The sequence below is a fragment of the Beta vulgaris genome, chromosome 3, assembly GCF_026745355.1.
Source record: "Beta vulgaris subsp. vulgaris cultivar EL10 chromosome 3, EL10.2, whole genome shotgun sequence".
NCBI lineage: Eukaryota > Viridiplantae > Streptophyta > Magnoliopsida > Caryophyllales > Amaranthaceae > Beta > Beta vulgaris.
In genome coordinates this window covers 37,990,098-38,062,186 of record NC_079204.1, presented here as the reverse complement: position 1 = coordinate 38,062,186, position 72,089 = coordinate 37,990,098, and the positions used below count along the sequence as shown (strand labels likewise).

Here is a 72,089-nt window from a genome sequence, read left to right as displayed (position 1 = left end):
CTTTTTTCAACCCGTTTCTTTGAAGAAGAAGCAACAGTTCCTTTGGAAGGAATATGAGTGATTTCTTCTTCCCCCTGAGTTTGTTCCGGGGACTCTTCTTCATCATCCTCCCCTATTAATTCCTTCTTCGCATACTCCTTCTTGGAGATTCTAATTTTTGCTCATTAATGGGTGTTTCTTGATTTTGTTTAATTTCGAGGGTTTTGGTAGGAGAAGGAGAGTTTTCCATTTTAGTGGAGTTGGGAGTTTTTGAGGTTGTAAAAGGAGAATTTCGTAAGGTTTTTGCCATGATGTGAAGTAGGATTGGGTTTTATGGTTGTGAAGAGGTGTGAGGAGTTTCGTTAATGGCGAAGATGAAGAGTTTAAGGAACACGGTTTCTAGAAAGATGAATTAAAGAGGGAAGGGGATGCATGTAACAGTGTTTTTGTACACGCGGGAAAAAATAAAACCAATAAAAAAACGAAAAGAAGATAAATGAGAATCAAGATTTAATTAAATTTGATTCCTATATTTTTGAGATTTTTCGGATTTTTGGAATTTTTATGAGTTTTTAATTTTTGGAAGGAAAATAAATGCTAAGGAACTTGTGCTATAGGAACAACTAATGCTACATATCAATGTTTTTCATATCATGCATGTTTCTTTACCTTAGGAACAGTAAGGGGAGTATTATGTGACATTTGTGAGTTGTTTAACTTGTGACAGTTGTGTATATGTTTAACTCTGGAATGATGCACTTGATCTTTAGAAATACTAATAGCACTAGTATTATCACAATAAATAGGAACACAATCAAAGTTTATTCCATAGTCACTAAGTTGTTGTTTTATCCAAAGCATTTGCGAGCAACATGTAGTTGCTGCTACATATTCTGCTTCAGCAGTGGATAAAGCAACTTTGTTTCTTGGTACTCCAAGAAACTACACTATGACTAAGGAATTGTACCATAACTGAGGTGTTTTTCCTATTTACAAGATCTCCAGCATAATCTGCATCCGCATATCCTCTTAGCTCAAATGTATCACTTCTTGGATAGTAGAGTCCAAGATCATCTGTTCCTTTAAGATATCTAAGAATTCTCTTCACGGCAGTTAGATGAGACTCTTTTGGATTTGCTTGAAATCTAGCACACAAACCAACACTGAAAGCTATGTCTGGACGACTAGCAGTTAGATACAAAAGTGAACCAATCATGCCTCTATATTTTGTTTGATCAACACTTGTTCCTATAGAGTCTTCATCTAATCTAGTTGAAGTTCCCATAGGAGTGTGATTTATCTTTGAGTTTTCGAGGCCATATTTCTTCAATAGTTCCTTTATGTATTTTTGTTGGTGAAAAATTATTCCCTTTTCAGTTTGTTTGATTTGTAATCCAAGAAAGAAATTTAACTCACCCATGATACTCATTTCAAATTCATTACTCATGAGATTTGAGAATTCTTTGCACAATGTTTCATTTGTTGCTCCGTATATGATGTCATCAACATATATTTGAACAGGTAAAATGTCAGTTCCTTTCGATTTTAGGAACAAGGTTTTATCAACCTTTCCTCTTTTAAAATTGTTTTCTAAAAGGAACTTAGATAATCTTTCATACCAAGATCTAGGCGCTTGTTTTAACCCATAAAGAGCTTTATCAAGCTTGTAGATATGGTTTGGGAGATTACTGTTTTCAAAGCCTGGGGGTTGTTCAACATATACATCTTCATTTAAATATTAATTTAAAAATGCACACTTAACATCCATTTGATATAATTTAAATCCCATGTAAGCAGCAAATGCAATTAAAATTCTAATGGCTTCTAATCTAGCTACTGGAGCAAAGGTTTCTTCATAGTCTATTCCTTATTGTTGATTATAATCTTTTACCACAAGTCTAGCTTTGTTCCTCACAATGGTTCCATATTCATCTAGTTTGTTTCTAAACACCCATTTAAAGCCAATTACTTTTTGTTGTTTAGATGAGGGAACTAGATGCCATACCTTGTTTCTTTCTAACTCATTTAATTCAGCTTGCATGGCAGTGATCCAATCAGAGTCAGTTAGGGCTTCTTCATGATTTCTTGGTTCCATCATTGATAGGAACGCATGAAATGCACAAAAGTTCCTTAACTGAGATCTAGTTTGCGTACCTTTGGATATGTCGCTGATTATGAGTTCCACTGGATGTGACTTTTGTAGTTTCCAAGGTTTTGGTTGAAACTCGCTTATAGGAACATGTTGTTCCTCGTGAGTTCCTTGAGTAGATGAGGAACTGTGATCAGTTGTTCTTCTGTTAAACTCGGTAGACTCTATTCCTTCATCTTGAGGAACAAGAGCATCTTCTCCTCCTTGAGGAACAGGAACATCATCGATGTGATTATCTCCAATTTCTTCGTTCCTTTCCTCTTTTACTTCTTCTTCTTCATTTGAATCTGCATTTTTCTCACTTGGTTGTACCAACCCAATCTCATAGTCATCAACCTGTATGCTTGGATTGTTATTGTCAGATTCATCAAAGATTACGTGAATACTCTCTTCAACACACATACTTATCTTGTTATATACTCTATAAGCTTTATTATGTGATGAGTATCCTAAAAATATTGCTTCATCACTCCTTGCATCAAATTTCCCAAGATTTTCTTTTCCATTATTATGCACAAAACACTTGCAACCAAATGTTCTAAAATAAGTGATATTGGGTTTCTTTCCAAAATAAAGTTCATAAGGAGTTTTGTTAATGATAGGTCTCATCATGGCACGATTAATTATGTGACAAGCAGTATTAACAGCTTCAGCCCAAAAGTTCCTTGGAGGCTCACTAGCAATTAACATTGTTCAAGACATTTCCTCCAAAGTTCTATTTTTCCTTTCTACAACACCATTTTGTTGTGGTGTTCTAGGGGCAGAAAAATTATGATCTAGGCCATTATCTCTGCTTAAGTCATCAAATTTATAATTCTCAAATTTTTTGCCATGATCTGATCAAATATGCATTATTTTATGACCACTCAAGTGTTGAAATCTTTTAGCAAAGACAAGGAACTCATCATAAGTCTCATCTTTGCTAGTGAGAAAAATAACCCAAGTATACCTAGAGTAGTCATCTACAATAACTAATACATACCTCTTTCCACTTCTACTTTGAATTCTCATAGGTCCACATAAATCCATATGAATTAGTTCTAATGGTTTAGTGGTACTTACTATCATTTTAGATTTGAAAGAGGATCTTACTTGCTTACCTCGTGCACATGCATCACAAACTTGATCAATATGAAATTTTATGGATGGTAATCCTAAAACAAGATCTTTTGATCTAAGTTTCTCAAGTAATGAAAAGCTAGCATGTCCTAGACGCTTGTGCCAAAGAAGTTAATCATCTTCAATAACACTAAGACAAGTTAAATTGATTTTAGGAACAAGGTCAAGATCCACAATATATGTGTTCCCTTTCCTTGTTCCTTCCAAGATAACTTTCTTAGTTTTAATGTTGATGATCAAGCATTTTTCTTTATCAAATTTTACAGTATTTCCCTTGTCACTCAATTGAGGAATACTTAATAGATTATGTTTTAGACCTTCAACTAAAAATATATTTTCAATGGAGTGTAGTGGTGACTTACCAACCTTTCCCATGGCAACTATGTTACCTTTCTTATTGTCACCAAATGTTACACTACCACCTTCATAGGTTGTGAGTGAGAGAAACTTAGTTTTGTCTCCTGTCATGTGCTTGGAATAACCACTATCAAGATACCATGTGTTGTTCCCCCTCACTCCAACCTGCAAAAATCAACTAATTGTTAGTTGTAGGAACCCCTTCTTTCGTGGGTTCCTGTTCTTGACTATGACTTGATTTGACAACCCATTTCTTGTTACTTATCTTCACATTCTTGCCAATCATTTCAGATTTTAGTTTGCATTGATTTATGTAGTGAACTACCTTTCCACAGTACATACAGAATTTGTCACTAGGTAGATCTACATATTTTTTTGTCTTGTTCCTTTTCTTGTAGTTCTCAAAACCAAGACCTTCTTTTCTTTTGGTCTGTGGTTTCTCAATCCACTTAGGAACAGCCATCGTTTTGCCTCTGTTCCTTGCTACAACCAGTTCCTTTTTAAGATTGCAGATCTGTTCCTTTAAAGAAATTTTTTCTTTATTCAAATTTTCAATCTCAGATCTGTAACCTTTCAAAGGAGTTGATCTTATATCAAAGGAACTTAGAACAGGGAGAAACTCCTTCAAATGTGAAATCTCTAAATTGATTAGATAATTTTCATTTTTCAAACTTTCATAGTATTCTTTGATTTTTAAGTTTTTATCAAATAAATCAAAGAATCTTGTTTCAACATCTGTTCTCGTTTTCTTAAGCCATTCTATGTGTTCTTTGCAAACCTTTAAGACTTGTTCAGTTTGTTCACGTTTTTTACGTTCATCTCTACATTCAAGAATTGCATCATAAAGAAGATCATTGTAAGTGCAAGAGACACTCAAGAGGGGGGAGAATTGAGTGATTGTGTGAATGTTGCAACTTTTTCGATTATTGTAAGAACAGTAAAGAAGCAGTTCTCTAGCAGCGGAAATAAAAGCAATGAATAAACAATACAAGGATTTAACGAGGTTCGACTTCAACTAAGTCTACGTCCTCCACTCACTCACTCTTTTATTAATCAACTCAGAATAACAAAAGAATTACACTCAATCACTTATGCACCTATGCACAAGATGATTCCCCAACTCCACCTCTGAAGTTCGACTCACCACCAACTATGATGGTTCAAATGAAATTGATCCCTGATCAACTTCCCCAGCAACCTGAACTCACAGGATGCTCAAATACAACAAGTTTTTCTCTCACGAGCAAAACAGCCTAATATGCTTAGAATGAGAGTAGTTTAAGATCTATGTGGTATTAGGGTTTATGCTAGGTTTGAGTACTTGAGAGAGAATACTTTTGCTGAGAGAATACTCAAAATTATCGTGCAAAAGCTTAAGTTTGATGTTAGCAAACACCTTAAATAAGCCTTTGGTAAGTAAATTTACATGATATTATGTGAGTATACTTTCCTGGAAGTAGAAAAAATTCCAAGGAAAATATACTCAGTATAATATCATATAACACACTTACCATATTTAAGAAATCTTGCTCACATACAAACCATGCATCCGTGTATTTTGAAAATCAATTTTACTCGGAAAGAACTTTCCTAAAATACGAATGCATGAAGTAAATCTTAGAGGACTGGTTCAGATCTGTTCCCAGATTGTTCCAATCAACCAAGTTTTACTTGTAGTTGTGTATGACAATATCCGATGTTTCTTGTCATCCACAACTACCTCATCTCTCTAGTTTCAAACCTTTATAGTGCATAAAACCTTTATACCACTTAGATTACATCTAAGACCTAAAAGCTACAACTTGATCTTGGTCTTCATGCAATTCTTCAAGACTTGGCTTCACTAGCTTCGTCTTTCATCCATTGAACTCGTACTTTGGCACCTACACATGAAACAAAACATGCATGCAATATTTAAGTTCAATGTGGTTTGTCATCATTCAAAACTCAAAATAGGGAACATAACAAATTCCCCCTTTTTGATGATGACAAACCCTGAAGTTCCCCCTGCAAATAATATCATTAGTTTGGGAACTTTTTCAAACAAATTGAATTCTTAAGATAAGAACTCAAAGACTGGTCTCGTACTGTTCCTGCAGATTAAGCATCATTTACAAGTACACCAGTTCACAACTAACTGACACATTTAAGAAAGAGTTTCTAAGTACCTAGTAGATACGATATAGACTCAGAGCTCTTAGACTTAAACATGCTCCGCAAGAAGAACATCAGTAGTGTTCAGACTTATTTCTAAGTCATTAGGGTGAAAAGAAGTAAAGTGCTTTGAATACACTCAATTCCAAACCACTTCTGGTCTGTCACCACTAACAAGGCACTCAGCCTTGTTCTAGTTGCTGCAACACACACTAGTTATAGCACCAGATCTACTTCCCCCTAAGATTAGGTGGAAAAGATCAAGAACTTCACACCTGCTTCCCCCTTTTAGCATCATCAAGAAAAAACAAGGGTACAATCAAAGGAACATAAAAGAAGCAGTAGATAACTACTAATCAAGCCAAATAGGGAGCTCAAACAACATTCTAGGGATGCTGATGCTACCAAAGTTCCTGCAGAGTACCAAAAGCTACTTGTCCTAATAATTAAGAGTTCTTACAGACCAGTAGTAGACCAAATTACAGAAGATCAATTGTTTTTGTAATTTGGGAAGGGGGGTAGCCAGATAAAAAGTTTAAGAAAAGAAGGGTTAGCAGCAAAAGATAGTAAGAAGAAAAGAATAAAAATCAATCAGCTCCAGAGTCATTTTCAGTCCCATCATCTTCTTCCTCCTCAAGGTTCTCTGAAGCATCTTCTTCATGTTCTTCCTCCTCCTCTTCTTCTTGCTCTTCCTCCTCCCTTCTGCCTCCTCTTCTTCATCATCTTCATCACCAGCAGCATGAGATGACTCACCTTTTCCTCAGAATCCTCTCTCCTGAATACCAGCCTTGTCAAGGCGAACCTCAACTCTTGTAGGATTCCTGAAGAGCAGTGCAAAGCTGAGTAAGCACTATTCAGCATATTCTGCATCATCTGATTCTGGTCACTCAACTGCTTCACCAAGGCATAAGTAGCCTGAACTGATTCCGTACTGGTCCCTTCACCAATAGCATCACCCTTTGCTGCACTTTTCATTTTCAGAACACCACCTGCATATGACATGCCCTTCTGACCTATAATCTGATTCGTAAGGTGAGACATGGTGCCATAGTCTCCCACCATATAATTTTCCAATGAGTGAACACTAAGGTCAGCCATCCTCCATAGGGCAGTGCATGCTTGGCCTTTTCCACACAGCAGATCATGTGACCCAAATCATAGCAGGGAGATTGACTGGAATATTTCCATGAGACAGTAAATAAGAACACTATCCATCAACCGAACACTCATGCGGCTTGTGCTCTGGAAACACAATCTTTGAGGCTATGGTATGAAAGATCCTCATGATTGGCTCCCTTAATGGCCAATGGTGTATCCCTGCTTAGGGTCAGGAGGACCAGTGAACAACCTGGTCTGGATCTGTTCTGCTGTGAGGCCTTTAACTGTGGGCCAGTTCTCCCTTGAGTACTCATCCAGTCCCTTGTGGGGACTTTGAGAATTTCAGCCAAACTCTTCTCAGATAAATTAATGGGAGTGCCCTTAACAAAAGCAAAGTAGGACCCATCGTCCTTAGTATGCAGGTGTTCATAAAATTCCTCAACCAAAGGCATAAACACATCAAGTTCTTTGGCAAATAACACAGACCATTTCTGAAAATCTAGGGCTTCCTTAACCTCATGCAAGAATTTCTGATAACCTAACTCTTTGCAACAGAAAACTCAACCAGTATAGACCTATCCCTCAAATCATACAAAGGCGCAGGGTAATAGACTTACTTTTCTTGGGTTTAGAACCCTCAGAGCAGCAGTAGCAGGCACCTTCCTCTTTTTGTCAGCAGGGACCGGTCTGATTCTGGTTCCTGCTCCATGATCTCCTTGCCTTTGGAAGATTCAGCACTCTCCTAGCAACCGTCTTTATCCTAGGCCCTTGCTGCACAGCCTTAACACCCTCCTTCTTAGAAACTTCCCCCTCAACATCAGCATCTTCCTTCTTCTTTAATTTCTCCACTGGTTTGGGTGAGATTGTAGGGGTAGAGATTTTGGACTTGGTGGTTTTGACTGGCGGTTTTGTGGGAATGGGTTTGGTAACCGTCTTCTCAACAGACTTAACCGCTTTTGATGGCGGTTTCTTGGCGGCAACCTTCTTTGCCTTTTCAACTACAACATCCTCCTTCTCAACTTCTTCTTCCTCCAACTCCTGATTTTCGTTCTGACTACCCACCGGCTCCGACTCCTTTTCAGATTCTGACTCCTCTATCTTCTCCGACTCCTCTGGCTTAGACTCCTAACCGGTTTTGGAGAGGGAGCCTTTGATTTTGGTGTGACAGGTTTTTGGGAGTGGTGGTTTTTGTAATTTTGGGAGTAGTGTTTGGTGTTTTGGCGGTTGATTTGAAGTAACGCTTTTGTGGTGGTAGATTTTGTGGTGATTTTGGTGTTGTTGATTTTGAGTGTGGATTTTGCAGGCTGGCTTCTTTGAAGACCTCCGTATCAGAGGTGCTTCTTCCTCTTCTTCAACTCTTCTTCTACAACGGATCAACCACTTCCTTTGCTTGCTTTGTTTCAATTTCAGGAGATTCTTCAACCTCCTTTTCGACCAACCTTGAACTCCTTCTTTTTGACATGATGAGACTGAATTTACTCTGTTGTGAGCACTTGAGAACAAGAAAAGAAAACTTGAACAATTTGTGTTTCAAGAATTCGAGAAAGAAAGGAGTAGAAGAAAGTAGGGTTTGATCGAAAGAGAGTACGCAACTAAAGAAAAAAAATCAGGAAAATATGTGATCAAAGATAATGACAGAGAAATAAGGAAGGTATGATCACATGCAAGAATATATTAGAAGGTAAGAAAAAAAAATCAAACGGATATATCCGTCTTCGCAAACTGCAGTTGCCTTAATTACAACCGTCACTTCATTTATTTTCCTAATTTGAAATTTGAAAAATAAACCAAGTATTCAGAGAATAACCGCCTCAAGAATCTGGTTCCCAAGTGGTCTGCAACTGGTCTGTGCCAACTTACCTTTTAAGACTTATGCTTAAGTACCCAAGTACTAAGATGATCAGTTCAGCATCGCATAAGAACTTTGTAAGCCCTAAAAAGCAAAAGAAATGTACAGAAGAAAAAGAAATATATACACAAATGACATCATTTGACTAGCCAAAGGGACAAGTCAAGACCTAAGAGCTCATTGTCTAATCTTAATCATACCCAACAAGGTACGAAGCTTGATGAACACTTCTCTGCTCAAAGGTTTTGTAAATATGTCAGCTAGTTGATCTTCTGACCTGCAAAACTCCAACTCAACATTACCTTTTTCAACATTGTCCCTTAGAAAATGATGCCTAATCTCAATATGCTTGGTTTTAGAATGCTGGACAGGATTTTTCGAAATATTGATTGCACTTGTGTTATCACATAAAATCGGAACACTTCCGAAACAGACCCCAAAATCCTTTAGTTGTGACTTTATCCACAAGAGTTGAGCACAGCACAAAGCAGCAGCAATGTACTCAGACTCAGCTGTGGATAATGCTACAGAATTTTGTTTCTTAGATCCCCATGAAATGAGACAAGAACCTAAGAAGTGGGCCATTCCAGAAGTACTCTTCCTGTCCACAATAAAACCAGCAAAGTCAGCATCTGTTATCCAATGAGGCTCATGCTGCTCCCTTTGGATACCACAAACACAAATCATCAGTTCCATTGAGATATCTAAGAATCCTTTTAACAGCCTTTAGGTGAGATTCTTTAGGGTTGCTTTGAAATCTCGCACACAACCCTACTGAAAACACTATATCTGGCCTACTGGCTGTTAAGTAAAGCAATGAGCCAATCATACCTCTGTATAGCGTCCCTCAACATCCTTTCCCTTCTCATCAAGGCTCAATTTTGTAGAAGTTGGAATAGGTGTTTCATAGGACTTGCTATCTTGCAGACCATACCTCTTCAGCAGCTCCTTGAGGTATTTCTGTTGATGGATCATGATTCCATCTTTGGTTTGCTTGATTTGAAGACCAAGGAAGAATCCAAGCTCTCCCATCATACTCATCTCAAATTCGCTCTTCATCAAATCTGCAAACTCTTTACACAAATCAGGATTAGTAGCTCCAAACAAAATATCATCAACATATATTTGGACCACTAACAGATCAGTTCCCCTTTCTTTCAAGAATAGTGTCTTGTCAACTGATCCTCTCTTATAACCATTTTCTAAAAGAAAACTGGAAAGTCTCTCATACCAAGCTCTGGAGCTTGTTTGAGACCATAGAGAGCTTTATCGAGTTTAAAAACATGATTTGGCAAATCACTATCCTCAAAGCCAGGGGGCTGCTTTACATAAACATCTTCTTTCAAATAGCCATTAAGAAAGGTTGTCTTAACGTCCATTTGAAAGAGTTTAAAATTCATTTGAGCAGCAAAGCAATTAATATCCTGATAGCTTCAAGCCTGGCTACTGGAGCAAAGGTTTCATCATAATCAATTCCTTCCTGTTGATTAAACCCTTGAACCACTAGCCTAGCTTTGTTTCTGACTATAATTCCTGAATCGTCCAATTTGTTCCTGAAAACCATTTAGTTCCAATAACAGAATATTCTGCGTCCTAGGTTCAAGATGCCATACTTGATTTCTCTCAAACTGATTGAGTTCATCTTGCATGGCTAAAACCCAATCTGGATCCGTTAAAGCAACCTTATAGTCAGTAGGTTCAACACTTGATAAGAAGGAATAGAATGCACAAAAGTTTTGCAAAGTAGAATTCCTTGTTAATGTCACTAATGATTAGATCAGTGGGGTGAGAGGACTTGTACTTAAAAGATTTGTTCATATCAAGGTTTGCATTTGTGCCTTCTAATGTTGAACCTGTTCCTGTACTGGTTCCCCCTTCTCATTGTTGTTTTGAGCAGGTGAACCAGTTTCCATAGTGGTCTCATTTGCATCATCTTCATGTGGATGAGCATCTGAGTCACTATCTCCTTCCCTTACCTCTTGAGCTACCTGATTCTGTGCTGACCAGACTCTTCCTCTCTATGAGAGTTGTGTGGTGACCTGGTTCAGCACCTTCTCATCCTTAGCTCCTGTAAAGTTCAGCATACCAATTTCGAACTCATCAGCATCTTCAACCTGCACATGCTTGCTGAACATGTTAGTCTCATCAAACAAGACATGGATACTTTCTTCAACACACAAGGTTCTTTTATTGAAAACTTTGTATGCCTTGCTGTGTGAAGAGTATCCAACGAAAACAGCCTCATCACTCCTAGGATCAAACTTGTCCAAACTTGATTTACCATTGTTGTGTACAAAACATTTGCACCCAAAAATACGTAAATGTGTGATGTTTGGTTTTCTTCCCCTAAGGAGCTCATAAGGTGTTTTCTTCAGTAAAGGTCTCAACATTCTCTTTCAAAATATAACACGCAGTACTCACAGCCTCAGCCCAGAAGTTTCGAGGAAGACCACTCTCTAGAAGCATTGTTCTTGCCTTTCTTCTAGAGTGCGATTTTTCCTTTCAACCACTCCATTTTGTTGTGGAGTTCTGGAGCTGAAAAATTGTGAGATACACCATGATCATTACAGTAGGTTACGAAGCTGACATTGTCAAATTCAGAACCATGATCAGACCGGATAGAGACCAGTTGATGACTAATCTTGTTTTGGACTTGTTTTACCAGAATTTCAAATTCTTCAAAAGTTTCATTTTTAAACTTCAAAAAGATTGTCCAAGTGAAACGAGAATAATCATCAACTAACACAAACACATAACTATGACCATTTCGACTTTGCACGCGCATGGGCCCACACAAGTCCATGTGTACAAGTTCGAAAGGTCTAGTTGTGCTTACAAACTTCTTTGGCTGAAAAGAGACTTGACATGTTTACATTTAGCACATTCATGACAAATATGATCTGCAGCAAACTTGATGTTAGGTAAACCTGTCACCAAGTCTTGAGATCTCAGTTTATTTAGTAAAGAAAAACTCACATGTCCAAGTCTTTATGCCACAGCCAATGATCATCCTTTATAACACTAAGACAAGTGGCACTGGTCTTTGGAATCTGACTTAAAAATGTTATGTAAACATTGTTATGTCGAAATCCCTTGCAGACCAGTTCCCTTGTTTCATGTTGACATATGACAAAGATTGGTTTCAAATTCAACATGTTTCCTTTGTCACATAGTTGAGAAATGCTCAAGAGGTTATGTTTCAAACCTTCTACATATAAACATCATTAATCGCTTGAGAAAGTGTCTTACCAACTTTACTATACCTTTAATCAAACCTTTGCTATTGTCTCCAAAGGTGACACTTCCTCCTTCATAGGCTACGAGTGAGAAAATTGACTTTTATCTCCTGACATGTGTCTCGAGCAACCACTGTCCAAATACCAGTATGGTCTTGCTCTCACTCTAACCTGCACAAAAAATCAAGGTTTAGTTTTAGGAACCCAGACTTTCTTGGGTTCCTTGTCCTTGGCAACTGGTTTGACTCTGTCCTTTCTAACCCAGATTTGTTTTACATTGGTCTTCTTAGTTTTATCATGTTTTCCATTGTTAGACCAATTGTGTGTGTGACCCTTCTGATGAAGGACATTGTGAACATGAGACTGATTTCTTTTAGCATGTTTTTGCTTAGTTCAACAAGTATTAATAACATGACCATTCTTACCGCAGTAGGTACATACGTGCATGTCCTTTGCAAACACGTACTTACCTCTCTTAAATTCGGAAATCCAAGTCTCATCTCTTCCCAACTTTGGTGGCTGTTGGGAACTGGTTCCAGAATATCCTAGGATTACCAGGTTGTGAAGTCAGAATGTTTAAAGTACTCTGAGCATCGAGCAACCTATTCATCTGTCTCAAGCAGTCACTTAAATCCTGTTCTTTGGTTTCAAGTTTCTTAAGTTGAGCTTCATTAAATTCTGCAGCAATGGCAAGATCCAACTTTGCCTTATGAAGCTCATCCTTAAGTTTTGAGACCAGTTCTGGATCTAGTTCAGACGTGGTCACAATGTTCTTGCCTTTTCTTAGTTCATATAATTCGGATTGAAGATCACAGATCTTACCCTCATATTCCAAACATAAGTCTTCCACATCATCAATTAGATAGTTATGAGCCAAGATTAAATCAGAATGTTCTAAAGCAAAGCTTTTCTGTTTGAGTAACTCGAAATTTATACCTTCAACTTCAGCCTCCTTGAGTTTACTAAAACCTCTATCATTATTTTGATAAAAGTCAGTTTTTGAAAAATCTGATTGAGGTCTTAGCATCTCAAGCTCAATGTTCTTCTGATCCAAACTTATTTCAAGCTCTGAAATTTTTTCTTTCAGTTCTGTACAAATAAGTTCAAGTTCAGCATAACGGCTTTCACTTATGTCTAAGTTTCGAGTTACTTCTCTCAACTTCTTTTTGTTAGCTTTATAAGCAGCATTTCCTTTAACATTTTGTTCAATAGCAGAATCAATAAAACCTAGTAACTCATCTGTATCACAATATCTCATTTGTTCTTGCATATTAGAGATAGTTACCTGTTCTTCGTCGGAAGAGCTGCTTCCTGCCATAAGGCACATGTGTCCTTTCTTTCCTAGACTGGTCTGTTTCTGGTCTATGTCTCCAATCCGAACGGTCACACACATTAGGGCTTCATCTTCCTCGCTTTCACCACCTGAATCAGACTCACCCCAGGCGGCTAGCATAACCCTCTTAGTCATTTTCTTCTCTCTTTGTCCTCCTTTATCATTCTTCCATGCTGGACAATCCTTGATCATGTGTCCAGTTTCTCCACATTTGAAGCAACCAGTGCTAGAACTGGTCTTCTTCAAGTTGCCCTTGTTCTTCCAAGACTTCCCCTTGAACTGCGTTCTGAGACTCCTCTCAAACCTCTTAGCCATGAGACCAATATCATCAAGATCTTCATCATTTTCCTCACCCTTCAAAGCTAACCCACGACTTTTGGTTGTGCTTTCCTCCTTTGACTCCACCAACATCTCATGAGTCATTAATGACCTAATAAGTTGTTCCATGGACAATTTCATTAGATCCTTAGCCTCCTGAATAGCAGTCACCTTGGGCAACCATTTACCTGTCAAACTTCTCAAGATCTTTCTCACCAAATCTTCATTAGTAAAGTCTTTTCCAAGAGATTTAAGTTCATTGATAATTGTCATGAAACGAGTAAACATATCTCTTATATTTTCATCTCGGTTCATATCAAAAGTTTCATATTTAGATATAAGCATATCAACTTTAGATCTCCTGACTTCACTAGTGCCTTCATAGGCTAATTCTAAGGTTTCCCATATTTTCTTAGCAGTAGAGCATGCTAATATACGACTTACCTCATTATCAGCAATACCTTGTTGAAGTAGAGACATGGCCTTTGCGTTCTTCTCGAAGGTCTTCAGATCTGTAGTAGTGTACTCGCTCTCCTTCTTCTCTATTCCATCTGAATTGTTAGCCACCTTCCTTGGTCCATTCCTGATGATCATCCAGCACTCATAGTCTGTGCCAATGATCAGATTTCTCATGCAATTCTTCCACCAAGGATAGTTAGTTCCATTGAACTTTGGTAGCCTTGATCCTCCGGGTCCACTGGTCATTTCTTGAGTAGTCATTATGTCCTCCTTCTCTAGGTGTTACCCTTTCAAGAAGTTAGGCTCTGATACCAATTATAAGTGCAAGAGACACTCAAGAGGGGGGGTGAATTGAGTGATTGTCCGAATGTTGCAACTTTTTCGATTATTGTAAGAACAGTAAAGAAGCAGTTCTCTAGCAGCGGAAATAAAAGCAATGAATAAACAATACAAGGATTTAACGAGGTTCGACTTCAACTAAGTCTACGTCCTCCACTCACTCACTCTTTTATTAATCAACTCAGAATAACAAAAGAATTACACTCAATCACTTATGCACCTATGCACAAGATGATTCCCCAACTCCCACCTCTCGAAGTTCGACTCAGCCACCAACTATGATGGTTCAAATGAAATTGATCCCTGATCAACTTCCCCAGCAACCTGAACTCACAGGATGCTCAAATACAACAAGTTTTTCTCTCACGAGCAAAACAGCCTCAAATGCTTAGAATGAGAGTAGTTTAAGATCTATGTGGTATTAGGGTTTATGCTAGGTTTGAGTACTTGAGAGAGAATACTTTTGCTGAGAGAATACTCAAAATTATCGTGCAAAAGCTTAATGTTTGTATGTTAGCAAAACACCTTAAATAAGCCTTTGGTAAGTAAATATTACATGATATTATGTGAGTATACTTTCCTTGGAAGTACGAAAAATAATTCCAAGGAAAATATACTCAGTATAATATCATATAACACACTTACCATATTTAAGAAATCTTGCTCACATATCAAACCATGCATCCGTGTATTTTGAAAATCAATTTTACTCGGAAAGAGAACTTTCCTAAAATACGAATGCATGAAGTAAATCTTAGAGGACTGGTTCAGATCTGTTCCCAGATTGTTCCAATCAACCAAGTTTTACTTGTAGTTGTGTATGACAATTATCCGATGTTTCTTGTCATCCACAACTACCTCATCTCTCTAGTTTCAAACCTTCATAGTGCATAAAACCTTTATACCACTTATATTGCATCTAAGACCTAAAAGCTACAACTTGATCTTGGTCTTCATGCAATTCTTCAAGACTTGGCTTCACTAGCTTTGTCTTTCTATCCATTGAACTCGTACTTTGGCACCTACACATGAAAACAGAAACATGCATGCAATATAGTAGTTCAATGTGGTTTGTCATCATTCAAAACTCAAAATAGGGAACATAACAATCATATATTTCAGGCCTAGTTTTACAATCTTAGTCTGACTCAAGACCATGTTGACTTACCTCAACCTTTTCTTCATCTTCTTTTTCATCAATGTTTGCCATGAGGCAAAGGTTTGCTGTTTCTTCAGTTTGTTGTTCCTCTTCTTCTTCCGTATCTGAGTCTCCCCAAGCAGCTATCATTGCTTTGCGCACGTTTGCCTTAGAGAAAGGTGCCTTGGATTCTTTGTTCCTTTCAGCAAAGCGTTCCTTGTTCCTTTCTTTGGTTTTGTCATTTTCCCAAAGTGGACATTCCTTGATGAAGTGATCTATGCTACCACATTTATGACAAGCAGCTTTGTTAGAAAATTTCTTAGTTTTACCTTTGAAGTTCTCGTTCTTCATGTTCCTATACATCTTTCGAAATTTTCGAACCATGAGGGCTGCTTCTTCTTCTTCTGAGTCTGTATCATCTTCATCATCTGCTTTGAGAGCAATGGATTTTGATGTGGAGCTTTCACCATATTCAGTATCAAGGTGAAGCTCATGAATCATAAGTGACCCTGCTAGTTGTTCTAAGTTGAACTTAGTGAAGTCTTTTGTTTCTTGAAGAGCAGTGACTTTAGCCATCCATCTGTCCTTAGGAAGACTCCTAAGAACCTTTCGAACATGTTCCTCAGATGAAATAAACTTTCCAAGAGAAGCTAACTCATTAATAATGTTAGTAAAACGAGTAAACATATCTCGAATGCTTTCCTTAGTTTTCATGGAGAACAGTTCATATTGATTCATAAGTAAATCAATTTTGGATCTTTTGACTTCATTAGTTCCTTCATGGGTTACTTTTAGTAAATCCCATATTTGCTTTGCGGATTTGCATCCCATGATCCTATTATGTTCATGGGGTCCAAGTCCACAATGCAACAGTTTAATAGCCATGGCATTTACTTCCATCTTTTAAAAATCAGATTTGTCATAATCAGAGAGGGGTTTTAGAGTTACCTCATTTTTGTCATTTATAATTGTGACTTCGAGATCACCAACTTCAATGACTCTCCATACCTGATAGTTTTCAGCTTTGATGAATATCTCCATGCGGTTCTTCCAGTAGTTGTAGTACTTCCCATTGAACATAGGAGGCCTTTGAGTAGAGTAACCTTCCTCAAGTTTCTCGGTGGTATTCATTGTTTCCGGATCTTTTTCTCAATAGGGTTTCCTATCTGTCGTGAGTTCTGGCTCTGATACCAATTGTTATTTCCCTAGGAACACTACAAGAGGGGCGGTGAATTGTATGTGTAGAAATAAACGTAACTTTTTGCGGAAATTAAACTTAAACAAATAAACAAGCTAGAGGAACACAAAGGATTTTTACGAGGAAAAACTTCTTGGGCCCAACAAGAAGAAACAACCTCGACCACTAGGGATTTTAAACTCAACTCTTTCACTAATTAGGCCAAACAACTTTGTTACAATCTAATTCTATTCTCGAGCCACACCTTGAGTTCCTAAACTCAAGTTCCTGAGCCACTGTTCCTTAACAGTAGTTCCTCTCAACTTCACTCGAAGTTTTCTCACTCTTACTAGCTTTACTCAAAGCTTCTCTCTTACAGAACTTCACTCAAAGTCCCCTTACCCTAAAAACCAAAATACAATTGATCGAAATAAGCTTAGTGGAATTGGAGTAAGAAAGCAAAGAACAAATGGCTATTATGAGAGAATGAAGGCACTGACACTTAATTAGTTAAACTCACTTAATTACTTAGTCAGACACACTTTGGAACTTATTTAGACTTCAATATTATAGTGACAAACATATGAACGTGGGAATTAAAATCGAGTTCAGTTAAATCCATTATCCCATGATGTTCCTTCCCTTAAGGAACACGTTCCTTAACATATCCCATGATCCCATGATCTCTTTTTGGACTGGACATGTTTTAGCCACTGCTCCTAAAGATTAGGAGTTCTTGAGCTTTATCCGAAAATCAGTTAACTTTAAAACAGATTTAAAACTAAATTGTAATCTTTAAGAAAATATTATCTTTTAAATAAAATCCTCTTAAAAACCGGATAATTATTTTCTTTTCTTTTTTGAAAAACAAAATCTTTCCTAAAAAGTTTTTCTATTAAAACTGATTTTTACTTAGATAAAAACGGTTTCCTATTATTTACGCATGACTTACTCAACTTCATAATCGAACCATTATACTGCTTCAAGCCTAAGTCTAGTTCCTTTTACATGTTAAGTTCCTTTAACATATTCGTACCTTTAGTTTGTTCCTTACAAAGGAACAAACTCTCATTCTCAAATAAGATTACCAATGTTCCTTACCATCTTTACTTGTTCCTTTTACATGGAACAAAATAAAACGCCTTGCTTTCTCTTCTTGATCTCTGCTCCAGTATCACTTTTGGGAAACATCTTCACTTAGCCTTCGAAATCCTTACTTGACTTCTTCCTTGACTTAGTATTCTCTTTGTTCCTTTCAATGATACCTTAGAAAATCATACACTTAAATAACTCATTAGTTCACTACTTAGTTTGCATCTTTGTTTCTTTGTCATCATCAAAACTAGGGTTCAACAAGACCAATATGGACGTGTGAGGGGCGTAGGAGGTGTCTGCCTCGGGGTGAGAAAGGTGTATGGTGATCAATACACCTCTGCGTCAAAATCCAGTGCCTCCAGTGTCAATTCAGCAGCTTCCATAGATGTGGAGGCTATGAAAGCCCAGATTCGGGAGGAGCTTAGAGCGGAGATCACTCAGAATTTCAACGCCATTTTGGCGCAGATGGGCTTACCGACTTTTGGTTCTTTCTCGCAGGGCAGTGTTCCTACGCAGCCTCATCCAGATCCGGAGTTCACGGTAATCATTTAATATCACAACTATTATTCTTAAATATGTTGTTTCATAGACTAACTATGAATAGAGTTTTTTTTAAAAGGAAGAGACACCATGTGAGCTATTAGCTCAAGAGATGGTCATGGCAGTTTCATTGTCGTTGCTTATGGCTCTGCACAGCCCCCTAGGGACCGGGTACGATTGCACAACCAGCGAGTCGCTGATATTCACTATGTGGTCAGCATTTCAGACATCGTGCCCGGTTTCGAAGGTTTACCTCTTCCGCTGCCGAATGCAGAAGTTGGTGTACACTCAGTGACTGATGCCCTTGGCAGTTATGTTTTAGGCCGCTTCATTGGTGCGGTTATCAGATCAGGTACAATGATTAACATAATTTATAATAGTTTTCTTTTATAGTTCCTATATATGATTGTCAGTAATATCTTTTAATTTAACTAATTACTAGGATTCGGTAAGGCCGACAAGAAGGTAGCTTCACCTCAGGAAGGTCGACGTGCCCAAGTGGAGAAAGTAAATGTTTCTACGGCAAAGTCTCCACTCATTACGGAGATCGAGGTGGTGCACGCCTTACTCAACCTGCTTTTGGCTACATGAGTGCGCTAGCGATGTAGACGATGAAGCAATGATTGAGATTAAGTTGTCGCACCGCCAATTCCACTATTTGAGGATTCATCGACCTTCATTTCTAAGGTTGATATTAAAGAATTCTTACTTGAGGAAGAGTTGAATGTTTCCATGATACAAACATTCATGAGGTAATACTTTATTAGTATATAAATTAATAAATATACATATATGCCTTAATTAAGTAGTATTCAATCCAACAATAACTCTCTATATAAGTTTTATTTTAATCAATATGATTTCTCAGGCATTATATAATGATTTGAGGCCATCTCGTGAGCCAATGTTTGGTTGGTTATGTCAAGCTTAGTACGATCACAGTTGCGTACAAAACCAAAAGGAGGTGAAAGAATATCTCAAGGATTCTTTGCAAGGTTCTCGTCTTGGATATAAGATCATTCTTTTTCCTTACATTGAATCGTATGCTTCTTAAACTCACTTATTACTTTAATTAAATTGACATATTAGTTGTTCTACGATAATAATAACATTTTTATTGTTGTAGGAACCATTGGACACTGATTGCAATATGTTTGTCACGTAACGAAGTCTACCACTTTGATTCTTTGCGTAAAGAAACAATACGGTCCTTACTAGTCAGATCATTGTTAAATAGGTAGCCTAATCGAAACTCAATATATGCACACTTATTAATATTAAATGTACATCTAATCTTATAACAATGTATTGATGTAGTTGACGGGGTTATTGCATCTGGACTTCGACAACCAAAAACCCTCTGTTTGGATTAGTCGAGTAACATGAGTAATTTTTGCATCCTTTTATAGAAACACATAATACACATCTAACATGTCATTTATTGCATCTTTGGTGAATTTTAGTGTCCGGTACAAGTAGGTGGCTGTGGGTTACGTCATGAGGTTCATGCTCGATATCGTCAACCATTGCAAAGATGTTGGTGATCTTCGAAAGGTATGTAACTTTTAGGTTTCCAATTGTTGTTTGTTGCATTTACGGCCTATTTTCGCCTTTTCGCTCCCAAAATGTAGTTATGAAGTGATTTAACCCCAAATTCTCTTTGAACATATATATGGCATATAACTAGTATGTAGAATTCTTAGGCTTGCTATTTGTTTGTTGCATTTCGGGAACGAAAAGGCCATTTCCGGCCTATTTTGGCCTTTTCACTCCCAAAATGTACTTATCAAGTGATTTAACCCCAAATGTTTTTTGAACATGATTATATGAGGCATAATATAACTAATATGTAGATTATTAGGCTTGCATATGTTGTTGGTTGCATTTCGAGAACGAAAAGGCCATTTTCTGGCCTATTTTGGCCTTTTCGCTCCCAAAATGTACTTATGAAGTGATTTAACCCCAAATTCTCTTTGAACATGATTATATGAGGCATAATATAACTAGTATGTAGATTCTTAGGCTTGCATTTGTTGTTGGTTGCATTTCGGGAACGAAAAGGCCTTTTCCGACCTATTTTGGTCGTTTCGCTCCCAAAATGTACTTATCAAATCATTTAACCCCAAATTTTCTTTGAGCATGATTATATGAGATATATTATAACTAGTGTGTAGACTTTTAGGCTTGCATTTGATTTTGATTGAATTTCGGGAAGGTATATGTCATTTTTAGAAGTACTAACTACGGGAAAATGATTGAATTCTTATATATGTGTTTATTCCTTGGTTATTTTGCAAGGTTTATGCGAATTCCACACCACGTTTGAGGAACTTCACCAAAGAAGAAATTGATGAGGTTCGGGATAAGTTGGCGTCCCACATTACCGATGATTGCATAGGATGAGATTTAGCTCGAATGTACTAGTTTCTATCAATCCTATGTACATTTTTTACATTATTAAATATATTTGAAGTTAATTATTACCATTCTCCACTTGTCATATATTATCGTATTGCAATTTGCAATTTTTTTTGTCCAACGGAGGTTTTGGGTGGGGTGGGGTGGTGGGGGGGGGGGGGGGTGGTAGGGGATGATGGGGTGTGGCATGGGTGTGGCTGGGGATTGTGGGGGTGGGTGCAGTTGGGGTGGGTGCAGTGGGGCAGGGGGTGGGTGCAGTGGGGTGGGTGCTGGAAAGGGGGCAGTGGGGGTGAGGGCTGGGAGGGGGCAGTGGGGGTGGGGGGGTGGGTTGCAGTGAGTGTGGGCAGTGGGGCGTGGGAGTGGAGGGTGTGGGTGGGTGAGCAGTGGGGTGTGAGGGTGGGAGGGGTGGGAGGGTGGTGATGTGGGCAGGGGTGGGTGTGACGGTGGGCTGCTGTGATGCTGTTGTGTGCAGGAGCAGGAGCAGGCAAAAAAAAAATTCAGTGAAGGGCTGCGCTAGTTTCAACTAGCACAACCCTTCGAAAGCGCAGCCCTTCATAGTAGCATGGCTCCTGGAGCCAGCAGCCCTTCAAGCTTAGAAGGGTTGCGCTTGTTGAAAAAGCGCAGCCCTTCAAGCTTAGAAGGGCTGCGCTAGTTAAGAAGGCGCAGCCCTTTAAGCTTAGAAGGGTTGCGCTTTTTAGTAAAACGCACAACCCTTCGAAGCTTGAAGGGATGCGCTTAATTAGCGCAGCCCTACTTGAAAAGTGAAGGGCTGCCATTGAAAGGGCTGCTGTGAAAAAGCGCAGCCTTACAGGCCATTTTCAGCACTGCCCTTCTGCATTTTTCCACTAGTGTAAAACTACAAAATCAATATGGGTATCATTGGAGAAAACATATGGTGGTGATGATGCAAGGGAAAAAGAAATATGTAACTAGAAATTGGTTGAACTTCAAATTGGTAGATAGTAAGCCAATTATGGATCAAGTTCATGAATATGAAAATCTAGTTGCTGAAGTTCTTGCTGAAGGGATGAAGATGTGTGAAATACTTCAGGCTAATGTTCTGATTGAAAAACTGCCTGAATCATGGAACGACTATCATAATCACTTGAAACACAAGAAAAAGGATATGACTCTGGAAGAATTAATTGGGCACATGAAAATTGAAGAGGCTAATAGATTAAAAGATTCAATAGCCCCAACTGCAAATAATCTAGTTGTAAAGGCTAATCTAATTGAAGCTGGAACTGGCTCTGAGTCGGGTTCGGGGAAGCCAAGAAGAGATTCCAAAAGGTTCATGGGGAAGAATCAAAAGTCCCTTAACAAGGGAAATTTCAAGCATAATGGGAATTTGAGAAAAAACTGGGCTGCTGTTACACCTGTGGCAAGTCGGGTCACTATGCTTCGGTCTGTCCGACCAAAAGGAAAGGCAATAGTTCAGGCTCGAAAGATCAAGACAAAGGGCAAGCAAATATCGCAGAGGCAGATGAGCTTATTGTGGCAATGGTTTCAAAGGTTAATCTGGTGGAGAACATTTCTGAGTGGATAGTAGACACGGGAGCCTCTCGTCAGTTCTGTGCAAACAAGGAGCTGTTTGTGGAATTTGAAGAGATGGATGGAATTCACCAAGTCTATATGGGAAATGACAGCAAATCTCAAGTGCTCGGAAAAGGAAAAGTTCTCTTGAAGCTAACATCCGGGAAATCATTACCTCTCCTTAATGTTTTGTATGTCCCCTCCCTTCGTAGAAATTACTTTTTGATGCTAATAATCTATTGTTGACTCGCAATAACGAGTTTGTTGGGAAGGGATATCTTAGTTCTGGTTTGTTTGTTTTGGACATTGTAACTCCTGTTTCAATGAAAAAGATTTCTTCTTCTGCTTATATTGCCGAGTCTGTAAAGTTGTGGCATTGTCGTTTGGGTTATGTGGGGGTTGGTTCAATTAATCGTCTTCAGAAAATGAACTTATTGCATGATGTGATTGATGAGGGGCCCAACAAGTGTGAAATATGTGCTGAAGCAAAATTTGTTAGAAAGCCTTTCGAACCAGTTACTTATAGAGTGTCTGAACTATTAGAACTAATTCACACCGATCTGGCAGACTTTAAGAGCCTTGAAAGTCCAGGTGGTAAAAAATATTATATTACCTTTGTAGATGATTGTTGAAGATACTGTAGAGTTTTCCTGTTAAAGTCTAAGGATGAGGCTGAACAAAAATTCTTGGTGTATAAGGCAGAAGTCGAAAATCAACTAGACTGAAAAATTAAAAGGCTTCGGTCTGATCGCGGAGGGGAATATGGGTCCGATTTTCTTAAGAACCTATGTGAGAAAGAGGGCATAATTTATGAGGTCTCTGCACCATATACCCTCCGGCAGAATGGTATAGCTGAAAGGAAGAATAGAACCTTGAAGGAAATGATGAATGCAATGCTTTTATCTTCTGGTCTCCCTGATAATTTATGGGGGGGAGCTATCCTGTCTGCAAATTATATTTTGAACAGGGTATCACACAAGAAATTAGACATGACTTCATTTGACCTATGGAAAGGTTTTGTACCAAATCTAAAATTCATGAAAGTGTGGGGATGCCTAGCTAAGGTGGGTTTGCCATCGTTCAAAAGGACTACAATAAGAGCAAGAACATTTGATGCTGATTTTATTGGCTATGCTGAAAAATAGTGCTGCCTATAGATTTATGAGGTTGGATGCATGACAAGTTTGTGTGTGAAGCTTGTGATGCTACATTCTTTGAAGATGTATTCCCTTTGAAGAAAAATGGACATAGTGAAAATACTCCCATTGTGGGGGTACAGGCTAGAAATGCATGCCCTTTGGTAAATTCCAATGAGATAGGTCAGTCGGATGAGCCTAGGAGAAGTAAGAGGCAAAGGGTGGAATCAAGTTTTGTCCGGACTTCATTTCATCGTTTATGTCCGAGTTTGAACCTTCAGATGTTATGGATATGTTATTATTTATGGTGGATGAGGATCCCAAGACATTTGAGGAAGCCATGAGTTCCATGGATGCTAGTTTGCGCAACAAGGGAGGGGAGGTGGTGGTGACGGGGTAAGGGAAGGGGGGTCAGCAGGGGAAGGGAAGGGGGGTCAGTGGGGGAAGGGGAGGAAAGGAGGTCAGCGGGGATAGGGGAGAGGTGGTGGTGGTGACGAGGTGGTGGTGACGGGGGTAAGGGGTGGGGGAGGGGTAGTTAGGGTTAGGGGTAGTGTATTAGATTAGGGTCAGGGTTAGGGTTAGGATTAGGGTTAGATTTAGGTTAGTTAATTAGGGTTAGAGGGGGATTAGGGGTTAATGACTAACGGAGTTAAACTCCGTTAGTCATTAAGGATAAGTGGATGTATTTTTCAAAACCGGGGGTATATGGTGAATTTCAAAAGTTGAAAGGGTATATGGTGCAAAAAAAAAATTGTGAGGGGAATATGGTGAAAAAACCGTAATTTCTATAATGTAAAAATAAGCTAATATAATGTTTGACATATAATCTACAAAAAATAATGTCTACCAAGTTATGCTAAGTTCAAATACGGTGTATGGCGAAAGAGATGCCCCTGTAGAGAGCGGTGGCTTCAGTCACAAAAATCGATGAAGTGTCAAGGTTGTAGGACATGGCATGCATGGCACGACCCTGATGATCTGTAATGATGAAACCAGCTGCTGCAGAGGCCTTCTTTACGGAACCATCGAAGTTGAGTTTGAGGAAGTTAGGTGGCGACGGACTCCAAGCGACCAGGATGGATTGATGATGGGGGGGAGAGGGAGGGGGATAATGCTCTCGTGAAAGGAGAGCCTCGAGAATGGAGCTGATCAATAAGAGTCCTAGTCTCCATTGAAAGTTGTTAAATTTGGCTCGTTGCAAATCCCTGCTATGACACCATGATTCACTGGAGAAAATTATTGCATTTCGTTCTTTCCAAATACTCCATAAGAGGAAAACAATTTTGGTGATGGAAGTATGAGATTTGGGGGACTAAAGAGAAGAGAGAAGTCTTTGCGGATAAGTTGGGAAAGAGAAATGTAGCCAGTCTTTAGTATGAGGTGAGAGCCATAAGGACACATGTAGTTCACATTCGATAAAGAGGTGATCTATGGATTTACTATTCTTATTGCAGATAAGGCACAAGTCGGAGCGAATAATGTTGCGCTTGTTGAGTGTGCTACGCACACCGAGGTTGTTGTGGCATAATAATTGCCATAAAAAGATTTGAAGTTTAGGAGGGGTATCTAACTTCCAGATCCATTTGAAAGGCCACGGAGGATAAAGAGGAATGTTGTGAGCTAGCCAAGTTTGCAGATTTAACTGAAAAATTGCCAGAAGGCGTAGGGCCCCAGATCGGGCAGTCTTTCAAATCCGAGATTGGGTGGATTCCTTTTATTATGGAAAGTATATGTGGTGGGACAATTTGTTGGAGGCGGTGGATGTCCTAAGTCTGATCGGCCTTAATGAAGCTAGCCACTTTAAGGTTTAAGTCGATAATGTTGCGGTTGGCATTGATAGTTGTAGCAAGATCCCCGTTAAGGACCCAGTTGTCTACCCATAACAAGGTATCCTAGCCATTACCGATTTTCCATCTAATTCCTTTTCTCAGTATATCGCGCTGTGCTAGGATATTTTTTCCAAATAGTAGAAACAGTAGGTTTAAGTTTATAGTCAAAGAAAGAGTAGTGGTGGAGGTACTTTTCTTTGATTAGTTTTGCCCATAGCACTACAAAAAAAACTACATGTAGAGGCAATCCAAAATTGCATCTAAATATATATTTGTAGCCTCTAATGGTGTTTAGAAACAATTTTTTGGTTGCCTCTAATTAGTCCGTCGCTAATTATAGGTTACCCGTAATGCCATGTTTTAGAGGCAAACAAGTTATGGTGCTGCTAAAGACTCTTATGTTTAGAGACAACCATATGTCTGTCGCTAATAATAGGTTGCCCCTAATGCCACCTTTTTGGGGAACACAAGTTATGGTGTTACTAAAAGCATTTACGTTTAGAGGCAACCATAAGCTTGTCGCTAATAATAGGTTGCCCCTAATGCCTCCTTTTGAGGCACACAAGTTACAGTGCTGCTAAAGCCTCTTATGTTTAGAGGCACTCATAATTATGTTGCTAATTATAGGTTGCCCCTAATGCCACCTATTTGGGGCACACAAGTTATATTGCTGATAAGACCACTTATATTTAGAGGCACCATAAATCCATCTCTAATTATATGTTGCCTCTAATGCAACCATAAGTTAGTCGCTAAAGGATGTTTTTAGGTGCAACTTTTGACATTTTTATTAAAACTATTAGGGGCAACTACACATTTTACAGTTTAAGATTTATAAAGTAATACATATATATGCTATATTAATACTAAAAGTAAACAAACAAAATAATTTAATGAATCAGTAAAAAGTTACTATATAGATAAAAAATAATTGTCATTTATATAAACACCTTAATCAACTAACATGTCTCGTTGGTTGTTCACAATTGTTACAGTAAAAAGAAATTGGAAACTAAAAGAGAGAAAAAAAAAAAGATATCTAATAGTTTGAATAGTGTCATTCCATTTTTTAATTGCCTCAGTCTTTGTTAGTGTCATGCTATTTTCTTCCTCATATTATTCTTCAATTGTTTGAATAGTAAGATTCCACAATCACCTGCAACACATGCATATAGTAAATATTAGTTTAATAACAAATATTAGTTTAACAAAGTTGTAATAACTTGTACAAAAATTGGCTTAGCCTGTAGTAGTAGCACGCAATGGCACGACAACTTGCACCGAAAACAGCTAAAAAGCATAGCAACCGCTGCAATAACACGAGATTAAGTAGATGAAAGATAAAGTATAAATACTGAAACAAACAAGAAACAGTTATGTAACTGATGGAAAACCTGGGTCCTTGATATCCTCAGAGAATTTTGTACGAGTCCTTAAAATTCGTTCACGAGCACAAATCGCTGAAAAATATGGAATCTCTGCACTCATCTCCATCAGTGGCTTAACAAGCAAGTTCAATAAATGAAAATTCAATGGCTTTTGATTCGTTAAAGTAGCAAAGTACTGCATAAGAAGACCATAGCAAACCTGAAAAGAAACAGCACCACCATATGTGAGCTTCCTGAGAAGCAGCTGAAGCAACCCATATAGACAAAAACTCACAATAAATCAAGAATCAACAAAATTACTGCATTATATTTTCATGACCATTATTCATAATTTCAAATACTGCAAATATTCATTATAGAAGTAGACACAACAAGCTAAACGGCTAGAATGAAAATTTTCAAAATTTTCATACTTGTATTTTCTTCCGGTTTTCTGCAGTAAGAGCAATAGCGTTGTATATGCGGATTCTCCTGATTGCCTCAATTATATCTTCATTAGAATGGTCTTGAAACAGAGCATAATAAACCCAGAAAATCGAAATAATTGAATACTAAATTCCTAGAAAAACCGAAATTTATAAATCCATCAATTCACTTCAAACCTAGAATCGATCCAACCCAAATCCCACATAATAAACCCAGTAAATTCGAACCAATTTTTCCCAAAAAAATCGATCCAAATTTTCCCAAAATAAAGCCAGAAAATTCGAACAAATTTTTCCCATAATAAAGCCAGAAAATTCGAACAAATGAGTTTGAGAGATTGATGGTTAGATTTTGATCCTTCTTAATTTAAAGGGTTCTAATTCATGATCCATGATATTATTTCTTGACCAATAGGAAAATAGAATTCTCTAACACATGGATTGATGACCTAGGACACATGATTGATAATCTTATATTCTTATAAGTTATAATCTTACTAATTATTGTCTTGATTTAGTAACTTACTAACTTTAAATTGAAATTTTGGTTATTTTTATTGAAATTATTATGATTACGATTTAAGTCATATCATGTATTAATTAGCATATTATTATTATTATTATTATTATTATTATTATTATTATTATTATTATTATTATTATTATTATTATTATTATTATTATTATTGTTGTTGTTGTTGTTGTTGTTGTTGTTGTTGTTGTTGTTGTTGTTGTTGTTGTTGTTGTTGTTGTTATCATGTTATTTTATTATTATTATTATTTCGAATCGTAATGCGTACCATAATCGAGTCATTCATATTTTATATAAATATAGTAATTGATCGTATATTCGTAGTTAATATATAATTTTCATTTTATTATCGGTAGTTATACTATTAGAACATATTAAGAGTTGGTACTCCTCATACTCGTTAATAATCAATCACATATTAGCTAGAATGGTTCCAATATTGTAATCGTCCTAATATATATAACATAGTTTCTTTATAGTCACATATATATACAAAGTTAAGACGATACCATAAATACTATATTTAGTAACTAGTAAGTACTCGTTAACAATTAACTTATTGATGTTACTTTTTAATAAGTTATAGTTAGCTTTTATAGGGGATGATGATTTAGGGATATAATTTATTATTATTAGTATTGTGCAACATATGAACCCTCGTTATAATCACGTAGGCCTCATATGAACCGTCGTTGTAAATATATGAATGTATGATTATCATTTGTTATAGTATTTTATTGTTATTGTTATTGTTATTGTTAGTATTCCTCTTCGTATTTGTATTACTATAATAATAAATCTCTTATATGAAGTTTGGAATTGATCTTTTACTCGTTATTATGTCGTTGGTTATAATATATAATATTAAAATAAACATATGAAGAGTCGCTCTTCTCCTTTACTCATTAGAGTGATTTTACGCAATTGATTAGTCGAAATAAGAGTTGACTAAGAGAATACACTAGCATCACGAAAATCAATATAGTGTTTTTATTGATTTTTCGTTATTACCCATATATTTATCACGCACGCACATATGTATATATATGTTGACTATAAAGAAACTACAAGCAGACTTCCTCTATTTGCGCCATCATTGGAGTCGATATTGTACCCATATCGAGTTGTGTTTTGCTAAGATGAATAATCAACTGCGTAAAACCATTCTAATGAGTAAAAAAAGTAGAACGACTCTTCATATGTTTTAATATTATATATTATCCAACTACAATAATAACGAGTAGACGATCAATTCCAAATTCATATAAATGATTTATTATTAAGCATTATGATTGATACATAAGTTTGTAAATAGCTATGATGGTAATGAGAATAATAATACTAATAAACATAAAGCGACAACGATAATAGGTAGAAATACAAATAATAACAGTAATAGTAGCAATAGTAATACAAATAAGAACATGAATACTAACAATAATAATAACAATATAAATACTAATATGTTGAATCATTTTAATATATAAAATTGATATCAAAATAATTGTAAAACCAATCTAATATTCTATTGATTATAAATTAGTATAGCGACAGAACGATATAATAATATTGGAACCATTCTAGCTAATATGTGAATGATTATTAATGAGTATCAACTCTTCATATGCTATAATAGTATAACTGACGATAATAATAACGAGTATTATATATTAACTACGAGTATACGATCAATTATTGATTTATATAAAAATTTAATGACTCGATTATGGTAAGGATTATGATTCGAAATAATAATAATAAAATAACATGATAACAATAACAATTATAATATAAATGATGATGATGATGATGATGATGATGATGATGATGATGATGATGATGATGATGATGATGATGATGATGATGATGATAATAATAATAATAATAATAATATAATAATAATAATAATAATAATAATAATAATAATAATAATAATAATATATTGTTAATTGGTTATTCAATAATTGTTAACTGCCTTTGATTTGTAAAAGAGCAAAAATCTTATTGATCTAATGGTCCAAAATGATCCAATTTCTCCTTCTTTTTCAGAAATTCTTATCTCTCCTTTCTTTCTATCCTAACCATTAGATCTAATCCAACAGTTGAAACAACCCCAAATCAACCCCCTATAAAAACAACTCTAAAATGAAACCCTAAATTTCTATCATTTCTCTCATACTAAACCCAAAACCGGCGACCTCGACCCTCCCTCCACCACCAACCATCTCTTTCGCTCCATTCTCCACCACCACCCACTTTGACAACCACCACACCACCTTACTTAACCACCCCCAAAATTCCAGATCTGGGTTCAAATTAGTGGGTTAACACCACCATCCTTCTATGTCCTTTCATTATCTTCATCAAATATTTCTTCAAAGTATTAAGAAACGTTTTTCTCTCTCCTCGAATTAGGGCTTTGCAGTTCGAATTTGACTTTTGGTGGTTTGTTTTGTTAGGTTAAGGCGGTGTCGGCGGTGTCTATGGTGGTCGGGTTCATGGTGGTGAGGGCGTTCTGTGGTGGTGGTTAGTGTTTTACGCGGTTCTGTGGTGTCGATCTTCGCTCGTCGCTCGTCGATTTCCCTATAACCGGAGCCTTATCGGTGCTGTTCTTGCTGGTTGTTCCGTATCCCATTTCCTCTCTCTTGCGGTTTCGTCTGCCTCCAACATTGATGTTCGGCGCGCCGCCGCGAGGTGTGCAACTACTGATGGCCTGCTATCGCCGTGAAGTCTGCATTTTCCTTGTTGTTGCTCAATTTTTAGTTAGCTTAGAAATTAGGTCATTGTGATTGCCTGATTGGTCAGGCATTAGATCTGTGTATTAAAATGTCGTTCGATTGATCGAGTTTGTTTTTATTTTTCGGTAAAATTCTGTATCAATTTAAATCCTGTTTAGCAATAATTACTATCTTATTTTAGAATTGGAATCAAAGTTATGAATTTGACAATTTTGGAAGGAAGTTGCATTTTTATCTTGAGGATAGTAATATGTGTGAACTGTAAGGGAAAAAAAATATTTGTATTGTTTGAATTAGAATGTAGATGCTATTAATATTGTATTTGAATTCCATAAGTAGTTTTCTTTATTCTTTGTTTTTTATTAAAGGGTTTGGTTAGTTTCAGATTTGGATTCCATAAGTTATTCTAATTTAGTTATTCTAATTGCTTAGTTAATCGGTCCCATCTTCACATGCAGTTCTCGATCATAATTGATAATCAATGTATAATGTTTTGCATTTAATAGGTTATTTTTCTTAATACAATGATTTCTTGATCTTTTTATTTCCTTTGATGTTTTGATTATCTTACAGTTAAGATATGTTGTCTTTCACAATACTCCATCTCGTGACTTTCTCCACCTTGACAATTTATGACAAAGGGGCCACGTACAATATGCTATCTGATTTGTCATACTAGAGTAGAGTGTGCCATTTTCACTAATCTAAACTGATCATTAACTAATATGAATTTGTTAGCCTAAAGTAGACATATCGGACTTGAATTAGGGGCTAATCGAGTTTAGATGCTCACAAGTAGCTTATGTTCGACTCAGTTAAATTATTCAAAGTTCAGCTCAAGTTCACTTGACTTAAATGCAAAATGAGTGGAGTCAAGCAAGACCCAACTCAACTTGATTAACTCATGAGGAGCTCGATAATTATCTTATTAATTTTTTAGTTATGATTTTTTAAAAAGTAGTTACAATTGAGATATTTTTTCTCATACCTTTTTTTAAAAAGAAACATACACTAACTAGTCATAAATGCTGAAAACCTAAACCAAATATTATATTGCTTTTGATCCAATAACCAAAATAAATACGCAAGGGGTGGATCCTCATAAAGAAAATGAAAACAGGTCACGTTTGAGGACTGACCCTCATAGGTCGAACCAGGTTCAAGTCAGGTCAGAATCAGGTTAATCCAGTGGTCAGATCTGTTTCTGACACCACTTCGGTCAGGTCTGGGTAATCCCAGGTTAGGTTTCGATTAGGTCTAGAGACTGACCCTCACAAGTCGAACCAGGTTCAAATTAGGTCAATATCAGGTTGACCCAGCAGTCAGAAGAGTTTTTGACACCACTAACGACAATTCAAGTGACACTAAAAAATATCTTTAAATGCAACAATAATCTATGTGATACTGAAAAAAATGGCTATCGAGACAACTAAATTCATGTGACGTTAAATACATGGCTTTATAGACAACTAACTACAGTTGATGCTGAAAAATGGCTTTAGAGACAACTAAATTCATGTGACGCTAAATACATGGCTTTAGAGACAACTAACTACAGTTGATGCTGAAAAAATGGCTTTAGAGACAACTAAATTCATGTGACGCTAAATACATGGCTTTAGAGACAACTAACTACAGTTGATGCTGAAAAAAATGGCTTTAGAGACAACTAAAGTCATGTGACGCTAAATACATGGCTTTAGAGACAACTAACTACATTTGATGCTTAAAAAAAATGGCTTTAGAGACAATTAAATTCATGTGATGCTAAAAATATGGATTTAGAGACAACCAATATTCATGTGATGTTAAATACATGGTTTTAGAGGCAACCAACATTCATCTGATGCTAAAATGTATCTTTAGAGGCACCAGAATATACTTGACACTAAAAATCATATAATTAGAGGCAACCATGTTTATGTGATGGTAAAAGGGGGTTTTAGAGGCAAGTCGGCCAAATGATGTGCCTCTATAGCCAATTTTTTTTGTAGTGTAGGCTATCATGATTAGAAAGAAGTTGACATCCTAGTTTAGCCAGGAAGGCTTTATTTAAAGGACGGTTTTTCGTAAGCCGAGGCCGCCCTGGCTCTTTGGTTGGCATACTTTATTCCAGCTAATAAGAGGGATACTGTTTTTATCTTTGTTTTGTCGCCAAAAAGATTGTCTATGGATTGTGTCAATTTTTGTACTAAGTTCCATAGGGATGAGAGCTGAGGAGCAGAAGTAAGCTGGAAGAGCTTCAAGATTTGATTGAATAAGAGTTAGTCTCCCTGCTTTGGATAGGAATCCTGCCTCCCATTGTTGGATACGGGTTTGAGTTTTTTCAAGAATGTGGTGGAAATCTCTCTTGAGGGGGCGGAAGGAGGAAAAGAAAACTCAAAGGTAGCGGCCGAGGTGGCCATGAGAATTCATGTTAAAGTGACTAGCAATGGATGCTTTTTTGGAGTTTGGTACTCTTTGAGACAAGACAAGAGATGATTTGTGAAAATTTACTAGTTGACCTGATAAGGCACAGAAGTCATCTAGGATGGCTTTGAGATTGTTGCAAGCTAAGGAGGTGGCTTTGCAAATAACAAAACCATCATCAGCGAACATTAAACACGAAATTCGCGTGCCTCGGGGGGATTAATTTGATGCCAAATTCGGAGTTTGATTTTGCACTCTGGGTTATTAGCTTTTGGATAAGAACATCCATACAAATAATAAAGAGGTAGGGTGAGAGAGGGTCCCCTTGCCTTAGATCTTTTTCCAGCTTGAACCACTTCGTGGTTTCGCCATTTATTTTGACTGAGTAGGAAACATTAGTAACACATTCTTTTATCCAAGAAATCCATTAGGGGGGGGAACCCATGGAGCGTAGGACTTGCCAAAGGAAGTCCCATTCTAGGTGGTCATAAGCTTTTTCCATATCCAGCTTGAGGGCACACCAGCCGACTTTAGAGGACGATTTTTGGAAAATATTCATGATTTCTTGAACAATGAGCAGGTTCTCATGGATGGACCTCTCGGGGGTGAAGGTGTTTTGTAATGGGATAATATTAGATTTAAGAATAGGGCATATTCGCCATCCACCACAACATCCACAACATTCATATTGAAGGGGACAATTTACTAGTTATTAATGCAATCAAAGGCATATGGACAGCTCCTTGGCAAATTCAAACTATCATCACAGACATTCAAAATCTTCTTCGCCAGTTCGACTCTACGCAACTACCTCATGTCTTTCGGGAAGCCAATAGAGCGGCAGATTGGATTGCTAATGTCGGCCACTTAGTTCAGGATTCTTTTTCTATAGATCTGTGTAATGCTCCAACGTTATCTAATATTCTTGTACTGATGCATTAGGTGTTCCCCTCGAGCAGAGGGTCTCCTAATGCTTTTGTTTTCCTTACCTTTATATAAAAAAAAAGTTCAGATACGGTCCAATAATGATTACGAAAGTGTAATAAATGTAGATAAGTTCAAGTAAGATTAAGAAAACCAAAAAATAAAATAATATCATTCATATACTTCCTCCATTCAAAAATAAGTGAAACACTACTTTCTTTTGTTTGAGTTTTTTGAGAGAAGTGTTTCACTTATTTTCAAAATGGATATATTATAAAAAAAAGTAGAAAAAATTATATTGATTTTATCTACCATTTTAATTTGCCCAAGAATATGTGTTGGATAAGATCGTGATTCACATCTAGATATAATTAATATTATTCTACTTAATTGATTTTAACATAGTATGGATCTGTTTAGTTTTAACTTGGATTACACCATAATAAATAAGACATAAACGCATATACACTTATGTTGGATGGTATTGAAAGTAAAAATCATGACCTATTTATTTAAAATATTTTAGATAATGTAACCAATGTTAACAAGGGTGGAAGTACTAAATTGGTTGGATTTGTTTAGATTTTCAACCCGAAATTAGAATGACTTTTCACATTTAACTTTAACATATAGGAAAATATGATATTTTAGCACCATTTAGAGTATAAGTTGGCAAAACGTCAATGAATTCTTCAAATCTTTCTAATATACTAGCAAGTTATTACCTAAACATTGAAGGATATCTAATATTGGACATAAAAAGTCAAATCATTGTTAATTTTATTTTGGGATTTTGAATAAATGGGTTAAAAGATTTGACACTAGACAAGGGTAATCATTTAATTAAACCTTAAAAAGATTAGTAGTTTTTTTTTGGGCCCCCATTCGGGGACCCGTGGTAAGATGAAATACCTCCGGGCTGCCCTCGTACAGGGTCACTCACCCAGAGGCCCAACAATCACCAACCCCCCTCCCCCCTCCCCAACAATATTGAAATTTGCTTCCAGCAAGATTCGAACCTTGGTCTCCCATGTGGGAGATAGGAAGCGATACCATTGGACCCAAGGGTCTTTGGTTAAAAAGATTAGTAGTTGCATGATTGAGTGCAAGTAGTGGTGTGAATTGTGATTTTATATGAGCCTCTTGATGAAGCATTAGGCAAAGCAAAAGCTTATTTAGACAATTTCCTATTTTTTAAAAAGTTGGCCATATGTTCCACCATGACATTAGCTACATTAGTCACTAAACACGCAGGTCATAAGACGATTTAAAAATATATTCTTAATACATATCATGAATAAAAAAAATTTAAATTCCGAGTTGACATTCAAACCATGATTTTAGGAGAAACAACATGAAATCTTAAATTTATGAAACAAAGATTTTTCGTGTATTTTGATGTATTTTTTGTTTGATTTATGTATCTATGGATTTATATATATCACGATCATAAGATTTTTAAAATTTAAAATATTTTAACAAATGATTTTTATATATATCTTTCAATATAGTATTACATTTTATATGCTTTCGACCTTTATATATCTTTAAATATAGTATTACATTCTATATTCTTTCGACTTTTATATATCTTTAAATATAATGTTTTAACAATTATGAATTCAATATATTTGAAATAAAAGCAACTACTTAATAAAAAAAATCATTCCCGTGTATTATGCACGGGTCTAAATCATGTTTACATAAACCTCCCGTGTATTTTTTGCACGGGTGAAAAGCCAGTTAATAAATATAAACAAAATTTCGGAAACCCGAGTTCCCACCCAGGCCATAAACCCATCGCAAAGGCTACACATACACTGGTGTATGTGGGCCACAGCCTACACATACACCTAGTGTATGTGTTACAAGTAAAATTTATACCTTGTGTATGTGTTACTAGTAAAATTTATACCTTGTGTATGTATTACTACTAAAATGTATATTATTACTAAAAATATTACAAACTTACAATGTTCCGACAAATAACTTTATTTTTAATGATTTGTTCTTTTTTTTTGAAATTTTCTTTGTTTAGATTTGTATGAATCCTTTGTTTAAAACTAAAAAAAAAAATTGTAACTTTTTTTTCAGATTATTCATATATTAGCTTCATCTTCACCATTTTTCTACTATTGATTTCCACTAAATTTTCCTCTTGTGTTCAATTATTTAATTTGTTTGTAGAAAAGTAATGTTATATTTCATCCCTACCATGTAATGAAATTTAATTCCAAATATAGTATTTCAAGAGTCCATTTTTGGAAAGACGGTCTCACATTAGTGTTAACATGAGGCCGCTGATGTCATGTTGACATCACACACGTGCATCAAACCAACAGTAGAATTAGTTAAGCGCTTGCACGTATTAGTTATGCTAGCCTTAGATTGCTTCTGAATGAATTAGTTAAGCGCTGAATTATATTAGTTAAGCGCTGGAGTATATTAGTTAAATGGTGGAGTAGATTAGTTATATCATATATTCCAAATTATAATGCATTTTAAAAAACCCTAACTTTAGTATCATACATAAACATTCTCTCTTTCTTCTCTAATCCATCGAGACGTCCTAAAACCTGTATTGTTTTCCTCCTCCATTCTCTGCATACAACCTGCATTGAATGTAGCACCCCGATAATTCTCCCTTTTCAATTTTCAATATAAAACATAGAGAATTACCCAAGCATTATCGCCCGTGTGATAACCTATCGGCTTATTCAAAATTTTGCAACGGAAAACATATAACTAAACTTCATACTTTAATATAATAAATAAGTACTTAAACCACACACACTATAAATGTCTACTTCAAAACCAAACTTAATATAATATGTTCCTACTAAAGTAATAGATATAACAATTTGTTACACAAGCTCTACATTCTTAGATCCTAATGATACAACATCTGCAAACATATAGATGTCAATGCTCTAAAGAATCTGCTCACCAAAATGGATCATCACAGGATCAATAAGGCAAAGTCATGATCAACAATCACAAACAAAGCATGTAACCAACAAAGCTGAGTACTACATAGTATTACTTAAACATTCCTAACATGATACTAATAAATAACGTGTAAGAATAAATAATAATATAACAATATAACATTCTGCAGATAACTTATACTGAACTAAACTTTAATAATCATCTTTTTATTACTTTAATGGAATAGTTATTGGACTGAGTAGTCTTATCTAAACTTGCCTTCACCTAGGAAGACGAAATACGGGCGCGACATCGTATTTTAGAATGACCTGCGATATTGAGGAACCTTTGAAGATAGGAATGGTGATCAATCCATTTCCTAGAAAAAGTCATGGCTCGCTCACCATGTACCCCAACTCCTGATTGTCCAACTCTAAACGTGCACCAGTCTAAAGTTTATTACTATCCAAGTTACACTTTACGTAATTTACAATTTATTCTTTGTTATGACACACAAACAAGTAACACAGAAATATCAAATCAAACATTCACAACTAAACTTCTCTTTTATCTTAGGATTTAATAAGTGACCACACAATTTACAATCCTAGATTACTTCCTTTAATTCCAATCTTTCTTATTTGTTGAACTTAGCCAACAATCAATCTTACCTTTCAAAGGTATAACTCATCAACTTACCAAATAAGGCTCACAGTCCTTATAAAGTAGTGAAATAATACTATAAGGGAACACATGATTCAATCTCAATAATCTATTAATTTCCCCATGTGAATTAATAGCTAAAGTTCTCATCCACATGCTTGTATCAATACTTCCATACAAACATGATAATCAACTCATAATCATATCTCAAAATCAACATGTTTGCACACAGGCATAAAACATGTAAAATCCAATCATACTAAAAATCACATATGAACTTACAAAGTTCCTATACATGATACTACAACTTTTCCTTCTTAAATCATGATACTATATCACATAGCACATAAGTATGTATGTACCTTGTGTAAACAAACTGATAGGCCACCTTTAATCACTTAAAATTTACCTACTGAATAATCTCCGCCTAAAACAATCAATATAAATCAAAGTTAATATATACTCTAAATAAAATCCAACAACTTTAAAATACTTTAAATCCTCTTTAAAAATATTTAAAATTTGTTTTTACCATTAAAACTTCAATTACTTTTAATATCTAGCATAGTACTACTATACTAGTAATTAAAATCCTTAAAACTCCATTATTAAAGCCTTTCTAATATTCCAACAACTTATAAAATTATAAAACTCTATTTAAACATACTTTTTTTGACGAGACTCTTTAAACATACTTAAACATGCTTAAATTCATAATATAAATCAATCTCATAGTTTACAACATGCTACTATGATTTTCCAATATTTAACACCCTAAAAATCCATGCTTTGATAATTAAAAGTCAATCTAAAAATAATAATGCTGAAATTTTATCCTCTTAATACATAATATATATAATCCAAGATTAATCATTAAAGCAGTAAATTAAAATTATTAATCATGATTAATACTAAAATAAAACATAAAAACATGATCTTTTAATTAAAACTTGAGGAGGAAGAAAATAATTCAACCAACAAATCAAAGAACCAAAGAGAACAAGGTGTCGGAAATACAGCAGCAGTGCCGACAAGCAAACAGGCGGTGGCAAGGAGGCTCTTGGTGTTTTTCTGACGTTTCTTGGCGAGGAAGAAAGCGTTACTTGAAGAAGAAAAAAGAGAAATTGAGAGGAAAAGAAAAACAGAAACCCGTGAGGAGAGAGAAAGAATAAGGGGTCAGCTGCTTTGAGGAGAGAGAAATAATTTTTTTTTTGTGTGGTAAAATAATTGGGTCTAAGGTAAATATAAAGAGGCTTTTCCTTTTGGGCTTAGAGAAAGGAGATTGGGTTCCAATAACGTTTGATGATGAATTAGAACTCCTAACATCAATATAAATTCTTTTCCTAATCCACTTAGAATTTGGGTTCCTCGAGCCCATTTAAACTTCTTTTTCAAATCAAATTAGTATTTTAAACATTTTTCAAAGCATGCTTTAATAAAATATTTTAACTTCCTTAAATCCTTAGAATAATTTCATTGACTTTCAAAATGGTCAACATTCTTTAAATAAATAAATCATTTCAACCTAAATTATGTTTAAGTATAAATATATAAATACTAAAATATATTTATAAAATCCATAAAATTACGGGGGATTATATTAGATGTAAGTAAAATATTTAAGCACGAGTTTGCAATGACAATGTCTGCAAACACTTACTTTGTTTTTTTCACCTGATAAGATGTTTATCATATTTGAAGTGAAAGAAGAGTTTGACACATACACATCATAAAGGGTAATATATACTGTCCATTATTAGATGATAACTTGCACTTGCAAAAACTTTGAAAAAACATACCAGATCACTTTTGGTATTGAAAACTTAACTTTTGCATTTGAAAGTTTTAATTTTTTATTTGAAAAATATAACTAATACCTAAATATTATTAGTTATTAATTTATTCGTAATAGTTAAATAATATGAAGTAATATTTATGCTGCTAGGATTGTTGTATTTTTATGCCTTGAGAATCATGCACATGCATTCAATCACGAAAATACTACACAAATATATATGCAAAGGTGGATTAGATATTTAAAGAGGAAAGTGTGGAAAAGAGAAATGAATAGATAAAGCAATGTAACCCCATGATGATATGAAATCGCGAGAAAATGAGTTCTACAATCTCATTCTCAAAAGTCAAGATAATGAAGATGCAAGAAAGGCACTCCAAGAAGTCTACCAAAATACTACTGCAATTATAAACAAAGTCTTAACTACAAAACCAATCGTAGAAGAACGATGCTCATCAAGTACAACTACATTGGTTATTTTATACTCGTATGATTCAAAAACAAAGAGAGAAAGCGTAAGAAAGAAAATTCATTTTGAGAAGACGAAAAAATTAAATCCCAAGAACCAAACTGAAATTGGTACAATAATTACTCCATATGCTAGGTTGTATTAGTTATTTTTTCAGGTTGTCTTTTGTATTTGACATTTTAGATTTGTAAAAAAGTTGTTTCTTCGTTTATATTAGAAACAAAAATAATGCTCAATTAATCTTAACTAATTATAGAACAACACTAACTAATCTCTATTGATAAGCCAAGGGAGGAGGTGTGGTGTCCCCCTTTGAAATGACTAGAGTAACCTCTAATAATTTAAAACAACGTTTTCTTTTTATAAAAAAATAAAAAACAAGAATCACTATAACTTGCCATATAAAATAAGTCAAAATGGAATGTGCAATCATCATTAATACCTTGACAAAATAGATTAAAAGAATCAATTAACGAAATTAATTAAACTATTCAATAAAAGAAGTTAGTGATATATATTCGTATTTACAAAGTTCAACCAATATCGTTTTAACATTTATAATCGTTAAAGAACTATAATAAACCACTGAAAAGGAATAATATATTGAAGCATCGACCAAATTTTTCAGTTACGATATTAAACAGTTAAAAATCGGTCAACTTCAATTTAAAAAAATAATTTCTACCTCAATAATTGAAATTACTACCAAAATAATTTTAGATTGAAAAAACATGTTCATTCGTACATATAACTGCATAAGGTAGTTGACGCACGCATCGCGTGCATATACGACTAGTGTGTTAAATATGTTAACTAAAAAACAATGGAAGTCTACATAAGGATTACCAGCTCTAAACAATTGTGCTAAAATACTCAACTAATTCACCAAAAATATTAACTAATTCACCAAAATATTGTGAGAATTTGTGAGACGCAGCTCGTTTACTAAAAATATATATCTCTTGTGTTGGTTAAATCTCATGTTAAGACTAACGTGATACCGTCTTTTTTAGACTTTGTGGTATTTCAATGATCAATATATTATGTAAATTTAAATATCGTTGAATAACAAAATTGGTTTAAATAATGATAAGTTTGTAATTTTTTTTTAGTAACAATATATATTTTAGTAATAACACATCCAAAATATACATATTTTAATATGTGTATATGATGTATATCGTCTCTCATAAACCCAGAAACCCGAGTGAGAAGTGAGAAGTGAGAAGTGAGCAGCAATCGATGGATGGATTAACACCAACTATACGGGAATATTATCACAACATGTGGAAGCTCCATTCGGAAGCCACCTTTCTGTTTAATACCCAGGTTTAACTTGATAAACTTGGAGTCTTTTATTATTTTACAATAATCATCGTTTATTTTTTGTTCAATTTCAATTGTTTTAATATTTTCCATCTTCAATTGCCAAGAGTAGACTGAGGATGGAAGACAAGCATTAATATTAGAGTCCACTATATTTCACCCTCAAGGAGGAGGCCAACCATCGGATACTGGCTTCATCACTAATCTCAGTTTCCCATCCAAATTTGTTGTGGAAGATGTTAGGTGCAAAGATGGGATTGTAAGTGTGTCATCATTTTTCTTAATTTTGCTGTTTTCGGTCTCAAATTCTATGCTGTTATAACGTGAAAAAATGATTAACGTCTTTCTTTTAGATTTATCATTTTGGTCATGTTGAGAATTCGGAAGGAAATTCATTGGAGTGGAAGGTTGAGAGAGAATCGAAGGTTGAATTGCACGTAGATGAAGCTCGTCGTGATCTCAATTCGAGGTGTGTTTTATGACCCCAATTTTGTCGTTTGTGTTATTATTCATTCATTATAGTATTTGGGCCAATTTTTTTGTTGTTGGTGATAAAAAGAAGAATTCAAATTTCAAATGATACTACTTTTATCATATATTCATATTATAGGTCTATCTATCTCGTATGAGTTCTATGAATTCGGTACCTCTAGAGTTTTAGTAAAACTTTACAAGGTATTGGTGGAAGGGAAAAATTAGAGGTGGATTTTGATGAAAAAAGATGGGGGAGATTTTAAAAAGAGTAATATGAGCCGTTGATTTTTTACTCAATTGTTGATATTACTCAAACTCTACTTTATAGAATTATTTTACAACTCTAGAGGATCCAAAAACGAGTTTTATAACCCGTATTGCTCTCTCATTATAAATTTCTGGTCTAAATCATTTGTAAGGTTTTTTACAAAAATTGATAAGCTAACTTGTGAGAATTTTGAGATAATTACAAAATAGTAAATAATAATGTTCAAATTTCATCCTGAAATCAAAGTTCTAAAAGAACTATAGGCCGATGGGAATTTAAGCACCGGCCAAAAACTAGTTATAACGAAGTACTAAAACAGGATCCAGAGATACATGTAACTCTCTCTTCAAATTTGTTTTTTTTGCCTCATACTCCTTTTTTTTTCTTTTTGTTCTTCATATTTAGGATCTTGATACTATCCATAATTAGACATAATTTTTTAAATTATCCTCAATATATAAGACAAAATATAGGTTTGAGTTGATTTCATCATTTAAGTCAATGACGTTCATTGTCAAAACTAGAAGAACAAAAAGAAACATTGGGGAGTATGTAAGCTTTTTTTGAGAAATAAAATCTTCTATATTTGAGAAAAAAATATACTATTAACAAGAAAACTAACTTTGGTAAGATTTTAAAACAATTAGAAGACTAAAATCACATTGATCCATACAAAAACATTTTCTTCTATTACAACCTGGGAGCTAGTGTACGAGGTTGCGATATTTGGCGGCCTGATTTATGTGCCAAGTATCATACCACATAACAAAACCAAATTATGCCATGTCATTTAGGAAAATCAAAACATAACATGAGAGTTTGAGTAGTAATAGAATACTAGCATTTTGCAAAAACAATACCAAGTACTTCATTATTTTTTAAGTTTTACGCTGGGGTAGCACAAGTTTTGAGGAGAGGAGAGAGATAGAAAGAAATAAAAAAAGGAACTCATATGATGAAGAGAGAGAGAATTGAATGGCGAATAAAGTAATGTAACAGTTAGTTTGAAATGGTCTAAAATGGTAAGTGTAAAATTTAAAAAAGAATGGAGGAAGTACTAAATTTTTACAATAAATTGTGATCATATACCATGTCATAAGAATATTTTATTTAGAAAAGATCCCCTTGTCGTATTATATAATTATATGATAGGCATCTCTATATATCATAATCATAAAGATCAAGTTGCAGCGTGTTAAATTTTGCAGTCACTAAAGAAGCTCAATGTAAATACATGTAAAATATCTAAGGAAGCTAAGAGACATAACTAATAAAGTTTCCTTATCATGGGATGGAAAACATGATATTATGTATGAAAAGTTTCATAAAACTACCTTTTATAACCAACTTTTTTCATAAAACTACCTTTGAACATTCTTCTTTCAGAAAACTACAGTATGTAACAAATTACTTTCAATACACTACTATTTGACCGTTAATGAGGTTTAACCACCAATAATGCGGTCAACACAAAATGCTTTTCTCTCCTCCCCCCTCGTTTCCCACTTATTTCCTCGCTATCCCAGCGGTAGCAACCCTTAAGGCGACAGTCATTTAATGATTGATATCAACAATAAACTTAAGATGGTAGTAGTATATTGAAAGGAATTTGTTATATAAGGTAGTTTTTTGAAAATAAAATTTAAAAGGTAATTTTTTGAAAAAGTTTGTTATAAAAGGTAGTTCTTTGAAATTTTGCCTATTATGTATGATAAGTTTGCCAAACTTCAATCTTAAAGTACTTTAGATAATTTCAAAAAACATGTATATGAAGTCAATCTATTCCTTCTACTTTTGAGTTTAAATAATTTTTTTTAAGATCTAATGTCATGAAATGGCGTACTTTTGCGCATGCTAATAGGTCAAAATAATGAAAGATAAATGCATGAAAATTTAGGCGATTAATCATTTATTTAGATCAGATTGTGCCGGATCATAATCTACTAAAAATTACTCCTTCCGTCCTAGAATACCCTTTACACTTTTCTTTTATATCTATTCTAGAATACTCTTTATACTTCTATTTTTTAAATATGACCCACTATAATTTTACTCATTCTACCTTTTAACTATTAGCCCACACACCCTCTCCTCCAAATAAAATAATACCACTTTTATTACCTACCAACTCTAACCATGGCCCACATTCTCTCTCCTTAAAATAAAATAATACTATTTTTACTAACTATTAACTCCTATGACATCTACTTTTCAATAAAATAACAATTGATAACCAAACAACAACTTATCATCTAAAACTACGTGCCTTGATAAGTGTCAAGAGTATTCTGAACGAAGGGAGTAGTTTATTATGGAAATTTTTTATTATCTTATGGATTTGGAAGAAATTGAGTGATCAAGATTCAAGTACATGTAATGTCTTGAATTCTTTTTATTTTTATTTTGATGGGGATCTTGGGCAACACTCTCGTAAGGCTGTGTTCTTTTAGACTGAACTGAATTGAATTTGTCTGAACTGAATTGAATTTGTCTGAACTGAAATGAAATAAACTGACTAAACTGAATGAAATGAATGAAAACTGTGAGAGGAAACTAACTGAAATAAACGAAACGAAACTGAACTGAAATGAATGTGTGCGAACTGATTTTTTATTAATTCAGTCCAAAAGAACAGAGCCTCAGTAAACATCTATATGTAAAAGAGTGTATTTAGAAGCATAATGCACACTACCTAAGCATGCCATTTCACAATTCAAAAAATTAAGTTTAAAAAGATACTTCCTCCATCTTTTTAAGTTCTACCATTTGCTCTTTGTATGTTTGCCAAAGTACAACCTTGAACGATTATATATTTAATTAGGTATAAGTAAAAATTACAAAAAGTTGATATTTTGGACATATATATGGAGCGATATAAATTTTTAGATAGGTAAGTTGGAGTCCCTTTCAAGGAATTGGGGATCACTCTTGCAAAGGGTGAGACTCGATCCCCAAACCTCTCGGATCGGAGGTGTTGCCAACATTGATACCAGGAACGTGGTACGTGGCCACGTTACATGTTCCAGTGGACACGTCCTGTGGTATGTGGTATGTGGTGTAGGAGTCCATCTGATTTACTCTAGAGGCTGCATTCCGCGTCTCGTATTCGTAAACGTTCCGAAACGTTTTGCGTTCCATGTAACAATTTGCCAATATCAATTGGCTATTAGCTGGCAGGCTACTCAAGTTTTGGAGAGATTATAATGCATACTCCCTCCATTTACGAATAATTGTACACTTCACTTTGGTGGAGAACCAAGACAATTCTAAAAAAAGCATGAGAGAATTACAACAAAAGTGTATAAAGTTGATGTGACATGTTACCATATAAGGATAAAGTGAAAGTGTAACAATTAAATACATTCAATCTAAAAAGGAAAGTGTAACAATTACAAACAAATGGAGGTAGTATATAACTTTTATAATAAGAGAATATAAGAGTAGTGATTGATTTATAATAAACTACTTGATACAATTAATTAGAGTAATTTGATTATACATTCTTCAAAACTTTATACTCTCTCCGTCCCTTGTTAGAATTCCTGTTTGCTTTTTGCAAGGTTTCAAAGACACACATTGTTAGATAGGCTAACTTGCTGCTCTTCTTTGATACAGGCTGCATTCAGGAGGACATTTGCTAGATATATCCATACGCAATGTTGGTTTAGGGCATTTCGAGCCTGAAAAAGCATATCATTTCCCTGATGCGTATTGATTCAAATCATATTTCAAATTTTGATTTTACCCATTTTATGCTTGTTCCATGACTTCTTGTTTTGTCTGCTTGATTATTTGGGCCTGAATTAATTAATTCTTCATGCTTTAAGTATTTCTTTTATCCACAAGCTACCCTACCATTGCTCCATGTTAGTAATGTCGAAAGATACAAATGTATATCTTTCAAGACATCTAATTGGCTTCAGCTTGTAGGTGTCATGTTTCAGTATTTCTGTTTATTCAGTGCTAATTTTATATAGCATCTGCACATGGCATCCTTGAGGAGTTTTATCTTACATTTGATACGGCTTATGTTCTTGCAGACCATACGTTGAATATAAAGGCACCATTCCACAAGCCGAATGTCAAATTAAGCTAGAAGAGTTAGAAAGGGATGCTAATGCTCAAATTTCAAGAGGTGGAAAGGTATTCATGAGCTTAGTTTTTTTTTTCTTTATCGTCTGAAATATCATTTCTCTTAATTTAATATTAGATGTTGTGTGATCTTAGACTAACTTATTGCACTCAGGTTTCTGCTGCTATATTGCCATATGAACAAGCTGCTGAGATCTGTGGTGGTCAGCTACCTGATTATATTCCCAAGGTTAAAACATATCCCTAGTATTAGCTGGTTCTGAACTGAGAAATGATTACTTTTTCCATTAAATGGTCGTGCCTTGCCACTAATGTTTCTGTAGTCTGAGTTGGCCTGGCCCTGTCACTATTAGTTCATATTAGACTTAACCCAAAGTCGGAGCCTCCGAACCTACTAAACTTTTCATCATCTCATAGTGTGACTGTGTTCTGTTGGGATATGGATGGCTATATTCCTGGGACCAAGTTCCAGGGATATTATTCTCTTGAGTATGCTCGGCTGCTCATTGCCAGCTCTCTTGAAAGTAGTTTCTACTTGCTTACTTAAATAAATAGTAAACTTTACATGACTCAGACATAAGAGAAGAAACATGACTAGCAAATGGAAAAAACAAACCTAAACTACTCTTCACCTTCTCTTCCCCCCCCCCCCCCCATGTTAAATAGAATTGTTTGTGTGAATCAGATTTTTATGTATGGGGTTTTGCATTAACATTTAAGAGTGGGGTCTAGATAGAGGCATTGATCGTAAGGTTAGCATTCTTTTTTTTGTTGTAGTCAACATGCAATGAAGGTGTCGGTCTGGTGCAATGGACTGGTTGAGGCAAAGGATTACCTAGTTCCCCTTTTTTCACTTCAGCTGCTGATATAATTGAATGGTCAGCGTATTGCATGGATAATGTGGATGCTTGTTTTATTGGTTAGTTTTCCTTTATGAAAGGCTGTGACTTCAGACTCATGAGGCTTAAAGGTTTTTTTAATGAACTAGCTTAGGGTTCAGTTGGCCGTTTGTATTTAGTCCTAGATAGACTGGAAGCTCTTCTTTTATAAGGTTCTGTCTAAGGTAGGTTCTAAGGAGAGATATTTCCCCATCTCAATGTTTCTTTGAGGACACAAATCATAGGAGCTCTTCTTTTAAGTATTCAATTATGAGAAGCTTTAAATTAAATTGGTTGAATGGCAGCTGGCTTTTCTTTGTATACAAAGTTCACTCCTATCAAGTCTCTATTTTGTAGTACTCCCTTGTATCTTGTATTTCTCTTAAATCCTGTAAGTGCTGACCTAGACAAATTACTCATTAAGCTATACAGAGTTCTTACTTAATGTATATTGGAATACATGCAGTCACTGTGTTCTAGATCAAGGATCTGGTGGAAACATCCTCGTTTTAAGGTTGCATACACTTGACCCCTCCCCGCCATGAACGATAGCCTCTATGAAGGCATTCAGGTAGTCTTGAAGTTGATGTTGATGATATTGTAGTCTCTCAGGTCTAAAGTGAACTTGGAGGAGGAGAAGAAATATTATCTCGTGATGGAGGACATCTCGTAGAAGCAACCTGGTAGAGGAAGGGCTTGATTTTGCAGAGTATAGTGTTCAAGCATATTTCCTTGGTTATGGTTGCCAACAAGAGCTTGACTCCCTTTGAGCACACTTAATATAATGTCTGGGATGCTGACATCAAAATAAGTTCCCATGGTAGTTGTCTCTCAGCCCTCAAGGCTCAGGTATAGTCTCTTTCTATGTTACTCAGACTCGAATACCCATGTCCGACACGCGTACATGTCCAAGTATTTGGCTTGGCTATTTTGGAAAACTTTTTAATTTTTTGGCCCAAAAGGAACTGTCCAAGTACCCAGGTCCGAGTGTTGAGGAACCGACACGAGTACTTGAGGTGAAACGAAGAGTCCGAGTAACATAGGTCTCTTTCCTGTCTTTTATCCCCCTCTTTCCTTCGTTTCTGTTTATTGCATTCCTTCCTTTCCTTCTTTTCTCCGCTTCTTTCTCCTGATTCACACCCCCCAGTTACTAGTAATGGTGAACATTATGCCACAATGACCCCCCTGCAGTATGGTTGTAGGTGTCTTTTCATGTCAGCATGTATTATTCCAACAATGGTCAAACTTAAGGGGTATTAGAGCAGTGTCGAACACTCGGAAGTTCCCGTTCCCAAGCCGTTCTGGACATTGTTATACTTATTACCCATGCTTCTGATAATTAATACTATATGTAATTACTTTGTCACTAATATGTTTAGCTTCCATCAGAACTAGAACCTTCATTTTGCTTTTCCATAGTCTGTTAAAGCCCCTTACTGGAACTCGCTTAAACTCTTCTAACTTTATTCTGATAATTGAGGCTGATTTTGTTTTTGTTAGAGACAATTGAATATACTACCTCTTCACTTGCTTTATTTTCTTTTAATTAGCCATCCATGCATGTCCCACGTCCAATCATACTGCCAGCTCATTGGAGTTTAGAATCGAGATACTTGTGTAAATGTTAGCATAAATTGTCATGTTGCAAGGTTGCCAGCCGTTCAGCTTTATCCTGAACTGGCATCAGACATTCAAAGCAACTGTGGTATTTCTTATCCATCTCCCTAGTTTGATGTCACTTGATGAGTAGATTTTACTTGGATAGTCTTCTTTGCTAATCCACAGTCCACACTCTCAACTTGAAAGTTGAAACAAACCCAACTCCATGAAGAATAGTGTTTAGGATAGAATGAACACAAACTAAAAGAATCACTCTTAAAGCCTAGTATTCGGTTTTCAGTGTAAGGGAGGGAATCACTCTCAACCTAAACTAAAAGGGTTTAATTAACAAAGTAAGAGAATCACTCTCAAATTCTGTTAATTGGTTTTGGATTCTTGTATTTAACCTCTCAAGATATCCGTGCAAAGAGTAATATAAAAACGCTCTGCTTTAAGTCTTTAAAGCAACAGTTTGTTTTTGTGTATAACAACTTCAAATATGATTTTCATTACCAAGCTTATATATATATATATATATATATATAGTGCATGAGCTAAAATACTTAAAACATCAGTAATATAAGCTCCTATGCTAAGGTAATAAAGATAGAAAGAAATACAAATATCTCCTCTAAGGAAACTGGTTGAAATCAGCACCTTTCCGCACTTGATTGCTTTTCTTTTCACTTGGACGTTTACAAGAGGAAGGAACCAATGAGAACCTTTTCTATAATGAAGACACCTGCAACCAAGGAAATAAATCATCAAAATGCTACAAAAAGCCTGCTGCCCAGACTGAAGGAAAACGGCTGGGACACACGCCATTCCTGGCGTCTTTTCTGTTCAACAAATGGGAAGTTTTCCTAGCTAGGAAGGAAATCTTGCAATTGGCTCAAATTAAGCAAGTAGCTTAAGCACCTATGACTGAGCTGGGAGCTTGCTGCACCTTGCTTTACACGTCCCAAGTTACTTCTAAACTAAGCTAAATACAACTGGTTTTGTAAAACCGTAAATTACAAAAACTGATTTAAGAACTAAGCAACTAATAAACGTAATTAGTGAAAGTAAAGCATGATTAGAACTAAACTAACACCAATTAATTAGCATTAAGCACCTCAAGCACACACTTCACCATCACCCATGGGCAGCTGCTAGCTTGACCTACTTAGGCTCTTTTCCTTCATTAATCAAAACAAACACATAAGCACTAAAATTCAGGCCATGAATCTCTCCTTTGTCGTGCTTCAATTGATTACTTAACAAAACTTCATGGTTTGGAATTGATTTCGCATCAATCTCTCATTTGTGCATCTCTCACTAAAATGGGAATCTCTCATGAACGTGCTAGGGGCGTTTGTGAGACCAAATGGCATGACCAGCCACTCATAAAACCCATACTTTGTTTTAAAAGCCGTCTTCCACTCTTCTCCCTCTCTCGTGCATCTATGGTGATATCCACTCCTCAAATCAACTTTCGGAATTACCTTGGAACCACTCAATCCATCTAGCATGTCATCCAATCTAGGGTCAAGAAATTTGCATTTAGTGGTTATGTTATTCACAGCTATGAATATACATCCTCCACATTTCATCCTTCTTTGGCACAAGCAAGGCCACAACTGCACAAGGGTTTTTGCTCTCCCTCACGTAGCCTTTTGATGTGGATGTGGATGTACTTTGGTTGAGTTTTACCGAAATCCAAGAATCTTGAAAGAAAGATTGGATATTTAGGGTTTTTTTAAGTATAAAGGATAGAACAATTCGATCAAACACAAAGTAATTCACGATTTGGGTCTTTATTCACTCTCAAACACAAAGTAATTAAGCAATCAATCTTAAATCTCAAACACAAAGTAATTGGTTCAAGGTTTGGAAATCACAAAGAAGTTCGAAAATTTTCACAAAAGAAAATTAAAACTCTAATCTCATAAATCTGTAGATAAACAACATACACCCTATGCTATATAAATGAAAACAAATAAACAAACTCCTTGCTTAGGACAATCCCCTAAGTCATACTTCAAATAAAACTCTCAAAGATAATTAAAACCGAACAAGATAAACATAAAGCAATAAAGATATGAAGAGTCCTATTAGAACTCAGCTAAGCATACTATCACACTCCATTCTCATTCCTAACACACTTAAGATTATTAATCCAAGTAAAACTAGGACTACTACTACGACTAGTATTAGTCCTCTTACTCCTAACAAAACTAGGAGTTGTAGTCCTACTAGAACTAGCCAACTAGGATAGCACAAATCCTAATAGAACTAGGATTTCTATTCTCAAGGGGTATAAGCTCTTCACGCACACATCACCTTTCTTCATCAATTCACTGATTTGGTTTTGTAACTCCTCACTTTCTTTAGGGTTACATATATAGGATGGCTTATTTGGAGTTGGTGTTGAGATCAATTTGATGCTCAATTCCACGTTTTGGGGGTAGGACACGTGGCAGGTCATTAGGAAACATCCCTAAACTCCTCTAACAACTGCCTTAAATTCAGATCCTTAATACACAATCTGGTTGGTTTCTAGCTACCTCTCAGATCTTTTTCTCCCCAAAAACACACTCGCAAACAATAGGTTTATTTTTTGTTTTGGTTTTGTGTTTCAGATTTTAGAAGGGGGTAATGGTAATAAGCTTTTAATCTTGCCATCTTTATTTACCTTATACAGATTAGTAGAACCATCATGAATCACTTTTCTATCAAATTGCCAAGGTCTATCAGGTAGATAGTGACAAGCAGTCATGGGAATCACATCACATAGGATTTCATCTTCATAATTTCCAATTGAAAACGTAAGCAACATCCTATATTTCACCTTTACTTCAGTATCACCATCTACCCGCTTGAGTTTATAAGGATATGGATGTTCAGTACTTCCCCTGTTTCATTATGCTTGCAATGATTTGACTTTTACACTATTCAAAAACTTACTTATCTTTGGTGATGTACTAAAGTAGCTTCAACTGGACTCGTAGAGAAGTTAGCATTATCTAGTACATCATCTGTTTCTTTTTACTTGCAACAATTTGACTTTCATGCTTGTCGATGCATAACTTTAAGCATCAATATCTTTAATTACCAATAATGAAAAATCATAAAAAATAGATATTTAGAAAATATACATCGAGACGTATCTAACAAGATACCACATGAATATGTTTTTCCTTAACAATAAATCACCAAAGATAAGTTAAGTTTTTGAATAGTGTAAAAGTCAAATCATTACACACGTCCTCCTCCTCACTCTCATCTTTATCATGTTCCTTCTCTAAAATACACTCTTTTTCCAACTCTTCTATCTCCTCAACATTTCTCAAAGTCATAGTTCTTTTATAGTTAAGGAAAAACGTATTCATATGGTATCTTGTTAGATTCGTCTCGATGTATATTTTCTAAATATCTATTTTTTATGATTTTTCATTATTGGTAATTAAAGATTTTGATGCTTAAGGTTATGTATCGACAAACAAGAACGTCAAATTGTTGCAAGTAAAAAGAAACAGATGAAGTACTAGATAATGCTAACTTCTCTACAACTCCAGTTGAAGCTACTTTAGTAAATCTACCTCCATCTATGGTTAACGTGCATGGCTTCTTATTCACTAAGGATTTAGAATGAAAAATGGTTTCCCTTTTTTCTTCATTTTCAGCCACATTATTAGAGTATAATGACCTCCTAAGAACTAAGATTTCACCTTCCATTTTTGGATTACACACGTCCTCCTCCTCACTCTCATCTTTATCATGTTCCTTCTCTAAAATACACTCTTTTTCCAACTCTTCTATCTCCTCAGCATCCCTCAAAGTCATAGCTCTTTTATTAGGACAAGCAGATTGATATGACCATAACCTTGACATTTAAAGCATTCACTTTGAAGTTTTATCATCTACAACTTTATCTTTCTTAGTGAAATCTATACTTATCAAAGTTACTAGTACTAGTATTAGCTTTAGATGTATTAAATGGCTTTGAATAAGATTTACCTACTATTGACTTCTTCTTTTGATTGTCCATTTTGAGAGCCACTTTGCAAGCTTCATCGAAAGTAAGGTATGGGTATACCTCCACCTTCTCACGGACCTCCTCACTTAGGCCTCCTAAGAACCAGTCAAGCTTTTGCTCCATCTCTTCAATATCACAAACAATGGACAATTTTTCGAACTCCTTGATGTGCTCCTCCATTGACATGGCTCCTTGCTTAAATGTAAACCATCTAACATACCAAATCTTTTTGTAGTTAGCTGGAACAAAACGCTTTGTTAAGTGCTTCTTCAGTTTCTCAAATATAGCAATCTTGGATTTGTTTTCCTTCACTCTTTGTCTCTTCACGCCTTCTAACCAAATGGATGCATATTTAGTTAACTTTAGACCAACTACCTTGTACTTCTTTTCATTTGGTGTGTCTTTGATATGAATGTGAATGTACTTTAGTCGAGTTTTATGGAAATCAAAGAATCTTGAAAGAAAGACTGGATCTTTAGGGTTTTCTTTAAGTATTAAGGATAGAACAATTCGATCAAACACAAAGTAACTCACGAATTGGATCTTGATTCACTCTCAAACACAAAGTAATTAAGCAATCAATCTTAAATCTCAAACACAAAGTAATTGATTCAAGGTTTGGAAATCACAAAGAAGTCCGAAAATTTTCACAAAGAAAATTAAAACTTTAATCTCATAAATCTGTTAATTATTCGACTACATGACTCCATATTTATACTACTTTAATTACCCTAATCCTAGTAGGAAAACAAATATCCTACTCCTACTAGTAGACATAAACCAACTCCTAATAGGCTTAGGACAAGTCCCTAAGTCCTAGACTCCCTAGACTCCTTGAATCATGTAAAATCCATCGTTTTAAGAACGTAGGCAAAACCATGATTCCTAATACAACTATAACTAGGAAAGCAATAAAGATATGAGTCCTAACAGAACTAGGACACTATGTATGAATCCTAACAGAACTAGGATTCGTGGACAGTGGCTGGCTCAGTGGCTGGCACTGTCTTGCGAACTTGATGCTCCTCATACGCATCAGTCTTTGTATTAAAGAAAACGTTTCAAAGAGCGTTCCTATTCAAGGTAAACTTCTGGGTAACTCGTTCCATCAAATTCAGGATCTTCAATTTTTAATCCCCTATCATCCACCTTAGAACTCCTCTCTTCCTCATTAGTTTTCTTTCTGACAAGTTCTAAGGTTAATTAGGTGATCATGGCTTGAAGTGTTTCCTTTTGCTTAGCTAATGCCTCTAACATGGCATCTCTCCTTGCATTAGCATTCATTTCGTCTCCCATTTCAGGACTGAACTCTTGATACCACTTGAAACAAACACAACTCAATGAAGAATAGTGTTCAGGATAGAATGAACACAAACTAAAAGAATCACTCTTAAAGCCTAGTATTTGGTTTTAAGTTTAAGGAAGGGAATCACTCTCAAATAAACTAAAAGGGTTAATTAACAAAGTAACAGAATCACTCTTAAATTCTGTTAAATGGTTTTGAATTCTTGTAGTTTAACCTCCAAATATATTCGTGCAAAGAGTAGAATATAAACACTCGGTTTTTAGTCTTTAAACGCAATGTTTTTTTTTCTTTTTTTGTGTTTAACAACTTCAAAATCTGATTTTCCTTAATAACCAAGCTTAAATATATATATACATGCTAAAAGACCTAAAATATCAGTAATACAAGCTCCTACACTAAGGTGATAAAAAAATAAAGAAATACAAATATCTCCTCTAAGAAAATCGGCTGAAATCAGCGCCTTTCCCCACTTGTTTGCTTTTCCTATACATGAAGACACCTCCAACCAAGGAAATAAATGAAAAAGATGCTGCAAAAAACCTCCTGCCCAGATCTGAAGGAAAACGGCTGGGACACACGCCATTCTTGGCGTCTTTTCTAGCAAATGGGAAGTTTTCCTAGCTAGGAAGGAAAGCTTGGAATTGACTCAAATTAAGCAAGTAGCTTAAGCACCTATGACTCAGCTAGGAGCTTGCTGCACCTTGCTTTACACGTCCCAAATTACTTCTAAACTAAGCTAAATACAACTAGTTTTGTAAAATCGTAAATTACAAAAACTGATTTAAGAGCTAAGCAACTAATAAACAAAACTAGTGAAAGTAAAGCATGATTAGAACTAAACTAATACTAATTAGCATTAAGCACCTCAAGCGTAACGTCACCATCACCCATGGGCAGCTGCTAGCTTGACCTACGTAGGTTCTTTTCCTTCATTAATCAAAAGAAGCACATTTGCACTAATTTTTCAGGCCATGAATCTCTCCTTTGTCGTGCTTCAATTGATTGCTTAACAAAACTTCATGGTTTAGGCTATGTTCAGTTCACCTTATTTTTGCTTATTTCAGATCAGATCAGATCACAAAAAATAAGTCCAGATCAGATCATGCTTATATTTACATCACTATTAATACTATTATTTACTAGTACATTTGTTCAAAAGGATTATTATTGTTGTTGTTGTACTTATTAATTATTAATATTGGTAATTATTATTAATCTCGTTGTTATCATTATAAATGTCATTGTTATCATTATTTTAAGTTATTTTGTTGTTATTAAATAATAAAAAAATTAAAAGCCACGTATTAAGAACATAAGATTGGCGCAAAAATAAGAAATATATAATATATGAAAGCTCAAATTCATGACAACAAAACTAGTAAGTTTGGATTACATTTCAAAATAAGTTAAGTGCGAGATAAAAATTATAAATTTAGATCCGGTATAGCTCTTCCTACCGAATTCCAAATCTCTCTAGCTATTTGAAGTTGCACCCTATCTATTTCTTTCTTGCGCAAGTCATTGAACATATCACAATCTGCTCTACTTGGTGCAATATTTACTGTCCTTGAAATCGGTATATCCAATTTATACAATCGGATGAAATTTTGGAGTGTGAATACAGAAACCATAATAGCCAATTGATATGGGACATCCATGTTCGGCATGTTTGAGTTTGTATATCTTATTTTATTCTATATGAAAAAATGAGTTGAGTCTGTCGAATTCTCAAGTGTGAAACATTTTTTTTTAAGGGAAAAAGTGAAACATTTTAGAAGTGTTCTTACAAAAAATAATGACTTGGGTTATAGAATTATATTTAATAATAATAATTATTATTATGATTATAATTATTGTTGTTGTTATTATAATAATGATAATAAAAATAATAATTATTATTATTAATAAAAGCTGTGTAAAAGTTGTGATAGAAATAAAATGATAATAGTAGTAATACTATAAATAAGATCTTATAATATATTGCATAATAATGAATTATAAAGTAATAATATAATGAGAAGGTATTGTGTCAAACCGTCCGACCATAATCTTTGGTCGGACGATTTTCAGTTGGTTTCAATTTTTTTAGTTGGTTTCAATTTTTGTTCAGTTGGTTTTAAATTTTTTTCAGTTGGATATAAGTTACCTCTAAATGAAAGTAACTTACATCTAAATGAAAGTAAGTTACCTCTAAGTTACCTCTAAATGAAAGTAACTTACCTCTAAATGAAAGTAAGTTACCACTAAATAAAAGTAAGTTACCTCTAAATGAAAGTAACTGACCTCTAAATGAAATTAACTGACCTCTAAATGAAAGTAACTGACCTCTAAATGAAAGTAACTTATCTCTAAATGAAAGTAACTTACCTCTAAATATTTCTGAAAAAACGCTTTCACATAAATCATCTAAAAAAACCCCTTGCAACTGTACTGCAAAATTAGTCCACCTCAAGTTTCCAATGTTCCAATCTGATTTAACTCAACTGCTACATGTAATATAATATTTTCTAATGATTAATTAAAGGTGTGAAGTAGCAACAGCAAGAAGAGGATTTTTCATGTGTACAGTAACACCAGTGCTTTCACACATGTCCATTGTCTCAGGTTACTCACCGTCGCAAATACATTCCAGGACAAATCCTTCTACCGCCACCAAACAGAATCAACTCTAAGTCTTGCTGCTTGAACTCCATCGATGAATTCATGAACCTCTCTGGACGAAACTCTTCCGGTTCATCCCAAATTTTAGGGTCTCTCTGAACAACCCAAGCATTAACAAAAACAAGAGTTTTTGCTGGAATGGAAGGAGAGGAGAGAGAAAATGGAGGTTGATGATGAGAAATCAGAATAGTTAGAGAGAGGTAGGAAAGGTGGAAGTGATGAACAGAGAGAGAGGAGTGGTCGTCCGACCAAATGTATTGTGTCAGACGGTCTGACACAATACTTTCACTAATATAATAGTAATAATATATTTTATAAAAGATAAGATCTTGTAAATCAGATCAGACCACATCAGAAAAGATAAGTTCAGATCAGATTAGATAAGTTCAGATCAGAAAATTTCAGGTGAACTAAACATAGCCTTAGAATTGATTTCGCATCACAACTCTTGCAGGATAGCCGTCCTCGTATTATAAAGCTAGGTGAGAATCTTGGATGTCCTTGTGGTGGCACTCATGTTCGTGATATTTCAGAAATAAGAAATATGAAGGTAATGGTATTTCTTTCATGCATAATTAGATATAATCGTTTATATCCTATCGATCTTAAGGAGCAAAAGATCTGGGTGTTTATAATACTACAGGACTATGAGCCTCATTTTCTCAGGAAACAGAATTCGTGGCATTTGCATTTTCTTCAGCTGTTTCTTTCAAACAAAGAACTTAAAGATCCTCTTAGGAGTTCTCTGAGATTTCACTCGCGGCCATAAAAGACAGCTTTCCTTGATTATTAAGTAAGCAGGGTTGAATAATTTTGGTTGACCTTTTATTTAGACACTGAAATAGATTTTTCTGAATAAAATTCAACTAAATTGCATACAGCAAGTGCACTTAAATTTCTTTTTTCCGCCATTGAGCCTATCATAGGCGTTCACATCTATGGATTCACTCCAGTGAGTTCCAAGTTATAATATATTGCTAGGGTCTCTTTTACGGAGTATCATTCTCTCTGTTTCTGCGATACCCAAATTTCCATTCCCCTATTTTAACGTTAGTATTAGCTTGATTTTTGAGTGTTTGTATATGTATTTTATATGTTGATGAGATGGTTCATGTCTTCTTGCTCTTGACCTTAAGCCCTCGGTTCAATTGACCTTGAACCATAGCAACTCGATAAATTCTTTACTATAGTAGGATTCACATGCCACCTCTCTTTTCATGTATCTCTAGCCGGTTGTTGTAGAATTCGTGGTTCTTCTAATCACGAGTTTGTGCTTAATTGTACTCGTTTATTTTCCCAATCCTTTTTTTCACCTATTTTATATGTGCCAACATGAAGACGTTATCCTGAGATGGAGAGGCCTAATTTCTTGTTATCTTACCTTAGGAAAAGATTATTAGATGCTACATTCTGTATTTGATAATAATCTAACATACAGTTTGGCAGAGTGAAGGAATCATGTTAAGTTTACCGATTTGAGCCTCCAATTATCCTCAATGTGTATTTGTTTTGCTTTTTTAGAAGAACGAACTGATGGAAACGTTTCCTTTCTCGGGTGAAGGATATTTTCTCTAATAAGAGCCATTCGCTCAATTGCCGATCAAAGACATTAAACTGCTTCCATACCTTAATGCTGTAACGAAGTATTCTATGTCTGTGACAGGAGTTACCAGATTTTTAGTTGAAGATCAGTTAACTTTTTTTGTTTAATTACGTTGCAGATTTCACGAATCCGATCAAAGAAGGGATTGACAAAGGTTTTCTATAACATCAGTGTTTAAACTAATTACAGCATAAACCATTTATCTGTATGTATTTGGATAAATTTGTGAAGTAGAAATTTGTGTATTGAATTTTAATGCTGCTGATGGCATAAAAGAAGCTTAAATGAATCTAATAAAAATTAAAGCTAGAGTGATTCATGTTGCTCTTTGTTAGCAACTCTAGCTAATTAGTCGATGTGCTTGCTGTGCACTGGGGTCACTGCAACATATACTTATATGCATGCTTGTTATTTTTTTTATTAAGAAAAATAATTGGTCTGAAAATCAACTCCTGTTAGGCTATTAGCCTGCAGGCACACCAGCTCAGAGGTTGGGTACAATACTAAACAATTAGAAATAAATGTCCAAACATATTGTTGGGATGAGGATTTGAACTCAAGCAATGTCCTCTAATTCGGGGTGGTACCTCTCCTTCATATGCATGCTTGCTATGAACTACTATTTGAATAGCATGTCTCTGGATTTTTATAATTTCACAAACAGTATTTCATTTATTGTCCAAATAAATATATTATAAAAATGCTGATCAAAATAATCTCAACTATGAATCTTCTACTTTCAATAATCCCAATTTATTTCAAAATAATGCTGACTATTGGCCATGTCTTTCAAATATACAATGATGACTTTTTCTTTTTAAGGAAGCAATTTAGGAGAATGACATATCACAATTTTATTGATTTAATATATTCATTTTTAATATTTTTCTTGTTTCTCTCTCCTCCACACCAAAAATTGCATTAGTTAAACAATAGTATGTAAAAAAAAAAAGAATTTGCTTAAAAGCCAATGCATAATCAAACAACTGCACAAATGAAGGAGCAAGAAATCCTCTTTGGTAGGGAAGAGTAAGATCCAAACTCTAGACTGATTCAAGTGAAAGAAAGAGAGAAGAAAAGGAAGAGGAAAGATTCATATGTTATCTTTTACAACCGATAACACAATGACAAATGAAATATGAATCTAAATTTTCAAATAACATGTTTTCGTATGTTCAACAACAGAGAATGGGAGAAATAAGATAGTAAATAGAACGCGATGTAAGGAACAAAAATATGGTGCGAATTATGGATGACAATGATTGCAAAGGCTAGACAAATATGACAACTACTTTGTAATGAAAATAATTTTTTTCATTTTTTGACACTGGATGAAAAGTAAGAAATACAAGGACTAATTACTAAAGGTTAACATAGTTGCTAAGAATCAATATAGTCTGCTTCTCCCATATAAACTTTTGAAACTTTGATAACCATGCACCAAGAGAAGGATTTGACAATGTCTTTAATTTTAGAGACCGTCCATATTTTCATTTGTCATTGTGAGTGGGGCTAAGAGATGCCACAAAATCTTGAAAATATTGGTATATCATGAGTGAGGTTAAGACATGCACCTCCTAAAATAAGGGAAGCAGTTGTAGAAAACATAGCATAAGCACTTTTGAGAGTGAACTTACCATAAGGATTTTCCACCCAATAAAGTAAATCAACCTTATCCTGCTGAGGTAATTCCATTGACAAATACTTTGTTCATCATGGAAGCTGAAAAATGCCTTACCAAATCTTATTTCCAAGAATGAGTAATAGCGTTAATAAGATCATGTACCTTCAAAAGTTGAACTTGATGTAAATTAACATTCGAATGAGGTTCAGGAAACCTATTATCCATCCATCTATTAGAGAAAGCTTTGACAAGTCTACATGTACTAATTTTCCAAGCACAACTTTTGAACAAGCTAGCATGTGCTCAACGTAAGCCTCCATACCCCCATGATAAAGGGAAACAAGTGGAAATAGACTTTCCAATGAACATAAGAGTTGGGCCACGTGCATGGTAGATTTTGATGAAGAGTAGGTTTGAAAATTTTGTAACCCTCAAAACTTGTTTAATGAGAAGACAAGTATTCTAGAATACCCAAATCCCCCTCCCAACCCTTGTGGTAGAGAAGTGATTCCTTTTTTAACCCAATAAAATCCGTCTTTGACCTTACTAGCCCACAAGAAAGAGTGTATAAGAGATTCTACTTTTGTCAATGTACTTATAGGAATAGGAAGAGAGGCCATGATGTGAGATGTCATTCTAACCAAAATCGTGTTTATCAAAATGATTTCAGAGTAGAAGGAGTTCCAATCATGAATTGTTTTTGCCACTTTGTCTATTAAGAAACGAAAGTGAACATATTTTGACATTGTGATGTCAATTTTGAAGCCTAAAATGTCCTTGAACAATTTTGTGTGTGTTTGTTGTAGTGTTAGGACTGAATACTCGTGTGATAAAATATCCATAAACTCTGTATTATGCCTTGATCATATCAATCTTGACCGCATCAAAGATATTAAAATTATGCTTCCTTTGGTTGATATAGTGGGTGCGTTCATGAGAGATAATCGTAATATCACTCATTAAACAACCCGAGATAAAGGCATGTTGATTTTCATTAATAAGAAGAGGAAGAATAACTTTAATACGGGCCGCCAAGCATTTGAAAATACACTTATAGAGTGTATTACAAAAGACTATTCGACCTTAAGTGATTTGGATTGAGAGGGGAGCCAATATTTAGAATTAAGACCAACAATGTTCTATTTCAAGATTTGAGGATATTATCCGTACAAATGAAGTGTTGAACACGCTTGATCACATCTTGACTAACAGCATTTCAGTGAGGAGCTTTCATAACTTTTTGTTCAAAGACATTTTGGAAACCAATATATAGTTATAGAAATGGTAACTAAATAATGGCCCTAAATTGAATAAAAGTAGTGGACATCGTATATATTTTTTTCATCTCCAATGGATTATATAAAGATATTTGGGAGGGAAAAAAAAGGTAATGACCATTACCTAAATTAAACAAAAAGTGATAAAGATTAGCCCGACCCAAGCCGAAAAATGTATTGGCTTGGGATATATTTTGGGGTTGGTTTTCGAGCCCGATCCTGATTTTTTTTTTTATCTAAAGTTATAATAATCTAGCATTATCTAATAAATTGACAATTTTTATTCATAGTCACCCTTTCTTACATAAGTTTATTGTAATGAAATATTTTTTTTTCCACGTAGTCACCCTTTATAATCTACAGGAATATTTGTTAAGAAGCATCTGTAAAAGGTTGAATTTGTGAAAAAATACCTTATATAAGTGGCAAAATGAGACCTTTATTAATTTTTGTTGGGCAAAACCTTATGTTGAAAAATGAGCGTTAACCATCATTTTTCGGTGTTGACCACCTTATGTGCCTGGGGCTGGTATAGGCTGTCACATGACCCAAAAAACATTTTTTAAAATCCCCCCCCCCCCCTTTTCCCTCCCATTCCAACACTATTCGCAGCCATAATTCTTTAACCTTGATGTCACCAACGAAGGTCTCGCTTTTAAGGACCAATTAGACACGACGGGAATCTACGTTCAAGGGACACCAATAGGTGAGACCTGCACGACGAGCACCGCCGTCGGGGACACATGGGAAATGTGAGCTTGCTTGCGTAATGGCACATGGGATGGTTTTATGTACTCGTGCAGCAGCGTACATGATTTACTATAAAAAGGATTGTTTAATTAAGGTCGGATATACTCACTTAGACCTTAGGTAGGGTGGTCAACGCGCAAAAAATGGTGATCAACACTCAATTTTCAACCTAAATTCCCAGTCAACCGAAAAAAAAGTTCATTAAAGTCCAACTTTGCCAATTTCCTTATATAAGATCATTTTTCACTAACTCAACCTTCTATGAGGTCATTTCTAACAAATTTTCCTAAACTATAATATCTAGGATTATTTGCTTACAATGATGCAACCTTTTAGCGATTGGCAAATAATAAAGCAACCTTTTGATTATTTTAGAATAAAACAACCTTTATACCCCATTAACTTTGAGTAAGCCAAAACCGATTATAACCTGAAAAAAATGTAAAATGGGACACGTGTCGCCTAATAATTGGTTCCTAAATAAATTTTATAAAAAAATTTAAAAACAAAAGATTAAAAAAAAACAACCTCCACCCTCACTGCCACACCTCTCTCTCTCCTCCCCCCACACACTGCCACACCTCTCTCTCTCCTCCCCCACCCTCACTGCCACACCTCTCTCTCTCTCCTCCCCCCACCCACTGCCACAACTCTCTCTCTCCTCCCCCACCCTCATTGCCACACCTCTCTCTCTCTCCTCCCCCCACCACTGCCACAACTCTTTCTCCTCCCCCACCCCAACCACCCTACGTGCAACCTGAGCCACCCTCTTCCTTACCGTCGGGTCCACCGCCACCCTCACCCGACCCATTTTGCCCCTCCCGTATTCTACTTGGCCCACCAACCCAACCCCATACTCTAGAGAGTCCCCCTCCCCACGCGACGCTGCAACCACCACTTTCACCGCCACCCTTACCCCACCCATTTTGCCCCTCCCTTCTTCTACTTGAACCACCAACCCAACCCCATACCCTAGAGAGTCCCCCTCCCCCACGTGACGCTACAACCACCGGTTTCAAGGCTTCATGATGGGTAGTCGGGGTTGGGGTTTTCAGTTTGGGGGAGATGGGGCTGGAGTCGGGATTTAGGGGTGGGGTGGGGTATGGCCTTATGGGTCGGGGATGGTGAGGAGAGAGAATGAAGGGGGTGGTTGTCGGGGGTGGGGAAGGGGAGGGAGGTTATCGTGGTGGGAAAAGGGAAGGGGGTTGTCGTGGCTGGGGAAGGGGAGGGAGGGGTAGTAGTGTTGAGGAAGGGGAGGAGGTGGCAGTGGTGGGAAAAAGGGAGGGAGGGGGTGGAAGTGGTGGGAAAGGGGGAGTGAGGGGGTGGCAGTGGGTGGGAAAGGGGGAGGGAGGGGGGTGGCAGTGGGTAGGGAGGGGGGTTGGGTTTAGTTTAGGTTTTTTTTAAATTTATTTAGTATTATTAATTAGAATTAAGAATTTTAATTACAAAATTACCACTTGTTCAGGTCACCGGTCAACTTGACCTACCCAAAATTAATAGGTATAAAGGTTGCTTTGTTGTTGAATAATCAAAAGGTTGCTATGTTATTTGCGAATCACCAAAAGGTTGTACTATTGTAAGCAAATAATCCTAGTATTTATTATTTTTTAGGAAAAATGGATTGAAATACCCCCAACTTTGGGCAGTCCACTTTTAATACTCCCAGCTATGGGTTATTTTAAATACCCCCAACTATTGGGGTGGTACGCCAAAAATAGCCCGCTGACCTATTACCACCAGAAGAACTGGTAAAAAAAGACACATGCCTTACTCGTGATGCTAATTGTCTGGTTAATGGACCAACTGCCCATATTTAATTTTTTACCGTTAATGAGGGGCAATAAAAACCCCCTGCTCCTCACATCTCTCTGCTTACATCTCTCCTCATCTCTCTTCGTCTCTTTCTTCGTTCTTCAATGGCGTCGAACACCACAACTTGTTCTTCTTCTTACAGGTCTAGGTCCACAAGGTCCAACAATGGTGGTCAAATGGTGTGTTACCATCAAGAAATTACACCGATGAGGGTTGTTAGGGTTTGAAGGGCCAACAAAAGGCAAGCGGTTTTATGGCTATGCCTATTGGCCTGTAAGTATGTGAATTTTGTGGCTTTTGTTTTTAATTAGGTTTGCAAAATCTTATTTTTTTGTTTAATTTTGCAGCAAACCTGTGGGTTCTTCAAATGGGCAGACGAGGTGGATGATGTGCATGAACTCCAACATGGGATCTTTGTAAGGGATGAGTTTATTTCTGAACTTGAAGGGCAGAATATTTTGCTGAGAGAGAAGATAAAGAAGTTGAAAATGAAGAAGGAGAAGTTGGTGGATGAAGTTGAGGAAATGGGTATGGCCACAACTGAAACTCTGTATGAGTTGAAGTCCAACACCACTGAGAAGAAGTTGCTGTTTGGTTTGTTCATGTCTTGGATTTTTTTTTTTTTGCAATTGTGTTCTTGTTGAAGTAATGTATGTGAAGTTGTAGGAGAAGGCAAGATTTTGGTTGGGGTAGGAAGGTATATGTGAAGTTGTAGGAGAACTGAAACTCTGTAGTCTTGGGTTGGGATAGAATTTTGGTTGGGGTAGGAAGTTTAAGATTGTAAATGCTGCTCTTTTGGCCCTTTTGTGTAATTTACCGCCAAGACAATGGTGTAATGGTTTTTGAATGATCTTAGAATCAAATTGAATTATCTTGGAATCTTTTATGTCAACTATTTTTACTTTTTTTTTTGCTAATTCACAGTGTTGAAGGAAATACAAATAACCAAAATATATATCAAAAGTAAACCAAATATGTCATTAATAGAACATAAGTTTAATACACAACCATAAACAAAAAAACAACCAGACCACAACTTGTTTAATGTCAGGTTGAACCTAAAAACATAAGTTAAAACATGGGATACAGGACAATTTAACTTCCTAAATTCAAATGTGTTGTGGTGCTTGAAGCTTGACTTCCTTGAGTTAATTGTGCTGTTGCTGCCATCTGAGACACCACTCTGTCCAAGAGCCTGATTGTGAGTTCAGTTATGGTTAGTTAAGTTGGCATAATATCTCAATATACTGAAAATGAATTCCGAGACCAAAAAACTCACATTGATGAGAGTGTTGCCATGGCCATCAAAAAGGACACCAACTCCCTGTGGCATGTGCACAAAAACAAATAGAGTTAGAAAGGATTAATGTAGGTTTATTTAATACAAAGACTTAATTGAGTAACTCACCCTTTTTTTTTTGAAGGACCAGTGTTTTTCTTTCTTCCTTTTCCAACCACCCTGCCATTTTTACCAATCCTTGATGGTTGCGCATTTGTTTCTTGGTGTGAAGGACGAGGGGCAAAACTGACAGTGTTATAGTTCTTGAATGCAACAACAGATTCAGGGTTTACCTTCTCTATTTCTGTCAGAGCATCTCTAAAATCAGCCTCATTGTAGGACTTTGTTGCTCTCCAAAATAGCTTTCATTTCATCACTCTTGTATGTCTTATGCCAATGGGAATACACATGTCTAGCATAGTGTCTATGCTCTGCTTGTGGGAATATTTTAGCAACACCTTCTAATATAGCCTATTAAATAAGTAGGATACATGTTAGTCATACATAATACAACTACTAATACTACTATTTAATATAGATGAGCTGGATAAAATATTAAAACATACCTGAGCCTCATCTAAAATCATATTCAAATCTGACCCATTTCCGCCACCTAGTACTTTCTTCAGCTCATAAAAAAACCACTCCCAACTGGCAGTGTTCTTACCTTCCACCACTACCCATGCCAGTGTGCAGCTGAACTTTTTCCTTTGTTGATGTTTCCCACCTTTTTTGGGCCAGATTTAGGCCTCGTAGGAGTTAATTTATTGTGCCTAATTTATTGGGTTATTATGGGGCCAGTTTGTGGTCTAGCACTACTAGAATTAGGCTGGGTTGTGTCGTTAGAGGTCATCCCACTGGTTGTGATCCACCCTCTAACAATAAAAGAACATCAGGAACATCAACTACATGGACCACATAACAGTCAATACATCTACTTCTAAGTACAAGTTCAATCATCACCCTCACTTCATCATCAAATTTAACCCTTTTCAAACCTTCCTCAACCTTTGAGTACTTTCCACACTTCTGTGCTAATTCCTCCAAATAAAACCAACATAACTCATCTGCGTCTACAGGGAATAATGTTCGTGCTTCACCCCAACATACTGCATTACTCCTAATCTATTCTTAGTAAAAGTCCCACCATGCCAAATGATTACATTAACAATGGAGTCATCAATAACTGTTTTTTTCATGGTACCTAATGTAATGCAAGGATATATTATCAACAAAAGTCCAATAAACAACAACAACACAAGCAGAATCACCAATTTACACCAAACAAACCAACTTACCCTAAATTTAACAAATTAAAACGGAAAAGAAAAATCCAAAATTCAAGAACAAAGATGAAAATTTACCTCTCAGGCAGACTTAAGTTGCAGAATTTACCCCCAAAGATCAAAACCTGTGTCTTGATGATAAATCTCCAAACTTGGTTGAGAAGATGAAGGGAGTACTGTAACTGTTGTTGATGAACACTGGGTTTCGAAAATTACGCATTAATGGGGTAGGTGAAGCAAATGGAGGGAAAATGATTCTTTTTATCGAAACAACAGGTCACAAGTGAAAGGGGGTATTTTTGGCTTACCACCCAATAGTTGGAGGTATTTTTAAAAATAACCCATAATTGGAGGTATTAAAAGCGGACCGCCCAAAATTGAGGGTATTCTCATCCATTTTTCCTATTTTTTAACATAATAACCTTATGTTCATAAACCACATGCATTACCATTTAGGTTCACATTAAATTAAGTATGATCCAGCTTTATGTAAGCTTTTACTCTAACCATGTAATTATGAACCATGACCCTGTTTTTTTTTTTTTTTTAATAAAAAAATGTAATTATGTAAATATCTACCCTTTCTCCTGCGAAAAGGACTAGCTACAATAAGAAACGAAACCCGTCTCACCCTTGTCCCTTGCCACCGTAAGCAGGTGAATCGGATTCAGATTTTTGTGATTTGTACGGATGTAACCCCAACAACGTCAGCCAAATTTATATAATCTTTCGAATTTTGGCAAAATCAGCCTCCACTCAAAATTGGAAAAAAAAAAAAATGCCCTTTTCCAGATTTTCATCTTTCTCTCTAAACATATTCTCCATCTCTCCTTTCTAGCCATTTGCTCCTCTTTCTCTGTCACTCTCTTCTTTTTTTTGTTCCACTCTTTCTTTTTTTCCTTCTCCTTTTGACTCTCAATTTTATCAATTATCTTCTTTTCTTTGATCTTTGTTTCTTTCTTTGGGTCTCCAGATTCAACTTATATCAGGTAGACTTCTGAAAATTTTGTATTTTTTTTTTTTTTTGGGTTTAATTCATTGAACTTTCTGCATTTGGATATGTGGGTGTTTGTTAATTTCTTGTTTTTGTTGAAGTAATCTGATTATTTCAGAAAGAAGCAAGTTATTCATTCTGATATTGAATTGTAAATTTGAATTTAAGCTATTTATGATTGCTAATAACATTATTGATTAATTAATTATGTAGCCTTTTGGATAATTTTACCTATTTTAGCAAGATGAGTGATTAATTTCTGCTGGATGTACACAGAAGGGTTAGAGCTGAAATTAGTTTTTTTTTTTTTAATAATTATCTTAAAAGTCTTAGTTCCTTAAAACTTTGGTAGACATTTCTTGCAAAATTTAGAGTTGGAGTTGGGTAGAGCTGACTGCTTGTTGATGCTTTTCTTTTTTTTATGAAGATGTTGATCATGAATTTCGTTTACCCTTTTTCTTTTTAGTTCATTGTTTGCTGTACCAATTGAGAAAATGCATTTGTTTGTTGTGATTTATGTCTTTGTTATTATATGTATGGTGGTGGTGTATGAATAGATTGATCCAATACTTTTTTTCGGCTGTAAGATTAGACTTTGTTTTTCTCACATAAAGTATCCTTTTTAGAACTTATTAATGACTTGTGCACATAATCGAACTTGATTATAATTGTGACTTAAATTTGATAGCGCTTATCTGAATACACTATTTTTTTCTAAAGTTGAAAAGAACAAGGCCTTTACCTTGTTAGTCATCTTTCATTGCGAAGCTCTTAATTATGTCAGGAATAGTTCTTCGCAATCTACTTCTTTTCTGGTGCTTATATATTTGAAAATTGATGAGCTTTAAGTACTTTTTTTTGTTTGTTGGGGAGGGGGGGGGGGTGAATGTGAGGGGTAGGTTCATCGTTAGTTTATCACATAGAGTGGCTTCTTGGGATGCTTAATCCAAAGCCTCCTTTCAACTTCTAAGTTGCTGCTTTTATGTAGTTGACCCTATGCATTAATTACTGGTTTTGACTTGTCAAGGATAGACTTTCAGTTTCAGATGTGTTCTCTTGCTTGGATGAACATTTGTCTATGATATTGGTACTACCGACATGCTCATTTACTTCGGTAACAAAAAGAAATCGGAAGTTGGATAGTACTATGGCATTTCCATTGCAAACTTAGTAACAGTACTCATGATGTTATGCTGAAAGTCTTCTACATTCAGCAGGATTAAACAGATTGCATGAAATGCTATCCTGGGCATTTCACTTTTGAACCAGTCATCATAAGATATAAAATTTTCCGTTCTCAAGTTGTGTAAATTTTTGAATGCTATGTCGTTCTTTCTTTTCTTCCTTTGGAAAAGTTATAGTGAAGCTATAAATCTCAGCTTGGATATACTCTATATGATGAGGAGCACATTACCATCAGAGTAAATGATACTCTCTCTAGCCCTATGATGATTGAGGATTTCAATCTTTAACCATCACAAATCAGAGATGATAGTCCCTCTGTTACAAGTTGAACTTCTTTAGTAGAAGACCCAAATATTAAGTAGAGAGAAAAAAGAGTCGTGGGTAGGTGTGGGGGCCATCATAAAGAAAAGGAAAGTAAAAAGCATACTATAAAGTGAGTGTGTGTGTGTGTGTGTTTAGACTTTCAAGAGTGGTATATGGAAAACTATATTTATGATAGGAGGAGTGTTAAATTGAAATTTTACACCAACAAGTTAGACGTGAATGGTAAATGCTACTAGTTGATGTAAGTAATGCAATATGCACTTTTTCCATATTCTTCTTCATGCTCAAAGTGTATCTTACCTTTTGAGATAGAGTAATAACTAACCTAAGGGAGTGTTTAAGTGAGGACAAAGATATCAAAAGGACTAGTTAAATGGTGTTACCGCAGCTAGTTTCTAGATAGTAAAATATCTTTTTTTGGTCAAAGGTTGAAATGTTTGAGTATAAGGTGATAGTGTAATGAATGGCTTATTACAAGGCAAGCTGCTAACGCTGTACATATTAGCCACCTCTAGAATTTTGGTGTGCTGAAATGTGCATTATGTGGCAGCCGTTTTGTGTTTGTTGCTTACTGTAAATTTATGTAGCTTTGATATAAATCTTTTTCTATCCTTATACGGAAGCAGCTTTCTTTCAATGGGTACTAGATCCCACTTGCTTATGAAGAGCTTAAAAGACATGATAGATACTACCTGTACTACCAAGGTGCTCCTTTTATATGAAGCGCATATGATGTGTAACTGTACACATGTCGGTTTGAAGTAATACTGTCCTGAATCCTGATAGTCCTGTCAGTGTTGGTAATTTTGTGTGACATGCTGGGGTGTGAGAGCACTGAAGTATCGAATGTGTGAAAGTGAATGAGATTGAAGTCACTGGGAGAATAACATGAGGTCAGGAAGTTCATTAGATGAAAAGGAATGAGATTTCCATTGATTTGGATAACAGCTTGTCTTTCTTTGGTGTGAAGGATAGTTATAATGAAGTCAAAAGAAGGCTTTCATGCACTAGGATTTAGCTATGTGGACTTCTTATTGAGGCTTTCGTGTTGAGCTTGAAGTTCCGAAATGTCTCTCTCATGAGTTGACGTTATATTGAGATTTCGGTTACGTATTCATTCAATTTCGTGCACTTAATGCAGAAAAGGAGGATGGCTGATGACTAGTTTTATAAGATGGTATTTCAAGGATATGGACGTAAGCTACTTATCACCCTGCAAGGTGCAAATGTTTGCATTTTCTATGTAAATTGTACTAATGTTAAGGTGATATTTGGAAAATAATAACGATGGTGATGTTCTTTTCTTTATTTTTCCTTTTAGTTTATTGTTTACTGTTTTTGTTTCAACCATATGTTACCCTTCTTGTCTGAAGTTTCATATCATAATATCTGATGCAAATTTTAGATTGAAATGTTTACCTTCAATAATCAGATTGGTTGTGTTGTCAACACTTCAGTAAGCAATTTTTTTAATTTGTTTACTTTAGTCACATTTGCAATTAGCTGAAAATACCAAGTTGACATATGATTCCAATTTCCATGCTGGTAGTAGTAAAATCCTAGTAATTTGGATTACTGAATAATCATGGAAGGTTTATAGATATTGTGGGCAAAATTGAGAAATAGAACTTGTGATTTTGCTTTTAGTGATGGTTTAGCTACATTGCTACACCATTACCGGAGTTGTTAGCTTATTGTTTTATGATGGCATATCTCATTACTGATTTTCAGTGTTGTCCTAAGTCAAAGTATGTTTGTAAAGAGAGATTACTGAGCGTTACTGTTGCTCTAGCACAGGCATTATGTTTGAGGAACCTGCTAGTTCTGCTGATGGAGAAATCAAAGTGAGCTTTGGCTATCAATGTAGTGGGAGAAAAGCTGTACGTGATAATGCTGATGAATATGAAATCATTCCTAAGCCTCGACTTCGAAGAACTAGCGGATCTTTCTCCTGTCTTTCTGGTGCTGCCTTAAGTGCTAATACTACATTAGCTAACACTAACATCTGCAATGGCATAATAGGCGCAGAGATACTGCCTAGTTGGGACTCGCCTAATTCATTCCGCAGGATTCCATCTTCTCCATCACTTTCTTCTAAAGTGGACATATTGTCATCTTCTCTCCAGAGTACATTGTCAAACTTGAGTGTTAGTCCATCTTCTCTTGGAGAATCACCTGAAACTGATTCATATCTTAAGTTCATGAGTGCTTCTTCCCCAAATGAAGGCTTTCTCAATGCTATGGAAGTGCAAGTTGCTGGTGGAGCTGCCGGTGAAGATAGGGTTCAAGCTGTTTGCTCTGAAGAAGATGGTTGGCTCTTTTGTGCTGTTTATGATGGATTTAATGGAAGAGATGCAGCTGATTTCCTAGCTGGAACTTTATATGATACCTTCTTAATGAACTTCAACTCATTTAATTGGGATAATAAAGAAGACTCAGCTGAAGTATCTAATCATTTGGCTTCAGGTGATTCATTGCAGAATATGCTTGAAGATAGAAATATTTCTGATGTTGGGAAAAGTTTTCCAAGAATAGGTGGTAAAATGGATGTTAAAGTGGACGCTTTTAGTCACAAGGATAATAGCACTGAGGTAGACACCTCATCTAAATCTTTCAAAGAAGGGGTGCTGGAGTGCCTCCAACGAGCTCTTAGTCAAGCTGAGATTGACTTCTTGTCCATGGTTGAGCAAGATATGGAAGACAGGCCTGATCTTGTTTCTGTTGGATCTTGTGTTTTGGTTGCATTGCTTGTTGGGAAAGACTTGTATACGTTGAATTTAGGTGATAGTAGAGTTGTCATTGCAACACAAAGTAGTGACTTTGATGTTGGAGAGACTGAAAGATATAAAGCAATCCAGCTCACAGATATTCATAATACTGACAATGAAGTTGAGAGATCTAAACTTTTATTGAATCACCGTGATGATCCTTCAACAATTACTGCAGGAAAAGTGAAAGGAAAGTTGAAGGTCACTCGTGCTTTTGGTGTTGGATACCTGAAGAAGGTTAGTAATGGTTTTAGTTAAGAGTGTGCAGTTGTTGAACTACTTAGTCCTTATTCTGTTCTCCTGTTTATACTCAATGTAATTATTTTTAATAATTAGAGTGCTTTTTACTGATCTGAAATCTTCTTCTTATTGACTTTTAACATTTTTTTTATGATTAATTTTTTTAAATTTTTTTTGATTGATTATTTCGTCCTACTTTCCACATAACGTGGGGAAGGGCACAAGTTTTAAGGAGTGCATATGAAGGGGAGAAAGATAGAGAGAAATAATAGGAGGGAGCCATGTGATGAGGAGGCAGATAGAAAGAACCCATTACCAAATAAAGTAATGTTGCAACCATTATGGGATAGAGGAAGTAATAATTAAAACCTTTACTGATGAAAACAGATCTGTTTTTAATCAAAACTGATTTTTACTTATTTATACTGATCTTTTCTAAACGGAAGAAGTTGAAGAGAAATGGGCCTTACTACAAGTGATGGATGATGCTTGTGCTAGGGAGAATACCTGCATAATTCTATGGGTGGGAATGAGCGGAGCAAGAGCAAAGCATTGATGTCATGCATCTTTAGCATGTGTTTTGACAGAGTTGTTGCCTGCCTAACCGTTCAGTTTATAAGCTGCTACCTTTTTAGTATGTGTGTAGGATATGAATTATAATTTGTGCCTGATGGCTATGGAGAGTCGACCCGTGGAATTCATATCTCCATTTCTTTGGCTGACGATTTCATTTGCAGAAGTAGTTTTGTGTGATGATGTAAAATATCATCCAGTGAACTCTTGCTAAATTGTCTGGTT

The 72,089-nt window shown here is 35.6% G+C and overlaps 2 protein-coding genes across 22 annotated transcripts in view; both read left to right on the top strand.

The window, feature by feature from the left end:
- The first annotated feature begins 40,686 nt into the window (after positions 1 to 40,686).
- On the top strand, positions 40,687 to 58,108 carry LOC104884372 (uncharacterized). Of its 16 annotated transcripts, none has more exons than XR_788714.4 (10): positions 40,696 to 40,856; positions 40,966 to 41,112; positions 41,207 to 41,322; positions 45,211 to 45,303; positions 45,636 to 45,738; positions 45,842 to 45,916; positions 47,032 to 47,079; positions 47,178 to 47,414; positions 56,604 to 56,699; positions 57,871 to 57,901. XR_788714.4 is itself a non-coding variant. In XM_048641440.1 (9 exons), exons 1-8 carry the CDS (start codon positions 40,770 to 40,772, stop codon positions 56,916 to 56,918), a joined length of 843 nt encoding a protein of 280 aa, XP_048497397.1. In that variant the 5' UTR covers positions 40,695 to 40,769; the 3' UTR covers positions 56,919 to 56,942; positions 57,871 to 58,108. The 16 variants fall into 16 exon arrangements, 10 of the variants coding, with proteins under 10 accessions (XP_048497402.1, XP_048497399.1, XP_048497398.1 ...); XR_788710.4 differs by having other exon boundaries at positions 47,170 to 47,414; positions 57,871 to 57,900; XM_048641440.1 differs by lacking the exons at positions 47,032 to 47,079; positions 47,178 to 47,414 and adding an exon at positions 56,793 to 56,942 and having other exon boundaries at positions 40,695 to 40,856; positions 57,871 to 58,108.
- An 8,402-nt stretch (positions 58,109 to 66,510) lies between these two features.
- LOC104884373 (probable protein phosphatase 2C 40) overlaps positions 66,511 to 72,089 on the top strand; it is a 7,932-nt gene continuing 2,353 nt past the window's right edge. The window contains exons 1-3 of one of the 6 annotated variants that reach the window (XM_010669014.4): positions 66,511 to 66,769; positions 69,425 to 69,503; positions 70,081 to 71,288. In XM_010669014.4, coding sequence (XP_010667316.2) covers positions 69,458 to 69,503; positions 70,081 to 71,288 — 1,254 coding nt within the window. In that variant the 5' untranslated portion in view covers positions 66,511 to 66,769; positions 69,425 to 69,457. Of the gene's footprint in view, positions 66,770 to 69,424; positions 69,504 to 70,014; positions 71,289 to 72,089 lie in introns of those variants that run through there. The other 5 variants (XM_010669015.4, XM_057393707.1, XM_010669017.4 and 2 more) reach the window with 5 other exon arrangements.

What these genes read in the sequence shown, in the direction of transcription:
- LOC104884372 (XM_048641440.1), top strand. Translation starts at nt 40,770, where the DNA reads ATGGATGGATTAACACCAACTATACGGGAATATTATCACAACATGTGG. An exon ending in CGTCGTGATCTCAATTCGAG is followed by an intron (nt 41,323 to 45,210) that starts GTGTGTTTTATG and finishes TCTTTGATACAG; the next exon opens with GCTGCATTCAGGAGGACATT. An exon ending in AAATTTCAAGAGGTGGAAAG is followed by an intron (nt 45,739 to 45,841) that starts GTATTCATGAGC and finishes TATTGCACTCAG; the next exon opens with GTTTCTGCTGCTATATTGCC.